We start from the raw sequence: 70918 nt of genomic DNA, 5'->3' as shown, positions 1-70918 counted from the left end.
TGAACACTGTTCAAGGGTGGAGGTTGATTCAACATGTTAACACAAAAAACAAATAACCTAACCCAAACCAAATACCATGACCAATCATTGCAATAACTGGTTTTGCGCAAGCTAAACGTCTGAGTAAATCAGGCTCTAAATACCCACTCATCTGTACACAGTACACCAAACCACAGTACAGGGGGGGCAACCTGTAGCCTCGTGGCTAAGGTACATGACGCAGAAGGTTGGTGCTTCGATTCCCGGTGTAGCCATGATAAGATCTGCACAGCTGTTGGGCCCCTAACCCTACATTTCTTTAGGGGGGATTGTCTTCTTCTGAGTCTAATCAACTGTAAGTCGCTTTAGGTGAAAGCGTTAGCTAAATAACATGTAATCAAGACTGATGAACAGTAGCATGTGCTCCATGGGGGATCGTCTCCTGCCTAGTTTAATCAACTGTAAGTCGCTTTGGATAAAAGGGTCAGCTAAACAACATGTAAACTAATGAAAAGTAGCATTTGTTGTACATGCCCCTCTGTGTTTTCCACATCAATAGCAAAGGCTGTAGCAGTGACAAATATGATGAGACATTCCTGATCCGAGGAATAACAGCTTTGCCTCCCTGTGTATTTCCGACTGTGCAGTCGAGTGTACTTAACCTTCATTAGAGACCTGTATGAACAGTGGGTTGTCCGGCATGTTGAGCTGGGCCTAGACTTGAGACACACGATAAAAACGACAAAACAGAATCTTTTCTGTTGCCGTTTTAATTCAATATTGGAAAAAAATGTATATGCTTATATATTTCTATGGGCAGGTCGCGCAAGGATGTTCATTGTTAACTGGGTCACGGTCTCATAAAGTTTGGGAAGAGCTCATGTAAATGGCAGAAAGAGTCAGACCCAAAAACATAAAAGGAATGGGAAAAAGACACTTTATATATAAAATATTTTTGCTTATCATGGTCAATAATATCTACTTTGTATGCTAGTTAAGTTTAATGTGATTTTGTCTCATAAAGAAATAACACTCACTGTGGCTGGCACAGGACACTTCTGACTCTAAAAAGGACATCACTGTCTGAAAAAAAACATCCGCCCAATATGCCAAAATCTGTCTTTTGTCGGCATGAAAATACAATTAAAACAGCACGACAGCATTGACTGAATATTAAACATGCATTTGTGGAAACTCCAATCTGCTTTTAGGTCAATAGGATTAAATCAGAGGATATCAATATTAGGATATGAAGCAATTTGGATTAAAAATAGAATGTTGCATATCTGTGGGATTATGTCAGAAAAGAGTCCACAGTAGATGCCATGCATACTGTGGGATATCTAAAGTTCTGAAAATTCAGGACGAGTGACCTGTGCCTTGTGAAAAATGAAATGATAAAGTGAAAAATAGATGAATAAATAAGAAGCTTTATAATAAGAAGCTTACAGAGATTAGGATATCAGACTGATTCAAGGAAAGAAACATGAGATTTATCTTTGATAGGGAGAGGACAGGGATACCCACACATGCGTGCACACACACAGTGCCAAGATACTGATATTTAACTTCAAACACCAAACAAGCTGAAATATGACCTTGAGAATAAGCACTTTGTTTTTTTTAGGGTGTGACATGAAGAGATTTATCAGCATGGATTTGTCAGTGTTTAATGGAGTCTCAGTTAATCCCTGCTGTATGGTAGTGGAGTTAAATCCCTTGGGCACTGGCCTGCAGATGCTCTGAGAGACAGTGGGTTAGAATAGCCTGGGAATAAGGACTGCGCTTAACTGTTAGCATTGCTAAGTCCCTACTGGGTCTGGTGGTAATGTGTTAGCACAGCTAAGGATTTACTGGGTCCGGTAATGTGTCAGCAAAGCTAAATACTTACTGTGTCTGATAATGTGTTACCATAGCTAAATACTTACTGGGTCTGGTAATGTGTTAGCATAGCTAAGTCCTTCCTGGTTCTAGTAATGTGTTACATAGCATAGCTTATGTACTTATTGAATCTGGCTATGTACCCTCACTGAAACCCACTTTAAATGGCAATATGGGGCACAGTGATTGGTTACTACACAACAGACCTTTCACTACTGAGAAATGTGATTAGCTGTGGCTTTTTTTCTGAATCACGCATGCAAGCATATCGTGTCTCACACTTGCTGGGCTGAGAGGCCCAAGCCTGACTTGGAAATGAATTTGGCATCCGGCAGACTCTGAGGCTGTCGAGTTGATAGCTCAGCGTGCCTAGAGACTGCTGCACTGCTGGCTGGGCCTCACGCCTGGTTTGACTGGAGATTTTAAACACAAAGGAATTTGTATGGAGTGACAGCACAGGGAAATGTGTGGCAGTGCCTACCCTGGCGGAATGTTTCATTTGCATCATTCCATCACACAAGATGGAACTTCCTGTCCCAAGTTACCTGATCTTGTGGGTGTGGCCAATAGGGAGCTCTCCAAGTCCAGCTGCAGGTCACACCTGCTCCAGACAGAGAGACAGAAGACTGACAGGCAAACAGATCTGGTCTCAGTTTCATATTCTCTCTCTACTACTTGCACAGCTCATCAAGAATTTAAACCCTGGGAGGTAGGCATCTAATGCCTAGAATACAGTCACAATTTTGTAGTCAAGATCTAAATAAAAACCAAAGGAAAACCCCAGTCTTTGCGTGACTCCAATGGCTGTTGGACACGAGATGGCCAGAGACTCAATTGTAGCTCTCCCAATCCAATCTCCAGCTCATTTGCAATGTTTTTTGCAAATATTATCAATTTGATTTGATTTGATTTTATCACAAGTCTTTAAACAAGGCTGGTGTAGTGAACATATCCTGTGACTGTGAGTGTAGTGTGAGCTCTCCTAGGATGGAAATACCATGAGAGGGTCATTAAATGTGAGAAGCACTTCACTGTTAGGATTTTGGTAGTCGTGTAGTGTACACAAGACATTACTCAACAAGGATTATTAATTTCATGTCTCTAAAATGAATCAAAATAAAAACACAAGAAGCAATTGGCATTCAAACTATAACAGTGAAATGACAAATGAAAAGCTACAAGTTAGCTGAGACTCTGCTATGTACAATTGGAGTACAGAAGGGAGGTACTTCACCCAATTTGCTTTGATTAATATTGTCTTTTCAGCGATTTCAGCTGTGGTACACCCCATCCACACCCAGAGCAGAATGATGACTGGCTCCTTTTTTTTAAAGTAAACACTGGATTCCTGAACTTTGGCCCAGAGTATCCGCCTTGCGTTAACACCAGCTGCCGAGATACTGTTTAATAAAGACGCACATCTATCAGCGTACTTGGGTTGAGACTCAATGCACAGGGACACCTGGTCAATAATATGCTCTACGCTGCCTTCGGTTCCACTCCAAACCAAAGACAATGCTGACACACATATGGGGTGCAGAGGTAATTAGTGCCAAAAAGGTAACATTATAATACATGACAGTTATTTACCTGATGCTTTTATCCAAAGCGACTTACAGTTGACTAAGCAGGGGCCAGTCCCCCTGCAGTAATGTGGGGTTAAGGGTCTTACTCAAGGGCCCAACAGCTGCACTGATCTTATTGTGGCTACACTGGGGCTTGAATCACCAACCTTCCAGGTCCCATTCAAGCCACTTTAGTCACTAAGCTATAGGCTACTCCAGAACAGGTTAACTGCCAGATTCTAAATTTGACTTTAAATTTGTACTGAAATGGAATTGACCTGCACTCGTTCCAACTTGACCATTCATTAGTTAATTCAGCTAATTAGTCATTAGTCTCCCAACAGTCACCACAAAAAAAAAAAACATATTGTCACATGTATGACAGTAGTCATTGGCATTGGCTGCCACACGCAGCAGTGTGTTGGAACCAGTCCCATCCCATCATGCCGTCAAAACAATACTTTTTGTTAGTCTCGACAACAGATTACTTCAAAAACCCATGAACATAAATTGTTTGGTTTTATCAAGCAAGTGTTTGTAAGCATGGTAGGTCTTCTGTCAACATGTTTGGGGGAATTACACAAGAGGGAGGAGCTGTTTTTAGAGTTAAATGTGACATACATATAGTCACATAAACACAGCAATGACACCAATCGTAAAGAGGAAAGACTTGCAAACTGCTCCATCTAAAGGAGGACATTTCCACACCCCAGGAGCAAACAGATGGCAATTTGCTCCATAACAACAATATCTAACTGGGCCTGTTCTAGCCATAGGGAAAGCAGTGGAGCGAATTACGCCAACTCCAAGCTGGGAGATTTTTGTTCTGTGCGTTTCTGTGTGTGCAGTCGTGAGGAATTTTGTGTGTGTGTACTATATCCAGGTGGGTGTGGCTGCTATTTGTCACTCCCTGTTTTGGCGTCTGTGGGAGGAATTCTGCGACTGCAATATTTGGACACTCTTGCATCTCTAATCTCCCAAAGGTGGCGCTAATGTTCACCTGTCGCCCCTCCGACCTAGATCCAAGTTTTTGACCAATTGGTGATGTGGCACAGTGCAATCTTTAACTCTTTTGGGTGGTGCACCTGTGCAAGCATGCTGTGCTGGCCATACAGAAATCTAATATATGTACAACAGGTAATCTGACTACATTAACATTACAGCAATCTCGAAAACCCACCGCGAACAACTTCAACAAACAAATTAAGCAGATGGCCATCGCCCAAACGTGTCACAGTAGCTAACAAGCTTCTTCTCTTGCTTTTTCTGCCTCCCCTCTCTGCTTTATGTCCTGACCTGGGACCCATCCCATCTCAGGTGAGCCTCTGAAGGTGGGTCTTCGGGGAAAGCAAGAAAAACGAGTTTCTTCGTGAGAATAATATCATAAGAATATTTGCTGGCTAGATTAAGTTTACACGTTAGTTTACACACGTTAATACACCCAAGTATTCTGTTTTACATATATAACTGCTGAATCGTTGGCCGCACTTAAGTAACGTTAGCTGTACCCTTTAAACCTAACATGTGGGCGGCCTACAAAACGTAACTGTTTACTTTAGTTACATACCTTACACGTGTTGAAAAGCAACGCAACTCTTGCGCGTAACGATACCTTCTTTCACCTCTACGAATACGCACCTCTGACGTGCTTCTTTTCTAGCTAATTAATTTTAAACTGTTTTTGGCTATGCATTGTCAAATCAATCGGGGTTTTTTTTTCTGTCAAGCACTTTGAATTGCATTCAGTTGTATGAGTATGTGCTATACAAATATACTTGACTTGACGAAGAGGCAAATAATAGCCACAGCAACAGCAAAACGAGAACACTCCTAGGTATGTAGCTAGCTAGTAAGTTAAGCACTACTCAACTACACAATAGGACCGTCAAACTTACTTTAAAGTGCGCTTAAGAAAAACTAACATATCTCCCTTCGTGACTGGGCTACTACATATACATGTACGCAGAAATCAAACCAAACGTAGAAATTGCATATGAGGAAAACAACTCCATCATGGCGAGAAAAAAACCCACTAGATTCGATTGACGTAATTGACATGCCACTCGCCATTTTGCTGACATAGCAACAATCTATAACTGTGAAGGCCTGACAAAATCACTTGACAGTAGCATTCGGGGGTATTTGGGATTGCAGAATTAGTTAGATATCTGCACTGAATAAAACCCTGAACTCCCCGAACTCAAGAAAGTGGAAGTAAAAAGAGCTGCTATTGGGTTTATTCAGCGCAGTAATCCTGCTTTTTGAAATACGACCAGTTCAGATCTCTACAGTAGACACTAGCTAAAATTGTATGATGTGCTATACATGCATGTAGCAACAACAGCAGTACACCAAAAATGTCCACCATAACGTTACAGTAGACCAACTGTTGTGTTAGATTAACTAACATGATGGTCCAGAAACGGAGTCGAAGCATGTCTAGCCATCGAGGATTTTAAGCCGTCCTCGTACATTGAAGTGTGTTCAGACCACTTCAGTCACATATATATTTATCTCCCAATATAAAAACAAGACAAATATTAGATTTCCGTATGGGTGATGCTTCAAACCTGTGCAAGCAATCCCGATATTTCTGAAAATGATTGCTTTAATTAATATTCCTTATCAAAAATACAGTGGAGGTAGTCAAAAGTATGGAACGACAAAGCTTTGCATTTGCTAAAGACTGACATGTAGAATAAACCCAGTAAGCAATACATCGGAAAATAACGGCTGAATAGAATGGCCATGTTTTGTCTAGAATTACCAACGGCAACCAACTTGTGTGTAAATGGCGCCACCGTCTGGATATTATGTTACAAAGACAAACTTTAAGATGGCTCAGAAAAGCCTCAAAGAAGTCTATTTTTGATGTTTTAAATTGGAATCACATTTCCCCGTCATTACAAGTTATATATATTACTCAAACGGGTTTATTCGTTCGGTTTATTTGAAATCAATGTTAATACACGTGGCCAAGGAAATGTCAATTTTGACACTATCCAGGCTAAAGTTACTTCATTAAACTTCCTGTCTAAAATTGCAGTCCAATAATAACATATTTTATTAAAATTACGCTAACCTTCCACTTTCACTTATAGTCTGCTCTTTCAACATTTCACTAGTTAATCATAAGCCGTCTTTGCCGTTAAAATATCAAGTAACGAAGCTATTGTTTCTTTAAATTTCTCAAATTCAGCGGGTACAGGGTCCTCTCAATGCCGGCGACACACCGCAAAACTACAAGTATAAATGTTTAAGGATAAAAGTAACACCATATGTGCATATATGCATATTTAAAACTACATGTTTACGTATAATAACATTCAGGCTGGAAATGGGGGAAGTTTAGCCAAAAAAAAAAGAAGAAGATATTTTTGTCAGGCAAATAGGCAACTACCTATGGATGCTGAACCGTTCATTCAAGACAGGACCAGAACCACCAGAACAAGGCAAGATAGCGGAGCTGTGTGCTTTTATACTCGTTTGCGTGATCACAATCATTAACAACCATACAATAATGTGTACAGTTCTGTGAAAGAGAAAATAGCTCATATTTGGTGTTATATTTACAGGTTTTGTGTTTTAAAGGAAATACTCCATTAACGTTTTCTTTGACATGAATGATGTAGTCTGGTACGGCTAGCTAGATGTAAAGTCGCTAGCCTAGATAAAGTTAGCTCATTGGTGTTAAGATTAAAAAAGAAAATGCAAATTGCAGTGGCAGATGTTATAAGCAGTTAAATCGTGTGCTATTATTATGTGTAGCTATCTGGTAGCTACGTATCTTTGGCGTGTTCTCTTTCTGAGCAAATCGGAATCCATCAAGGGATGGTGGATCTGGCTCTATCGACATGGTTGTCATTCTTTGCAAATATAACAAGTAAAAAGTCAGTTAGTTCATTGCTGTCCAATAGTGTGTATCGCTTGCTTTACGCTAAGTCGTGCACTGATATGCTGTAGTTTTTTTAAGGGAATAAATTGATGTCTTCATTTTGCTTGCTGTGTCCACACGTGCCTCTCATAGGTGGGTAGCCTAGCTATGCTGCTGATGATAAATGGCTAGTTTATGACCTAATATGGATGGCTGGCTTTGGTTGAGCCACTGCTACTGAGCAAGAGGGACTGAGACTCACCGTAAAGATAGAAAGTGCCGGTATACATTCGTAACGGTAGCTATCTGTATTGCTAGTTACGCGAGGGAAATACTGCATTCTGGCAACACCCTTTTTGGAAGTGTTTCATCAGACCTGGACAGCGCATCGAGGTCGGACCAGGACACCTGAGCTATACGCAACAAAATCATTCCAGACATTTTCTTTAACTCTCGCTGAGCGCATATATTATTCCATGAAAATCTAGATAATAATATGATATTTAATATTGAGCTAAAAAGGCTAATCTAGTTTGAAAGAAAAAGAAGCCACATACACTTCTGGCATTGAGAGTCCTGTCCCAAGATGCTCTAATCTTTCAGTTACAATTCTAAACCGCTAGATGGCAGCACATTTTAGAAATGAAAAACCCGAGAGATAAAATGCATAAAAACTGATCTCTTTACATTCTAGATTTTACAGAATGGCTACTACTGAAAATACAGAACTGGATCCACCAGACAACAGAAAGGTGCATAGAGGTGACTCAGACGGCAGGTACCCACTGAAAGTGCTCTACTGTGGAGGTACGTGAAGGAATCACCCTTTGTCTAAGGCCGGCCAATAAGACCTGCAATATATTTAACCAACTGAAAGGACCGATGTCTGTAGGTTTAAAGGGGAATTCCATTGCAAAGAAACATTTAGCTCATTTAACAGATCAAGGTGTAACTGATTCATTTTCTTTGTGTGGCTGGCCAAAGCAATCTCTGTACAGATATCGGCAGCAAAAGGTGCAGTTTTGGTCCTGGCCTTGCTGGAAAAAAAACACAGCTCAAGCTAGGTTTTGAAATAGCTGGTTGACCAGTTCTGACCAGCTCCATACTCAAAATGGTTTGACCTGCTCAAGCTATGTTTTGAAACAACTGATAATTTCAATCTGGTCATAGCTGGATTTTACACCAGTTTAATTAATGGAATGTTAAATACATACCTCACTCCTCTTCTGCGTACTAAGTACACAGAACATCGTAGGCATCCATTAGGGCCCGCCTTCTCCTTTGGTACCCTCTTGTACATCTTCTCTGAATTGTGTGAAGTGGTTTGGGGCTACAGTGTATCTCTGTCTTTAGTAAAGCAGGTACCTGGGGCAGCGCAGTGGTTTGGGGCTACAGCGTATCTCTGTGTTTAGTAAAGCAGGTACCTGGGGCAGCGCAGTGGTTTGGGGCTACAGTGTATCTCTGTCTTTAGTAAAGCAGGTACCTGGGGCAGTGCAGTAGTTTGGAGCTACAGCGTATCTCTTGTCTTTAGTAAAGCAGGTACCTGGGGCAGCGCAGTGGTTTGGGGCTACAGTGTATCTCTGTCTTTAGTAAAGCAGGTACCTGGGGCAGCGCAGTGGTTTGGGGCTACAGTGTATCTCTGTCTTTAGTAAAGCAGGTACCTGGGGCAGCGCAGTGGTTTGGGGCTACAGTGTATGTCTGCACTCACTACAGAACTATCAGTAGAGAGCTGGCTGAGTGCTCATTCTAATCAGGAGGACAGCCACTCTTCTGCAAGTAAAAGTTCATTTAAATCGACTGCTTTAGTCATTTCACCATTTAGAAAATGCATTGTGGTTTAATGCAGCTCAGAGTAGTATATGGAGGAGGATCATAGAGTATTACTTCTCACAAAAAGATAATTCCTATTTTCAGAATGCTAAAAAGCAGGTGTGCACGTACACACTTTCAGAGTGTTATATTTTGTATCTCTTCTGTATTCGTGTTGCTTGGAAAACTATTTCCATGTACTAAGCAGTTAAATCTTTTGTGTCCATGATCTATAGGGTCCTTGATAGACGGCGGGGATACGGCTTTTGTTCCAACCAAGCACTTACACACGTGTCCTAGATGGAGACTAATTACTAATCACTATCTAGTGAATGTCCATATAGTGTGTTAGAGTATAGTTTAAATGAGTGAATTCGGACAGCTGGCGTCCTCTTTCCCAATCGATCAGTGTCAACGCCTAGGCGTGTCTGCTTATAGCCACAAAACCTTTCACAAACTTACCATGTAGCTGGTTCTTAAAACATGACTCCAGTGATATTAAACCATATTTTTGTCTTGCAAAGCCCGGTCAAGATGCAGCTCACACCTTGCAATGTTCAATTTTTAAGAAACTTTTTTATTTTATTTTATTGTTTTTACTAAAAATTATATGTTTTAAAACCTGAAACTACATGTGCTTGGCTTATGGGGGACTTGTAAAAGAACACATTTTCACTGAGTAAACATTTACAACACAACCCCGTACACACTTATATATCCAAAAATTGAACAGAACACGGATATAGAAGAATGCTGTTGGTGCTTTTAGTCCATCAACTGGATATCGCCTACTTTAATGTCAACTGTAAAACAATATAGTGTTTTAGCTAGCTAACAAACAGTGCCAAGTTACTGGACAGGGTTTTAGATTATTGAATAATGAATACAGGGTTTTAGGTTATATTAGGGTAGTTATGGACTACTTTATTGTAATGCTCAATGGAAATGTATTTGTCATCAACGTGGCAAAACCCAGAAGAGCTGTTGATTAATTTTAATTGCTCCTGGACCGCGCCATCATCTCTCACAACTTAAAATGAGAATGAAAAAATGTGTATTTGTGTTTTTGTGTATAATAGGTTCGGGAAAATGCTGGTCGCAAATCATTGTGGTTTGTATCCAAGGTTGTTCACTGAATTTTACGGTGCATTGTGGGATATTTATAGTGCCCTCAAAATGTGAATAAAATTAGATTTTTTAAATCTGACACTAGAACAAGATGGCTGACAGCCAATCTAGTTTACTAGGTAGTGAATAGTCAGCCATTACAGACACAGCCTTAGAGTCTTTGCTAAGGACCTTGATTAGTAGAATCAGGTGTGTAACTGCTTGGTTGGAACAAAGGCCTTCACTCACACTGGCCCTTTCTGGGTAATGATTGTGCCCTGAATGAGTCATTTCAACTGTATCTGAAATGAGCAGAAACTTCCTGGACCTGAAATAATAAATCAGCTGTCAGTGTTTCCTAATTACTGTCATTCCTCTCTCTTGCAGTGTGTTCCTTGCCGACAGAGGTACGTGTGAACATGACTCAACTGTTGTTTGGTTTTTTAGTTTCTTGTCTTTTAAATGCCTTTCTTTTTTCCCCAATTTGGAATACCCAGTCGTGTTTGTCCCTGTAAAGTGCTGCTCTCTGAAAGAGATGGCAGTGAAAGGCAGTAAAGCTCTGCTTTAGTCTTCCCTCACAGATCCCTTTCCTTTTAAAAGCTGCCGGCCCACTACAGCTTCAGCAGGAGAGACAGAGCGTCCTGTGTTTGGGTTAGGGTTCAGTTCCTGTGTTCTGGGTGCAGATTATGGAGTATCAGATTAGTCCAAAAACAAAACAAAAATGCATTGATAGCCTCTGAGTAATTTAGCAGTTGATCTGATCAATTGACCCTGTGAACCAAGTGCAATAAATGAACCTATTTTATTGAGTCTGAAATGGTGCTGACCGCAGCAGACCCTGTGATTTTCCAGGACCAGAGTTTGAGGCCCCTTGCACTGGAGTACGTGATTGGATGATCAGTCCTTCTTCACTGGTGGGAACTATTCTGCCATTGGCCATCTGAGCTTGGTGTTTCCCTCTCTCCCCCTCCTGTAGTACTGCGAGTACCTGCCCGAGCCGGCCAAATGCAGGCAGTGGCTGGAGAAGAACTTTCCAGAACAGTTCGCCAAGATGATCCTAGGTAAACCTAGGATCCTAGCCTTGCACCTTTCCAGCAACCTTTGGTAAATCAGGGGGAAATGCGTTGTCTCCATGGTTACGAGTCTGGCATTTTCGTCTCTTGATCTGCAGGGAACGCTCCAAAGCAGGACACGGGAGGGGGAGAGGCGCCCCCTACTGGAGAGGAGGAAGAGAAGAAGAAACAAAAGAGGGGTAAGAGCTCAAATATTTGACCCCACAAATTTAAGTTCTGCTCCAAATTCAGCCCCTAATTATTCACAATCAAAAATAACGCAAGTAAATTAGTGGAAAGAAAAGCAAATATCAGGTTGATATTTTAGTGCAGATTTGATTCAGCACATTTGCTTTGAATGATTGCTTTGATGCTTTTGTTTTTTAATCTGCAAATGTGCTGAATCAAATCTGGACTGAAATATCAACCTGATACTGCACTAAACTGCATTTTAAATATAGTATATAGATATATAGAAACATTTAGAGAAAGGGTATTTTTGCACACGATTCTCAATGTCATTCTAAACATTCACAGTTTTAATAAAAGCATTTAAATCAAACTTCATCATTATTCTAAACATTCATAGTTTCAATAAAAGCGTTTTGATCAAACTTCAACAGTGTGGAGGAAAAAACAGGAACCCACGGCCAATGCCTATTTGAGGAACCTGTTGAGCGAGGGTGAGAGATGCACTGTGTCTGTACTGGGCAGAAAGAGGATGTTAGTGCTTCAGAAAGCTGAAATAATAATAATAATTTTATTTAAAGCGCCTTTCACGTCACCCAAGGACACTGTACAATAGTGGCAAGTGGCAGTCATAAAACAACATATAGGGACAGACACTGTACACTTATTAAAAGACACTATACAAAAATCACATTAAAATAAAATAAAGTATATAAAACAACACACAAAAATAGGATGGGACATGGCGAGAGTGAGATGGAGGGGTCAGTTAGGAGTAGGGAGGAAAAGCAAGAGTGAAAAGGTGAGTTTTGAGCTTGGATTTGAAGGTGGACAGTGAGGTGATTTTCCGTAGTGCAAGTGGGAGGGAGTTCCAGAGTTTGGGACCAGCTACACTAAACGCCCTGTCACCCATAGAACGGAGATGTGCAGTGGGGGTGAGCAGGAGGTGGGTATTGGTGGAGCATAGGGTGCGGGTTGGTTGGTATGGGGTCACGAGGTTTGAAAGATAAGAGGGTGCAAGTTTATGTTGGGCTTTGAAAACAAGTAGAATGATTTTGAATTGAATACGGTATTGCACAGGGAGCCAGTGTAGTTGATGGAGGATGGGAGTGATGTGTTGCCAGGGCCTAGTGCGGGTGAGAACTCTTGCAGCGGAATTTTGAATGTATTGGAGTCTGTTTAATCTCTTTGCTGAGATACCAAAGAGAAGGGCGTTACAGTAATCAAGTCTTATGAATGCATGGATGAGAGTCTCAGCAGCGGTGAGGTTAAGTGAGGGGGGGAGTTTGGAAATGTTTTTGAGGTGGAAGAAAGCTGTTTGGTGATGTTTTTTATGTGAGTGTCAAATGAGAGGGTAGATTCAATAATGACACCAAGGTTTTTAACTTCAGAGGTAGTGGTAGTGAAATAGCCAGGGATGGATAGATGTGATAGTTTGAGTTTTTTCAATACAGCTGGTGTGGCAATGAGTATGGCTTCTGTTTTGTCATGGTTAAGTTTGAGAAAATTTTGTGTCATCCAGGTGCTAATGGCATTGAGGCAGGTGACCAGATTGGAGGGAGGGAGTGTGTGGGAGGGCTTAGTGTGAATATAAATCTGTATGTCGTCAGCATAGCAGTGAAAGTTTAAACCATACTGACGTAAGATGTCACCAAGGGGGAGGATGTAAATGACGAAGAGCAGGGGACCTAGGACAGAACCCTGGGGAACACCATGTGAGAGGGGTGAACTGGGGGACCTGAAATTACCTATGGAGACAAACTGTTCCCTAGCTGTGAGATATGACCTAAACCAGGAGAGTGGAGTGCCAGTGATACCCAAGAGTGTTTCCAACCGGGTGAGCAGTGTGTTGTGACAGACCGTGTCGAAGGCAGCAGTGAGGTCCAGCAACAGGAGAATGCTGACATGGCCTGTGTCAGCAGCAATGAGCAGGTCGTTTACGACCTTGACCAGGGCCGTCTCAGTGCTGTGCTTATATAAATAGCTCTAGGAGTCTGTAAGACAGTGAGCACATCTCTGCATCTCAACCTTCTGCAGGCCAAGTCCACACTTGTGTTTTTAGTTTCCCAGCTTTGAGCACATTGACCAATGTACAAGAGAAATGCAAATGCTGGGGCAGTGATAATTAATAGGTGTTTGGGGCTTTTTCTTCATTATGGTGAGAATTCTTTGGTCATCAACTGTAGAGGTCTTCCTTGGCCGACCAGCCTCTTTGCAATCACTGAGCTCGCCAGTGCTCTCTTTCTTCTTAATGATGTTCCAAACAGTTTATTTTTGAAGGCCTATTATTTAGCACTCTGACAGTTTTCTTTTTGTATTTCTCAGCCTCATTATGACTCCCTTGACTTTCACTGGCAATCAAAAGCCTGGAGTCAAGACTAGATCCTGAAAGCTTTCTTATACCTGCACTAAGGAAGTGATTGAATACACCTGGCTATTCAGGAGCAGCTGAGATACCAACTGTCCAATTACATTTGGTCCCTAAAATGCATCCAGCCTTATCTGTTGTTATTTCTGTTGTTTTTCAGGTGGCAGGGGTCAGATCAAACAGAAGAAGAAGACCGTACCCCAGAGAGTGACGGTAGCCAAAATCCCGCGAGCCAAGAAGAAATATGTGACCCGTGTGTGTGGACTCAACACCTTCGGCAAGTTGTGTACCATGAATACACCAACCTGCACTGCTACTCCCATTATGCCTTGCACCTAATCTGACCCCATTGGGAGGCATTGCTTGCCATCATTTGTAGAGGAAAAATAAAGTGTGTGGCTTGTGGTTCCCATGGATTTTATTTCAACCAAATTACATCCTATCCTACTGACCCCTGCTGAGTCCCTCCCTCTGAGCAGCGAGCCAATTATGCTGCTCCACGCGAGCTGGCCAAACTTGGCTTTGGCAGGACTGGAATCAAACCCCGGTCCTCGATGTGCAACTGTAACAAACTGATGCCTGCATCAAGGTCTGTTACTTTAGCTATGTGCCACTGCAAAATTGCCTGAATATCCTGGAAAACAATAAATGGGATATCTTTACTGTAAAACCACAGGTGCCCCAGTCTGTGCTCACAATCCACCCATCATTCCACCCTTGCAATCTCCAGCTTTCACTCAATGCAGTGCAGGTGTTACTCACATACAATGTCCTGAAAATAGTGTCTTAAAAACAGTGAGAAGCATGTTACAGACCATTTGGCCCTCAGCCTGAAGACTGCAGCACTTTTCTGGTGGTAGCTGAAGAACAACAGGCCTACAGTAGTGTATAGATTTGGCCTATAGGGGACAGGGGTTGAACCAAAAGCTAAAACTGTAAACCCGGTTTCTGCTTCATTCACAAACCCTGCTTTATATGGTGTAAATCAAATACTGAATTTACCTGTATTCATGAGATATGTTATTTCAGTAGAATCTGTATTCCATGTAATATATTTTGGGTGTCATGTCTTCTCCTTAGAGATTGAACTGAAGGAAGCGCAGAGATTCTTTGCGCAGAAGTTCTCTTGTGGAGCGTCCGTAATGGCCGAGGATGAGATCATCATTCAGGGAGATTTCACTGATGACATCATCGATGTGATTCAGGAAAAGTGGCCAGAGGTGAGGTTGAGGTCATCTCACTGCTGTTTCTCCACACTGCATTACACTGACCAACATTACACTGCATTACACAGGCCGACATTACACTATCACACTGACCAATATTACATTGCATAACGCAGGCCTACATTATACTGACTAACATTACACTGACGAACATTCCACTGCATCACACTAACCAACATCACACTGCATTGCACTGACCAACATTCCACTGCATCACACTAACCAACATCACACTGCATTGCACTGACCAACATTCCACTGCATCACACTAACCAACATCACACTGCATTGCACTGACCAACATTACACTGCATCGCACTTGGCATAATTGCACTGCATTACACTGACCAACATTCCACTGCATTGCACTGGTCAAAATTCCACTGCATTACACAGGCCAACATTACACTGACCAACATTCCACTGCATTGCACTGGTCAAAATTTCACTGCATTACACTGCATTACACAGGCTAACATTACACTGACCAACATTACATTGCATTGCACTGGCCAATATTACACTGCATTACACTGACCAACATTACACTGCATTACACTAACCTACATTGCACTGCATTAGACTGACCTATGTTACATTGCATGGCATTGCATTTGTTGGGGAGAAAATAAACTTGGTTTAAAGGTTTGAAAAATGCCCCTAATATTCTGTGTGTATTCTTTTCAGTTAAATATATTTTCCTGAATTGAAATGGGATTGAACCCAAACCCCTTTGCAAAACGATCGTGAACCTCTCAGAGGGAGAGCACGGGGGAATGTGCAGTGAGTGGCCTTCCAGTGCCTCACCAGTCTGTGCTCCTCTCACTCTGTAGGTGGATGACGACAGCATAGAGGATCTGGGAGAAGTGAAGAAGTGAAGAGGGAATCCAAACTGACACCACAGAATGACCTGGCCAAAACACAAATGCATTCAAAGCTGCCATTTTATTTACTGTATAGAAACTGGAAACCATGGACTTTTTTTGTGGCTCTGTGTTCAGGTCAGAGATGGGGACACTTGAGTCGCACATACACGGACTCCAGACTTGACTCCGACTCCAAAAATGACCTGAGACTCGACTCGGACTCGTCAATAAGGACTCGTGAACAATAAAAGTCTGCCAAATAGCATCGTGAAAATGACGAAGTGAATAATGTTACAGCCAATTTAAATTATTTATTTTTGCAACCATAGCAACACCCTACCCTGTATTTCTTGCAGCATAGCTCGCTGAGATTGGCTACAGTTCCACATGTTGTGGCCTTTGAGTTAAAATAATTCAGGCTCATCGAGCCAAACAAAATGATTGCAATTAGCAAAATGTAGAGTATTAAAATTAAAAATGCGGGAGCAACCACGTCAAATTTCAACAGACGTTTGAAAACTCATACAGAAAAGTAAGTCTGTTTACTAGCACCGGATGTGATCCACCGCTGTTCAGTGTTACATTAAGGTAACTTGGCTGAACTTGTCTGACTCAGTATAATGTTTGTGTCACCGTTTAATCAGCATAACAAAAGCGAATATGTTCTTATTTTGTTGACTGCCAAGTTGTAGCGATGTTGGATTACACTTCAAATGGTTAGTCTTGAAAAGCTATGCAAGCTATGAGCCATGAGCGTAAGGTACAGTAACGTCTTCAGGTTGGCTTGAAAAGCCCCGTGCATTTTCATTGTCAATGTAGTTCACACAAGCAGCTGCGTTTTCAGTAAAAACGACATGGGATTTTGATTTGGAGCTTGATCAAGGGTTGCACTATTTAAAAAAAACCTTTCTGTATGGTCTTTAAGATCGATATGCAAGCGGGACAGTGAGTGATATTGAATGTCTTTTTAGGTGACGTTGTGTACTAGTTGCGTGGACATTGTTTGGCATTCCATTGTCATACAAATATGAACTGTATTTTCGAGAGAGCTTGTTTGTAATTGACGTTAACATTAAAAGCTACCATAGAACCCGAGTTTGGCATGTAGGCTACTGTAGTTGCATGCCGTTTTGAAAAGATTTTGCACTATTGCAAAAATAATTTTACTATGCAATAGTACAATGGCATTCCTTAGGATTCGAGGTTTTCTTATAGCATAATGTAGATGTAGTCCCAAAATCATACCTCCCGATTTCTTGCATAAACAATATCTAGCCTCATTAGATTTTTTTCAATGATTAAAGTAAATGCTTAACAGTTACCTTTCATTTAAAAATGAAAAAGTAAGAGTATATTACAGTTTTTTACAATCACTTCGACCCTAATCTCACAAGCTTGTGCTCAATTTACAAAATCTTAGACACAACACTCAAAATGGTAAGCACTTGTAACACAGCCTGTTCGCTTGTTCAAAACATGGAGTGCATAAATATCTTTGAAGAAATCTTGCACTTCCAAACTCATTGGTTCAAATTCCTCATTTTTCATCACACAAAAGATACCTATAGCTTCACTGTTTAGTTGTTTTTACAATACTTTACTGTAGCATGAAAAAATACTTGATACATGTTTCAATATGGTCTTTTTGTGGTTCTAAATGAAGGGAATCGTGGCAAAACTAGGAGAGTGGAATCATTGAAAAAAATTGAAGAAATACAATTATAACATACTGTGGGTTGTTTCTGTTTTTATTTTATTTTTACAAACAAGCCTTTTTTATACTTTTTAGAACTTTTTTTTGTTGTTGTTTTTTTTTAGAACTTTTCACAGTTCACAAGAGCACTGTATGTGGACCAAACGTAATGATTTTTTCATTGCTTTTACAAAAAATCAGGCTGAACCACCAAAAATGATACATTTCTACAGTCCACTTTGAAAATCACTAGCAGAAAATAGTGCATCGACTGTAATGCCACTGGTTGTGTTTTTTAGATCATTGTTCTATGACCAGAAATTCTAGTGCTGGTGCTTTTCCTTTGAAACATGTTTGCAGTGGTTTGGTAGCTTTGATCCATTTTGTGAATTCAATGAACTGACTGTATGTTGGTGCAGAGAGTTGTATGAAGCGTTTTGAAAAAGTGAATTCTTAGCAATTGTAAAGCAAAATTATGGGTACAAAATGGGAAAAAATCCTGAACTGCAGTGAAAGACACTGTCCTCTACTAGTCCTAGACTAAATTTAATTGGTGATTATCCATACAAAGCTGCATTTAGTCCAGGCCCCCATTTTGTTGTTGACCATCATCTTATATTACAGCCCATGGCAATGCTTACATTATGTCACATGAGTCACACAGAGTTCTTAAAAATAGAATGGTTATTTATTTTATCTTATTTATTGATGTACCTATTACCTACCACACCAGACCATCGCCTTTCTCCAGCCACCTTGAGAGAGGCTTTGCCAAAGCATTGGCTCAGGCGTGGTAGTTCATTGATATATGAATAAATAAATGAAATAACCACTACCCTTTTGTCTGCCCCTGATTATACTGCTTCTTCAGTTGTCTCACACATATATCTTCAATTAGCATAGGGATAGTGATGAATTTCTATAGCCATACTGTTGTTTAGGCTGCACCATACTGGAGACTTGAGACTTGACTCGGACTCCAGCTCGGAGACTTGAGACTTCACTTGGACTCTAGCTTAGAGACTTGAGACTTGACTCGGACTTGCATTTGATGACTTGTGAACATCTCTGGTTCAGGTTACGTACCTGAAGCCCCTTTGAGGATGTTTGACAGTCTCATGGATGGATCACTGTGTTAATGTACCACACAAGCAGTGCCGCTGTATAAAATTATAGCAGCTGTATAATGGAATAACACAGGATCATACAACTTCTCAGCAGCAGGTGAAACAAGCTTTCTCCTTAAAGCTGAATTGAACAGCTCCAGTTCGGCTTTCTGTGTCATTACGAAAAAGGACTGTATTTACAGGAAGTTGCGAAACACACATTTGAATATATGTGTAAAAATAAAAACACTAAGCGAAACTATAATCAACAAAAATGCAAACTGGTGCACTGTAGTTGCTTGCTTGTTGTTGAGTTTCTTGTTCAAAGATATTTTACTGATTTAACATTTAAACAGTGTCTCGGTAAGGTCTTGGTCTGGAGCTTTGAAGTTTTTATTCTGAGAGCCACTAAAGTCCCATTGTCTACTTCATTTGTATAAAAGTATCCACAGAGTATATTAAATATGTAGAGCACTATTCACATAGACAGACATTTAAAATGGTAAATTTGAGAAATCACTGGGTGAGAAACGGGGTGAGATTGACAGGAGACAAATAAAATAATTAAATAATTATTTTAAACGATATATGCAAATGTTAAGGCAACTCTTCTTGGATTCAGGATAGGAACCTTTAGTGTTAGAACACAGGAGTGGACCACATCTAAAACTAGAATCTCGGGTTTACATTTGGCTACAATAACACACCCTTCCACTACAATAATCACATCTCGTGGTTGTTTCAGACTACTTATACTCTAGAGGATTGAGAAAAAGAATATTAATTTAAGGTTTTTCATTTAAAAGTGTGAAGTGTTTTAGCTTTATTGAAAAAGTATTTAGGCCAATTCTTCAAAGAGGGTGGAGCTTGAGGTGAGAGCATTTAAATGTGGTTTCAGAAATAAGTTTAGCTCGCACGGTTTTTCTTCAGACATGTCTACGTGCGCATGACAACTTCCTCTAAAGGCAGCTCATGATGGCGTCACAAATTCTCTGATTTTTAAAAGCTCTGGTGCCCTGGTTGGAGTCAGAAGAGAAGATGGTCTGGACAAACGAGTCGTGTTGCGCATTTAAAGGGCAGCTGCTCTCCAACGTGCTGCCGCCTCTGCTCCTGCTGGAATGTGTGCTAGGAATGCTGGGTAACGGAGGGGCCCTCTGGATCTTCTGTTTCCATGTGAAACCCTGGAAGAGCAGCACCGTCTTACTGTTCAACCTGGCTCTGGCCGACTTCCTGCTCATCGTGATCCTGCCGTTTCGTGCCGTCTACTACCTGAGGGAGCTGAACTGGATCTTCGGCGATGCGTTCTGTCGCATCTCACTCTTCATGCTGGCCATGAACCGAGGGGGCAGCATCTTCTTCCTCACCGCCGTGGCCGTAGACCGCTACCTCCGGGTGGTCCATCCTCACCATCCCATCAACTCCATGCCCGTCTCCAGGGGAGTGTGTGTCGCCATCTTCGTGTGGGTCCTCACCATCTCCCTGACTGTCCATCTTCTCACCGCGCCCCACCACTTCCAGGCTTTGGGCACCAACCGCTGTGACAGCTTCATTACTTGCTCTCGGTCTGACTCCAGCCCCACCTGGCACAGGGCGGTCTTCCTCTTCTCCTTCTGCATACCACTAGCCGTCATCCTCTTCTGCTCTCTCCAGGTGGTCATGAAGCTCAAGGGACGCCAGTTGGATAAGCATGGCAGGATCCAGAGGGCCCTCCATCTCATTGTCCTGGTGGCCGCCATATTTGCTGTCTGTTTCCTCCCAAGCAATGTCATCCAGCTGATGATCTGGACCAAGAAGTCTAAAGACTGCAACTATTTCGAAGGCCTGGATACAGCCTTCTACATCACCATCAGCCTGACCTACCTCAACAGCATGCTCGACCCCCTCATCTACTACTTCTCTAGTCCAGCCTTCAAGAAGATCTACAAGAAAGTGGCCCAGCTCAGCTTGAGGAAGAACGAGGAGCCAAGCCCAGGCGATGACAAGACCAGAGAGACTGGGTCTCAGAGCCTCAGCCAGCTATGAACCTTCACAAACCGTGTTTCTTAAATTTCAACCTCAGACCTGGGTCAAATGTTTTATTTGAACTTAACCCCTTTAGAAACCTGCAAAATTCCTGTAGATAACTGAACACATTCTGAATTAACATCAGAATTTTGAATGATTCAACAGCATTTTGATTGTACCTTTTGGTTAGTAACATGTTTGCTGGAGGTTCTACAGGAGTGGTTTCACATTTTACGAGCATCTAAACAGTTAAAGCACCTTAAATGTATGTTTGACCCAGATCTAACAACAAGCAAAAACAAAAAAGATAAAATCAAAATGTGTAACGGCCGAATCTTGTGTGGTTTTGTGTGTTTTTTTCATAATCATGTCTGCTACTCATTTTAATTATCCCTGTCTGCATATGAAATTTCCATCTGTGATATGAAAGATTGACTAGACTGGACTGCTTCTTATCTCGACACCACTGACAGGGGGAACAAAGGACTGAACTGAAGCGACTTGACTCAAACTTGGAATAACCTCCAGCCAGGTAACACAGGAATATATTCCTCGTACTTTCCACAGTATTTTTCACACCAATGATGATAGGCTGCTGGCCAGCTTGCCAGGTCCGATTGTGCACATGATTTGATTGTCAAAGATTTAATTTGTGGCAAGGTTCCTAGGTGCGGTGCTGTTTTCCTAATCTTAAATATCCAGCTTAATAAATGGGATTGTATGTTAAAAATAAAATGAAACTGTGTAAGTCACTCTGGATAGGAGTGTACACGGTATGCAAAATGCCTGAATGTAATAAAAAGCTTTATTCAACAATTCATCCTCATTATTCTTTCTGTGAAGTGCAATGTAATTTTAATAATATGAATATGGAGGGAAATGCATATTCTGTACGCTGATTTGAGGTTTACAGGGTCACATTATTAATTAAATATGATTGTCAAGATGTAATTCTTCATTTAATCAGGCAGGTCAACAGAGTTCTCCTGTGCCAATCTGAGGGATGAAAGTAGGTGGAATGAAAGGGAGGTCAGATGAGTTCATCTTGAGTGAGAAGCAACAAACGCACTGTATATATCTTTTATGGAATTTTCTTTTGCTGTGCCAGTCAGTATCACTTGTCTCTGCTGCTGCAAGGTGGTGCAGCAAATTTAGAGACGGAGCTTCCTGTGTTGTGGGTGGAGAGTCAGATGAAAATGTGGTTATGGCCTCTGAGTGAGTGAGCACGCAAGGATGGGTCAACATAGGTAATTGATTTAGTAAGTTTAGATTTAGTAAGATTTTCCAGGGCCAGGGTTTGTGGCCCCTTGCACTGGAGTACGTGATTGGATGAGGGCGACGGGATCAGTCCTTCTTCACTGGTGGGAACTATTCTGCCATTGGCCATCTGAGCTTGGTGTTTCCCTCTCTCCCACTCCTGTAGTACTGCGAGTACCTGCCCAAGCCAGCTAAATGCCCCTACTGGGTAGGAGGAAGAGAAGAATAAACACAAGAAGGGTAAGGTCCCCAAAGTTCAGTTGTTTGTGAAATGTGACCCCTAATTATTCACAAGCAGTAATATTGCCAGTAAATACAGAGAAATCTACGTAAGGTTGATATTTTACTTGTTGCTCTAAATTTGTGATGTCAAAGCTGCTTAACCTTTAAACACTGTTCGTTGCTACCCCCTCTTAATTTACTGTTCGCGGTCAAATTTGACCGGTCTGTTTTAACTGCTCTTACATTAACACAAAAGCCAATAAACATCACCAGACACTGAAATTATTTGTCTCAAAGAACATTTTTTGTAAAAAATCAAAAATCTTATCAGAACACCAACATCTAATTATCAGAACATGAGGATTGACATGAGAACATGAATATGAATTCTGTGTGTGTGTCTGTCTGTGTGTGTGTGTGTGTGCGTGCGTGCACGTTTGTGTTGATTCACGCACGAGTGGCAACATGCGGTCAGATTGGAGTGTCCCTAGGCTTTGTATTTGTGGCATGTAAGGCTGGTTTTTACATCTCTGGGGACACAGAGCATGCACCTCTTCCTTTTCTGTCCCCGTGCTTGGTGAGTGGGACGTGACAGAGGAGTGGCTGCGCCCTGCACACTCCTCACCAGACTGGCAGAGGCTGGTGTGCGGGGAAGGTGCTGGCGCTGTTGTATCAGAGTGAATAACCAAAGCTTTCCCAAGCTCTGCCAGGAAGAGTCTCCTCTTGAAGGGTTTCCCCCCGATTCCAGGCTGGGTTGATTGCCGTCCACACCGCATATGCATTATATGCAGACACATCCAGGATGTTGTGGAACACAGCCACGGGCCAACGGGCTGACTTGCGCTTGCAAGTGTAGGTACCAGTAAGCTGCACTAAAATAAAATGAGATTGGACAATTAGTTAATCTGTTTTACACAAAAATGCAATGTTTTACAGAAATATAAAGGAAAATAAAAATGTATGAAAGCTGAAACAGTACTTTACTGTACCTCAAGGCAGTCAACACCCCCTTTGTTTCTGTTGTAGTCCAGGATGATGTGTGGCTTCCTGTGCCCATCGGTGCTGACGGTGGAATCTCTGTGTAGTATGCTCATCAAGATGACATTTCTGTCCTTCTTGGGAACAAATGACACAAGAGTGTGTGTGTGGGTTCCGATAATTTACACTCAACTGTTTTGTAGAAGGTATGGTTCATGTGGTGGATGGGCACATCCGAGAAAGAGGTGGGTTCCCATAATTGACATAAAATTGATTTGTCTGGAAGGTGTGGTTCACATGGGGGGAGGGGCACATAAGTGTGAGAAAGAAGTTGGTTCCCATAATTTACTGTAAATTGTTTTGTGGAAGGTGTGGTTCATGTGGCGGATGGGCACACAAGCACATGGAACTTGTATGAGTGTGTGTATGGGGATGTCTTCCATCTGCTGGATGAAAATTATAGTCTTACCCATTCATTTCCTATGGCGGTCACTTTTGACCAGGAACCCCACAGGTGTGACAAAGTTGAATAAAGCACTCAAAATTTTATGAAAGTGGTCACAATTAATTGTATATGTCTAAATGCCTATTGTGAAGGATAACATAAGGTCTTGAGACAATCAGATTAAAAATGCTATATTTATGGTTTAGGGAAATTGCAAATCGGTCAGATTTGACCGGAACAGTGTTTAAGGGTTAATATTCAGACATGCGTTTCTTCTGTTTAACTTTTTTAAGAATTTGACACAGGAAACTGGCTGAGAAAGCATGAATATGCATGAATGACGCCAGTTTTTTGAGAAATAGACAGTGATACAGATCTGAACAACAGGAACTATGTGGTGACCATGAAACAGGAACCCATGGCCAGTTCCGATTTGAGGAACCTGTTCAGCAACCAAAAAGAATAAGGGTACATAAACCTAAAACATATGTACACTCAGTGAGCACATTATTAGGTATCTGTTTTCTGACTTTTTTGACTTATTGGTCTTCTGATGCTGTCGCCTATACACTTAGAGGTTCTGTGTTCAGAGATGTCTCACAAATGATTTTTATATTCCAACATTGACTTGGTTAAATGACACAGAAAGCACTGCCTCCTATTCATATTCCTCAATGTCAGTAAGCAGCAGAGCCACCCGGAAGTAAATTCTTTGCTGTTGTGACGTCACGCTGATCTGTCCTATGTAAGTCGTTAACTTCTGCAATGTGATGTTAAAAGTGATACCGGACGATTATGATCAAATAGGTAGTCTAGCAAGTCATTCTACTTTTCATGCTTATGGATGATAATGTAGTTCAAGTGGGATTTAATGCGATTAAGTATCTCTGAGTTTGCCTGAAGCTTGCCTGAGTGACATCCAGAGCTGGATGGACAACCACCATCTAAAGCTCAACCCAGGTAAGACTGAAATGATATTCATTCCTGTTATTACCTCTCCCCATCTGGATCTCTCCATTTCCCTAGGGGATACCACACTGACGCCATCACCCTATGCAAGGAACCTCGGCATAGTGATGGACGACAGACTGTCCCTCTCTGAGAACACTGCGGCGGTGACCTGGTCATGCAGGTTCTTCCTATACAACATCCGGAGAATCCGCCCCTTTCTCTCCCCCTACTCGACCCACCTCCTGGTCCAAGCGATGGTTTTGTCCCGCCTGGACTACTGTAACTCCCTCTTGGCTGGCCAGTGGAGTAACAGATCATAACTCCCGCACCACCGTGTTTCACAAATGAGGTAGTATGCTTTGGATCTTGGGCAGTTCCTTCTCTCCCCCATACTTTGCTCGAGCCTTCACTCTGATATAAATTCATCTTCGTCTCATCAGATTTTTCTTGATTTCTTTATTTTTCTTTATTATGAATTCTATAATGAGATATTTTTTCCGCCATCAGGGGCAACAGTAGCTCAGGAGGTAAGAGCATTCGCCCGGTAGTCAGAAGCTTGCCGGTTCAATCCCGCCCTGGGTCTCTCAAAGTGTTCCTGAGCCCCCAATTGCTTCTGAGGAGCTGGTTGGTGCCTTGCATGGCAGCCAATCACTGTTTGTGTGTGAGAATGGGTGAATGAGTATCAACTGTACAGCACTTTGGATACAGGCGCTATATAAATGCAGACATTTACCATTTACCATCAGTTGTGGAGGTCTTCCTTGGCCTGTCAGTCCCTTTGCGATTTGAACTCACCAGTGCTCTTTCTTCTTATTAATGTTATTTATGTCCCAAACAGTTGATTTTGGTGAGCCTAAGGCTTGGCCAATGTCTCTAACCATTTTATTCTTGTTTCTCAGTCTCATAATGGCTTCTTTAACTTTCATTGGCATAACTTTGGTCCTCATGTTGACAAACAGCAAAGGTGATTAACTTGACAGGAACCGGCGTATAAACGCCCATAGGTTCCCTTCGCGACAAATTACAAGAGCCATACACCAGCAATCCTTTTATGGGCCGAACGTGACTGCCTTTCCCAGCTTGGAAACAACCACGAATGTACCAAGCCGCTGATCAGTCGGTCTTTGGTCACCATTTCCCCCTGAGTATTCAGTTGTAATTTAGGCTGAAAAGGTACAAGATGAACTAGAGTCATGGAGATCACGCAAGTTACAAACAAAATAGTTTATTCGCAGACAGGTAGGTTATTAGCTTTAGTATATCACAGTCAATTACAAAATACACAAATTAAGAATAGAGAGAGTAAATAATCATACCTAGCCTGCTTTGGCTACACACAAACACAGAGTATAGAATATGCCGTGTGGGAAGTCGAATGCGATCTTCCGCTGCTACACATACATACATACATACATACATACATACATACACAAGACAAGTCGAATGCGATCTTCTGTTGCTACACATGCATAGAACGTGCTGTGTGGGAAGTCAAATGCGATCTTCCCAGATTGGTCTGTCTCCCTTGCTTTTATGCCAAATCATATGTTTGGACCAGGAGGCAGTGCCATAAATCAACCTGGAGGGGTGGTCAAATCTGAAATTTTGACCCCCACCCTTGGGGGTTGTTAAGTAGGGAAAATGAGATGATTACCAAGAGAGGACATGCAGGTTTTCCCTTGAGTTACTGAAACTATGGTTCATTGAACTCCATTTGGTATGAAATGTATCTCATCCGATTCCTTGATTTTACCGGATCACATCCATACCAAACAGATTACCCTTATGTTTTATTATGTTGCAGTTATCATGAAACTTCCCTCCTGTTTATCCATTCTACATGCACTCCCGGTTACCATTACATAAGACTTAATGCAATAATATAAGGATCACATGGACAATGTTTTCAAGGTTTTACTGGGTCTATTTACTATCTTCATAGCAGTTTTGAATATTTAATCTAGGAGAGCAGTCACCGGTGTAATGACAGCAGTGCCCAAATGAGGGCACTGTGGGAGTGTCCGGAGCCTATCCCAAAGGTGATGGGTTACAGGCGCCTTCTCTTCCCATGACCCCTGTGACCTCTTAACTAAAACACAGCCACAGTCCATCTTCCCCTTATCTCCAAACCTCCCCAAAGGTAGTCCAAACAGTCCAGTCCAAAAGGTTACAAGACATTCTATTACATTACATTATTGGCATTTGGCTGATGCGCTTATCCAGAGTGATGAACAGTTGATTAGACTAAGCAGGAGACAATCCTCCCCTGGAGCAATGCAGGGTTAAGGGCCTTTCTCAAGGGCCCAACGGCTGCGGATCTTATTGTGGCTATACCGGGATTAGACATTGCGTGTCCCAGTCATTTACCTTAACCACTATGCTACAGGCCACCCCATCATATCTATGAATGCTGTAGTTGGGAGTTTTCATGATAACTGTATGATGCTATAAATATGTATTTGTGCCTCTCATGGTAATATACCTTTTGGATAAACCTGATTTGGGTGAATGAAAGGACAGGAGACAAAACCCCAGATTGCTTGGTTCTGCTCCTTATCTCCAAAATCTAGGCCTTAGTTCTTGCCCCTAAAAACGGGTCACCCATCTGTAATTTACCGCCAAACTCCCACCAGTGAGACCTTGGGCAGGGAGCTAAAACAAATGGCTTCTACAGAGACAGCTTTTGCCCAGTTTCCCTTCGGCCCCTGGATGGTTATGATATCAAAGGTAGACTGTTACAAAAACCAGTCACAGACCATTACACCAGTCGCACTGAACCAATCAGAATAACACCAAACATTACTATATTCTGACCTGGGATTATCATGAAACATCTTAATGCCATCTCCAGTATTCCTGTGCTCTCACCCTGTCAGGAATGTGAGAGAAGGGGGGGCTCCCCAGGGGGCCAAGAACCCATCTCTAGCCCTCCCCCACAGGCATGGGTGCCAAAAGGTGGGGGCTAACAATGTATGCTCCGGAAGGGGGAAGTCAGCAAGCTGACCAGCTCATTACACCAAATATTAATTATTACTGGCTTACACCTGTGAGGCCATGTGTCCCAAACATTATGGTGCTTTGAAATGGGGGGACTATGTATAAACACCACTGTAATTTCTACACGTGAAAGCAAGGGTATGAAAATACCCCTTTAATAAAATCTGTGAATGTGCACTTGTGTGATTCCAAATCAAAAATTGTGGCAAATCATTGGCAGATCAAGACACAATGGGTCTTTTTCCCAAACATTATGGAGGGCATTGTACATGATTGTGCTAATTATTCATGAATTAAGAGCAGCTGCTGGCTATGTACATTACGCTGGCTTCCCACGTGTCCTGGAAAACCAGGATTTTTTCTTATCATTTTCCAGTCATGGGTGAGTGCCTGAGTGTCCTGGAAAACAATCAGTGGGATATATAAAGCTAGAGGCCCAAACCACAGGTGCCCCAGTTTGCGCTCGCAATCCTCCCCATCATCCCACCCTCCAGAACTAGGTGAGTAAAGGCCCGGACAGACCAAACCGACGGTCGGCCGCAGAGCGCCGACAAAGATCGCCTCGCGTCGATACGCGTCGTTAACGACGGCTCCGAGCCCTCCAAAACATGCGTGTGGGACACACCGGAAAGACTCGGCCGACAGGGCGCCACCGACGTCCAACAGCCGACCGTCGGTTTGGTGTGTCCGGGCCTTAACAGCTTTGAGTGAGATCGAACTGCAGACAGGAGACGCATGTCAAGGAAGAGAATGCTGCATCTCTATCTAAACAAGTTTCTAACAACCTAGGAACTCAGGTTTAGCTTTGGCCACTATAGCAACATATCTCCTGTGGTTCTTTTTGCAGGAGGCTTGGCTAACTTCAGATGATTTCTACTCTAGAGGCCTGAAGAAAGTGTATGAAGTTTTAGTTTTATTGAAGAAATAGTCTTTAAGCCGATTCTCCAAAGGGGGTGGAATTTGAGAATAAACATGTGCAATGTAATTTTAATAATATGAATATGGAGGGTAATGCATATTCTGTACACTGATTTGGGGTTTACAGGGTCACATTATTAATAAAATATGATTGTCAAGATGTAATTCTTTATTTAATCAGGCAGGTTAACAGAGTTCTCCTGTGCCAATCTGAGGGATGAAAGTAGGTGGAATGAAAAGGAGGTCAGATCAGTTCATCTTGAGTGAGAAGCAACAAACACACTATCTTTTAGGGAATAAGTGTAGAGAAGAATATAAGATTGAGAAAAACGCTTTTAAAAAAGAAAGAAAATAGTAAGCCTGTTTACACAATACACTTACTTCTGCCATTCAGAGTCCGTCCCAATATGCAATCTGTCTAAAAGTCTTTCAATTAAAATTGTATTCCGCTAGATGGCAGCATATTCCAGAGATAAAGATGCATAAAAACTGATGATCTCTTTGCATTCTAGATTAGACAGAATGGCTACTACTGAAAATACAGAACTGGATTCACCAGACAACAGAATGGAGCATAGAGGTGTCTCAGACGGCAGGTACCCTCTGAAAGTGCTCTACTGTGGAGGTACATGAAGGAATGGCTGATCACCCTTTGTCTAAGGCTGGCGAATAAGACCTGCAATATATTTAACCAACTGCAAAGGACAGATGTCTATAGGCTTAAAGGGGAATTCCACCACAAAATAAAATTGTATTTAAGAAATCATGGTGTAACTGATTCATTTTCTTTGTGTGGCTGGCCAAAGCAATCTCTGTACAGATATCGGCAGCGAAAGGTGCAAACTTTGGTAGAGGTATACACCATACCCTTCCTCATTTTTGAAGAATGTAATACTGGTTCATTGGTTCTATGATCTTATAACAAGAAACAGCACACAGCCTAATTGACTGTGATTGTGACAGCTATTTGTGTATACTCAATAGATCACAAACAAATGTGACCAAACTCATAATTTACTGGGAAATTCACAAAATTTGCATTATTTTATCACAATACTAAAGTCCATTGAGAGTGACAAAATAAGGTATTACATTAATGGCATTTGGCAGACGCTCTTATCCAGAGCGACGTACAGTTGATTAGAGTAAGCAGGAGACAATCTTCCCCTGGAGCAATGTAGGGTTAAGGGCCCAATGGCTGCGCCGATCTTTTGGAACCACCGACCTTGCGGTGTCATGTACCTTAACCACTATGGTACTGGACGCCACTATCATTTGCCAAAATTGACCAAATACTCAATAGAACATTATGCTTTTGCAAACCACAATTTTGAGAAATCAACCTTTCACATTTGCACACATTCTGGAAAATCCTTTCCATTTTTCTTATGGAGGGGTGTGAGGCTTTATTTGCATTTGAATGGTTGGAGGACTTACTGGAGGGACTAAATGGAGAGGGGGAAGGGATTTACCATGCTTAATTAAAATGGTAGATTTTAAGTCCTGTTTGCCAGGTGGAGCCACCAAGAATCGGACTTGTTGTTCCAGCACATCCCACAGATGCTCGATCAGATTGAGATCTGTCATGGTGGGAGGTAATTCTCACTGGTGCCACTAGATGGCCGAGGATATTGTTTCCACCTGTTCCTCGTTTTCTCCAGGGGAATTACCTCCCGGGAGAGTATTTAAGACCAGCATCGACTAGTTTTCAGTGCTTTTGTGTTCAACCGTTCGCCCTTGGCACAAAGCCGGTAAAGCGCCCGGTAGACTCTAAACCTATACGAGTCAGGTACGGTGCTGGTGGATAATTCTCTCATTGCTAAAAAGGAGAAATATCTAAAAGGTAAGGAAGGCGTACAGCTGGAAGTGTTGTGTGTGCTGGCGCCTTCCTCAAGGGTTTTGTTTTTCTTTTGGACTCGTGTGAGTCGATGGTAGAGGGACGTTGTCCCCGGTGTTGTATTTTGGTTTGCATTTTTGTCCCGAGCTGCGCCTCGAGGTTTTTATTTTCGTGCCTAGCTTTTCTCGCTAGGTTGTATTTTCTTTTGGTTTTCACTCAGTGCCCAGCTATTTGGCACGGTACCAAAGTTATTGGTTCGCCCTAGTTATTTAAGGTTTGTTTTACGTTCTCTAGCCGTTTTTGAGCTACTTCTCTGTTTGCGATTTCTAAGTTTGGTTTGTTTAATTTCCTTTCCTCCCATTGTTCCGGGAGAAGTCCTGTTCCTAGCTGGGTATCCCTATTTCGGTTCTCCCTGGGATTTAGTGACTGACACGTTCGCGTGTTGGTTAAAAAAGGTTCTACCTTTGGTCGCCCCTGGCTCTCCGCTTAGCTTCCCATGCTACAGAACACAAAAGCCACCATGGAGAGACCAGCGACCAGTACTGGAAGGGAGATGGGAGACTCCCCACTAGAAGCGGTGGTAGCCGCTCAGCAGGCTATGCTAGCTAGGCAGGGGCAGGCGTTGCAGGAATTGCACACCCAGCAGACAGCTACCACCGAGCAGCAGACCATTGTTTTTCAGAGGCAGGACGAGATCCTGTCTAGGCTGGGCAGGCAGCAAGATGTGTTGATGGAGCTTGCCGATAGTTTTCGATTACTGGCAAGCGAGTTCCATTCCCCACAAGCACAGGCACCACATCCCTACAACCCCCAGCCACTCACTTCCTCCCCATCTACGGGATCCGCATCCCAGCCCATTTCACCACTAATAAGGGAACCTAAGTTACAGTTGCCGTTGCGGTACGGGGGAGAGGCGGGTAGATGTAGGGGGTTTCTTTCCCAGTGCTTAATTTTTTTTAAAGCCCAACCCTCACGATTCTCAACCGAGGATTCCCAAGTAGCGTTTATTTTATCCCTGTTGACCGGGACCGCTCTGGCCTGGGCAGATCCGCTGATTCGGGCACAATCCGCCCTAATGAGCAGCACCCAGCTCCTAATGCAGGAGACAAGAGTATTCGACCACAATGTCACGGGTAAAGAGGCGGCGGCCCGATTAACGTGGATGAGGCAGGGAACTCAGAGTGTGGCAGAGTTCTCAGTGGCGTTCCAGGCTCTGGCAGGGGAGACGGGGTGGGCGGACGAACCGCTAATGACACTCTTTACGTGCGCACTGTCAGACCCGGTCAGGGACGCGCTGGCCACAGTGGAGCCACCGGGGAATTTAGGCTCGCTAATATCGACAGCGATTCGCATTGACAACCGGGTTCGGGAACGTGAGCGAGAGAGAGCCGGCAGAATGGGCAGTTTCAATTGGCCGGTTCCGCCCTCCCTGAGCCAGTTTACAGAGGCGGAGCGGAGACAGGGGGTACACAAATTGGAGGAACCCATGCAGCTTGACAGCACCACGCTGGCGCGTCCTAGGAGGCGGCCTGGGAGAGAATGGTTGTGCTTCTTCTGTAAACGGCCAGGGCACTTAATAAAAAACTGTCCTGACCGGAAAGCAAAAGAGCAGTCCCACTAGTGGAGCGAGAGTCACTAGTGGGACCAGGTGCAGGTATTAGCTTTCGCACAGTGCTTCCCGTCGAACTGACGTGGAAGGGGGCCGTAGTGAGGACAGAAGCCTTTATCGACTCTGGGGCAGTGGACAACTTTATTGACCGTCAGTGGGCTAGGCAAAATAATCTGCCGGTTCGGTCTATACCGCAGCCCCAATCCATTACGGCGCTGGACGGCCGCCCATTGGGTTCCGGGGTGGTTCGTCACAAAACGGAGCGAGTGGTTATGCGTATCCCGTTTGGGGGGCACCGGGAACGTATATATTTTTATTTGGTGGAATCTCCGGTTTATCCGGTAATTTTAGGACATGTCTGGTTGGTAAAGCATCAGCCACAAATAAACTGGGGTAACGGGAGCAACCCGGTGTCCCGGTGGGGTCCGCAGTGTGATGAGCACTCCAATCATGTGTATAACTCCTCGACCCCTCCTATTGAGACTGACATAGGGTCCGAATTGGACAAGGAGGAGGCTAGGGAGCCCCATAATCCTAGTGTCAGGGTGCCTGAGGGGGAGGAGGAGCAGGAGGGGAGCCTGGAGTGGGACTCCATGTGTGATTGGAATCGTCTTACTGACGACGGGGAGGGCAGTGAGGGCTCTGATTGGGACACTGAGAGTTTTTTTCAGACCACAGGTAGTGGGGGTGAGGAACGTATGGTTGGGGCTATCGAATTTCCGCTACCAACCAACGTTCCGAGGGTATAAGGCGAGTTGGCAGAAGTATTCAGCAAGCAGCGCGCGACCACACTACCTCCGCATCGGTCATACGACTGTGTGATCGAGTTACACCCAGGGACAGTCCCACCCCGGGGCGCACTCTATTCTTTGTCAGTGCCTGAGAGCAAGGCAATGAAAGAATACATTCGCGAAGCCTTAGCGAATGGTTTTATCAGACCATCTTCGTCACTAGCGGGAGCGGGATTTTTTTTTGTTAAAAAAAAGGATGGCAGTCTTAGGCCATGTATTGATTACCGGGGACTAAACGCGATCACAGTTAAAAATAGATATCCCTTACCGCTGATGAACTCTGCGTTTGAGCGCCTGCAGGCGGCATCGGTGTTCACAAAATTAGATCTCCGTAATGCGTACAATTTGGTACGCATACGAGAGGGCGACGAATGGAAGACCGCGTTTAACACACACTCTGGCCATTATGAGTATCGCGTCATGCCATTCGGTCTTACTGTGTTTCAGGCATTAGTAAATGATGTGCTCAGAGAAATGCTGGAGAGGTTTGTATTCGTCTATCTGGATGATATCCTGATCTTCTCCGCCACTATCTCTGAGCATATTCGCCACGTGAGACCTGTGTTGTCGCGTCTTTTGGAGGCTCGCCTTTTTGTGAAGGCTGAAAAGTGCGTGTTTCACGCTAATTCGGTATCTTTCCTGGGGTTCATTGTATCTGCGGGTAAAACAGAGATGGACCAGAATAAAATCTCTGCTGTAAAAAATTGGCCTACCCCGGAATCGGTTAAACAAGTGCAATGGTTCCTAGGCTTCGCCAATTTTTATCGTCGTTTTATCCGTAATTTTAGCACCGTAGTCGCACCCATTGCCGCGCTCACAAAGAAGGCCCCAACGCGTTTTGTATGGACAGCTCGTGCGGAAGCTGCATTCATTGAGTTGAAGAATAGGTTCTGTTCGGAACCTATTTTAATAACTCCGAACCCCTCCCTACCATTCATTGTAGAGGTTGACGCCTCTGAGCTGGGGGTAGGGGCTATTTTGTCTCAACGGTCCCCCCAAGACCAAAAGGTGCACCCTTGTGCGTTTTTCTCGCGGTCGCTGTCCCAACCCGAGAGAAACTACGATGTGGGAGACAGGGAGCTGCTAGCGGTCAAACTAGCTTTGGAGGAGTGGCGGCATTGGCTGGAGGGGGCGGAGCATCCGTTCACAGTGTGGACGGATCATAAGAACTTGGAATATATTCAATCGGCTAAGACTCGCAACTCGCGCCAGGCCCGCTGGGCGCTGTTTTTTTGCGCGATTTTCATTTACTATGACGTACCGCCCCGGATCCAAGAACACCAAGCCAGATGCCCTCTCACGGGTTTTTGACAAGGCAGATAGGGAGCACGAGCCTGAACCCATTCTGTCGGGGGTTCAAATTGTGGCGCCTGTGGTTTGGAAGGTGGAGTCGGCAGTGCGGAGAGCACTGCGCCAAGATCCGGGTCCAGGGGGGGGTCCGCCTAGTAGCCTTTTTGTGCCTGCGGGGGTCCGTTCCCAAGTACTACAATGGGGACATTCCTCACGGCTGGCGGGGCATCCCGGGGTCCACCGCACCAAAGATTTGGTGTCTCGACGGTTCTGGTGGCCCGGGATGGAAAAGGATGTCCGTGAATTCGTAGCCGCGTGTCCAGTTTGCGCACGCAGCAAGGGCTCCCACCGACCACCATCAGGGTGGCTACGTCCGTTACCCATCCCGAAGCGCCCATGGAGTCACATCGCGCTAGACTTTATCACGGGGTTGCCACCATCGGATGGTAAAACGGTCATTCTAGTGGTGGTGGACCGTTTTTCCAAGGCGGCTCATTTTGTGGCACTGCCAAGATTACCATCGGCAGGGGAGACCGTTAGGTTGGTGGTAGATCATGTGTTTAGACTTCACAGTCTCCCACAGGACGTGGTTTCTGATCGCGGACCCCAGTTCGCTTCCCGGTTCTGGCGTGCGTTCTGTTCTCTGTTGGGGGCCTCGGTGAGCCTTTCGTCTGGCTTCCACCCAGAGACCAACGGGCAGACAGAACGCACTAACCAAACTCTCGAGAACACGCTCCGGTGTCTGGCTATGGACAACCCCACGTCATGGAGCCGCCAGCTCACATGGGCGGAGTACGCCCACAATACGTTACTAAATGTGTCCACAGGTCTCTCACCGTTTGAGGTACAATTTGGCTATCCCCCGCCTCTGTTCCCGGAGCTAGAGAGAGGGGGTGAAGTGCCCTCTGCTGAAGCCTTTGTTCGGCGGTGCCGGGCCACATGGAGGAAAGTGCGAGTGGCCCTTTTAAGAGCTACGGCCAACCAGAAAAGGCTGGCCGACAGGCGTCGTCGAGCAGCGCCCTGCTATAGGGTGGGGCAGCGGGTATGGCAATCTGCCATTGAGGCTCGAGTCGCGTAAGCTTGCCCCTCGATACGTGGGACCTTTTAAAATTATTAGGAGGATCAACCCCGTCACGGTGCGCCTCCAGTTGCCTCGCTCCATGAGGATCCACCCTACCTTCCATGTTTCCCGTCTCAAGCCCGTGTCGACGAGCGTACTGGCACCTGCGGAAGTTCCTCCACCACCTCCTCGATTAATTGACGGGGGCCCGGTCTACACCGTCCGTCGCATCCTGGCGGAACGTCGCGTAGGCAGAGGGAGACAATACCTTATAGATTGGGAAGGTTTCGGGCCGGAGGAACGCTGTTGGGTTCCCTCTAGGGATATTTTAGACCCCAAACTGATTCGTGAGTTTCACAGGCGGGGGGCTAAAGGAGCGTCTGGGGTCGCTCCTTAGTAGGGGGGTCCTGTCATGGTGGGAGGTAATTCTCACTGGTGCCACTAGATGGCCGAGGATATTGTTTCCACCTGTTCCTCGTTTTCTCCAGGGGAATTACCTCCAGGGAGAGTATTTAAGACCAGCATCGACTAGTTTTCAGTGCTTTTGTGTTCAACCGTTCGCCCTTGGCACAAAGCCGGTAAAGCGCCCGGTAGACTCTAAACCTATACGAGTCAGGTACGGTGCTGGTGGATAATTCTCTCATTGCTAAAAAGGAGAAATATCTAAAAGGTAAGGAAGGCGTACAGCTGGAAGTGTTGTGTGTGCTGGCGCCTTCCTCAAGGGTTTTGTTTTTCTTTTGGACTCGTGTGAGTCGATGGTAGAGGGACGTTGTCCCCGGTGTTGTATTTTGGTTTGCATTTTTGTCCCGAGCTGCGCCTCGAGGTTTTTATTTTCGTGCCTAGCTTTTCTCGCTAGGTTGTATTTTCTTTTGGTTTTCACTCAGTGCCCAGCTATTTGGCACGGTACCAAAGTTATTGGTTCGCCCTAGTTATTTAAGGTTTGTTTTACGTTCTCTAGCCGTTTTTGAGCTACTTCTCTGTTTGCGATTTCTAAGTTTGGTTTGTTTAATTTCCTTTCCTCCCATTGTTCCGGGAGAAGTCCTGTTCCTAGCTGGGTATCCCTATTTCGGTTCTCCCTGGGATTTAGTGACTGACACGTTCGCGTGTTGGTTAAAAAAGGTTCTACCTTTGGTCGCCCCTGGCTCTCCGCTTAGCTTCCCACGCTACAAGATCTGGGGAATTTGGAGGCCAATAGTTCCTGTACAGATTCTGTGGAAACACCAGATGCTCAGCTTCCTCTTGTGTTGCTTTTGCTGTTCCAGTCAGTATCACTTGTCTCTGGTGCTGCATCGTGGTACAGGGGCTGCAGCAAATTTTGAGACGGAGCTTCCTGTGTTATGGGTGGAGAGTCAGATGAAAATGTGGTTATGGCCTCTGAGTGAGTGAGCACGCAAGGATGGGTCAACATTGCTTGATGTCAGGTCATTGATTTAGTAAGTTGATCCAATCAATTCACTCTGTGAAGCAAGGATCAATTAACCTAGTTTATTGAGTCTGAAATGGGTGCAAATTTAAAGACAAATAAAAAAAGCCCAGCAGACCCTGTGATTTTCCAGGGCCAGAGTTTGAGGCCCCTTGCAGTACGTGATTGGATGAGGGCGACTGGATCAGTCCTTCCTCACTGATGGGAACTATTCTGCTATTGGCCATCTGGGCTTGGTGTTTCCCTCTCTCCCTCTCCTGTAGTACTGCGAGTACCTGCCCGAGCCGGCCAAATGCAGCCACCTCGCATCACCTCGCTACATTTATGAGAGAGCATTTAAATGTTGTCTCCGAAGTAAGTTTAGCTGGCACATTTTTTTCAGACATAACTACATGCCTGTGGCTTATTACCACTTCCTCTAAAGGCAGCTCATGTAGATGTCACAAATACTTATTTTGAGAAGCTCTGGTGCCCTGGTTGGAGTCAGAAGAGAAGATGGTCTGGACAAACGAGTCGTGTTGCGCATTTAAAGGGGAGCTGCTCTCCAACATGCTGCCGCCTCTACTCCTGCTGGAATGTGTGCTAGGAATGCTGGGTAACGGAGGGGCCCTCTGGATCTTCTGTTTCTATGTGAAACCCTGGAAGAGCAGCACCGTCTTCCTGTTCAACCTGGCTCTGGCCGACTTCCTGCTCATCGTGATCCTGCCGTTTCGTGCCGTCTACTACCTGAGGGGGGAGGACTGGATTTTCGGCGATGCGTTCTGTCGCATCTCACTCTTCATGGTGGCCATGAACCGAGGGGGCAGCATCTTCTTCCTCACCGCTGTGGCCGTAGACCGCTACCTCCGGGTGGTCCATCCTCACCACCCCATCAACTCCATGACCGTCTCCAGGGGAGTGTGTGTCGCCATCTTCGTGTGGGTCCTCACCATCTCCCTGACTGTCCATCTTCTCACCATACCCCACCACTTCCAGGCTTTGGACACCAACCACTGTGACAGCTTCATTATTTGCCCTCGGTCTGACTCCAGCCCCACCTGGCACAGGGCGGTCTTCATCTTCTCCTTCTGCATACCACTAGCCGTCATCCTCTTCTGCTCTCTTCAGGTGGTCATGAAGCTCAAGGAACGCCAGTTGGATAAGCATGGCGGGATCCAGAGGGCCCTCCATCTCATTGTCCTGGTGGCCGCCATGTTTGCTGTCTGCTTCCTCCCGAGCAATGTCATCCAGCTGATGATCTGGACCAAGAAGTCCAAAGACTGCAACTCTTTCGAAGGCCTGGATACAGCCTTCTACATCACCCTCTGCCTGACCTACCTCAACAGCACGCTCGACCCCCTCATCTACTACTTCTCTAGTCCAGCCTTCAAGAAGATCTACAAGAAAGTGGCCCGGCTCAGCTTGAGGAAGAACGAGGAGCCAAGCCCAGCCGAAGACAAGACCAGAGAGACTGGGTCTCAGAGCCTCAGCCAGCTGTGAACCTTTACAAACCGTGTTTCTTAAATTTCAACCTCAGACCTGGGTCAAATGTTTTATTTGAACTTAACCCCTTTATTACTGAACACATTCAGAATTAACATCAGAATTTATTTTGAATGATTCAACAGCATTTTGATTGTACCTTTTGGTTAGTAACATGTTTGCTGGAGGTTCTACAGGAGTGGTTTCACATTTTACGAGCATCTAAACAGTTAAAGCACCTTAAATGTATGTTTGACCCAGATCTAACAACAAGCAAAAAGAAAAAGAAAAAACAAAATGTGTAACGGCTGAATCTTGTGTGGTTTTGATTCATAATCACCTCTGGTATTCATTTGAATTATCCCTGTCTGTATATGAAATTTTCATCTGTGATACGAAAGATTGGCTAGACTGGACTGCTTCTTATCTCGACACCACTGACAGGGGGAACAAAGGACTGAACTGAAGCGACTTGACTCAAACTTGGAATAACCTCCAGCCAGGTAACACAGGAAGATATACCTCATATCTTCAACAGTATTTTTCACACCAATGGTGATAGGCTGCTGGCCAGCTTGCCAGGTCCAATTCTGCATATGATTTAATTGTCCAAGATTTGATGTGTGGCAATGTTGCATAATAGGGACCCAGGTTCCTAGGTGTGGTGCTGTTTTCCTAATCTTGAATATCCAGCTTTATAAATGGGATTGTGTGTTAAAAAATAAAATGAAACTGTGTAAGTCACTATGGATAGGAGTGTACATGGTATGCAAAATGCCTGAATGTAATAAAAAGCTTTATTCAACAATTCATCCTCATTATTCTTTCTGTGAAGTGCAATGTAATTTTAATTATATGAATATGGTGGGAAATGCATATTCTGTATGCTGATTTGAGGTTTACAAGGTCACATTATTAATAAAATATGATTCTAAAGATGTAATTGTTTATTTTATTTAATCAGCATTACTTCTGGCATTCAGAGTCCCGTCCCAATATGCAATCTGTCTAAAAGTCTTTCAATTAAAATTGTATTCCGCTAGATGGCAGCATATTCCAGAGATAAGGATGCATAAAAACTGATGATCTCTTTGCATTCTAGATTAGACAGAATGGCTACTACTGAAAATACAGAACTTGATTCACCAGACAACAGAATGGAGCATAGAGGTGTCTCAGACGGCAGGTACCCTCTGAAAGTGCTCTACTGTGGAGGTACATGAAGGAATGGCTGATCACCCTTTGTCTAAGGCTGGCGAATAAGACCTGCAATATATTTAACCAACTGCAAAGGACAGATGTCTATATGCTTAAAGGGGAATTCCACCGCAAAATAAAATTGTATTTAAGAAATCATGGTGCAACTGATTCATTTTCTTTGTGTGGCTGGCCAAAGCAATCTCTGTACAGATATCGGCAGTGAAAGGTGCAAACTTTGGCAGAGGTATACACCATACCCTTCCTCATTTTTGAAGAATGTAATACTGGTTCATTGGTTCCATGATCTTATAACAAGAAACAGCACACAGCCTAATTGACTGTGATTGTGACAGCTATTTGTGTATACTCAATAGATCACAAACAAATGTGACCAAACTCATAATTTACTGGGAAATTCACAAAATTTGCATTATTTTATCACAATACTAAAGTCCATTGAGAGTGACAAAATAAGGTATTACATTAATGGCATTTGGCAGACGCTCTTATCCAGAGCGATGTACAGTTGATTAGAATAAGCAGGAGACAATCTTCCCCTGGAGCAATGTAGGGTTAAGGGCCCAATGGCTGCGCCGATCTTTTGGAACCACCGACCTTGCGGGTCCTAGTCATGTACCTTAACCACTATGGTACTGGCCGCCACTATCATTTGCCAAAATTGACCAAATACTCAATAGAACATTAAACTTTTGCAAACCACAATTTTGAGAAATCAACCTTTCACATTTGCACACATTCTGGAAAATCCTTTCCATTTTTCTTATGGAGGGGTGTGAGGCTTTATTTGCATTTGAATGGTTGGAGGACTTACTGGAGGGACTAAATGGAGAGGGGGAAGGGATTTACCATGCTTAATTAAAATGGTAGATTTTAAGTCCTGTTTGCAAGGTGGAGCCACCAAGAATCGGACTTGTTGTTCCAGCACATCCCACAGATGCTCGATCAGATTGAGATCTGGGGAATTTGGAGGCCAATAGTTCCTGTACAGATTCTGTGGAAACACCAGATGCTCAGCTTCCTCCTGTGTTGCTTTTGCTGTTCCAGTCAGTATCACTTGTCTCTGGTGCTGCATCGTGGTACAGTGGCTGCAGCAAATTTTGAGACGGAGCTTCCTGTGTTATGGGTGGAGAGCAGTGGAGGCTCCTCCATAGAGGTGGAGGAGGCCTGGCCTCCCCAATAATTTGAGAGAAGAGAGAGATTTTAAAAAAACAATAAATATATTTATTTTATTTATTTATTTTAACAAAAAACATATTTTTTATTTTTTATATTCATATTATTTTAGTTTTGTTCATAAATCTAAATTTTCCCATGGCTAAAACCCAATATTGCAATTGTAAAGCAACAGGCCAGATTTCCCTATCAGGCCAGGCCAGGCCTCCCCTAGGAAATGAGATTCTCATAGAAGTCAATGTAATGCATTTTTTTTCATGCCAATATGTGATTGGCCAGATCACTGAAAATGGGTGGGCAACGGAGGCCTGGCCTCACCATGCATTGTGTCCAGGGCTGAAAGATTGACATTTTGTTCGTCCAATCACATGCTACTGGTTCATTTGGAATCAACTATCCTTTCCTTTCCTATTCAACACAGAAGCCATTTTGAGAATTCGCTAGTCACTTCAGTCAAACAAACACTCGCCATAGTGGCTACGAGTGTCCTATCAACTTGTGCTTTTCAGGAAATTTAGAAGTCAATTTTACAAGTCAATTTAATAATCTTCCATATCAAATTACCGAATTGTTGCTCTGTGAGGAAATTCACTCTAAATACGAATAGAGTGCTGCCCTCTAGTGGATAACGTTAACGTTAGATAAAGCCAACTGGAACCATATTTTTACATATTTTATATTAAATATATTGAATAAAACTACATATGATAAAGAAAGTGTTATCTTATCTTTTTTATATGCTAAACTTGATTAAATTGGTGATTACATGTTGAAGCTGTAGAAGAATGAAAAATGTAAGCTAAACAAAATTGTTTTTAACTACATAATTAAAATTCCTGCCTTTTACACATGTTCACTTGGCATTTATATTACATCCAAATGTCATTTCTCAGCTTAATTATCAGGCAGGCTCATAGACTTACAGCAATGTCATTTCTTCAGGAAGGCAAAAGGCTAAGCTCTGCACAATGAATTTCATCAGCCAGAACTTTCTGACTGTAGCTTACACTCCAAATAGTATGCCTTTGGCCAGCACAAAGACAGATAAGAGAACAGGGAACATTCCATCGCGAGTGAAGTGAGCAAGCGGAAAAAAATGGCCTCCTCAATTCTGGAAGTCACCAGCCTCCACTGGTGGAGAGTCAGATGAAAATGTGGTTATGGCCTCTGAGTGAGTGAGCACGCAAGGATGGGTCAACATTGCTTGATGTCAGGTCATTGATTTAGTAAGTTGATCCAATCAATTCACTCTGTGAAGCAAGGATCAATTTACCTAGTTTATTGAGTCTGAAATGGGTGCAAATTTAAAGACAAATAAAAAAGCCCAGCAGACCCTGTGATTTTCCAGGGCCAGAGTTTGAGGCCCCTTGCACTGGAGTACGTGATTGGATGAGGGCGACTGGATCAGTCCTTCTTCACTGGTGGGAACTATTCTGCCATTGGCCATCTGGGCTTGGTGTTCCCCTCTCTCCCACTCCTGTAGTACTGCGAGTACCTGCCCGAGCCGGCCAAATGCTGCCACCTCGCATCACCTGGCTACATTTATGAGAGAGCATCTAAATGGTGTCTCCGAAGTAAGTTTAGTTGGCACATTTTTTTCAGACATAACTACATGCCTGTGGCTTATTACCACTTCCTCTAAAGGCAGCTCATGTTGATGTTACAAATACTTATTTTGAGAAGCTCTGGTGCCCTGGTTGGAGTCAGAAGAGAAGATGGTCTGGACAAACGAGTCGTGTTGCGCATTTAAAGGGGAGCTGCTCTCCAACATGCTGCCGCCTCTACTCCTGCTGGAATGTGTGCTAGGAATGCTGGGTAACGGAGGGGCCCTCTGGATCTTCTGTTTCTATGTGAAACCCTGGAAGAGCAGCACCGTCTTCCTGTTCAACCTGGCTCTGGCCGACTTCCTGCTCATCGTGATCCTGCCGTTTCGTGCCGTCTACTACCTGAGGGGGGAGGACTGGATCTTCGGCGATGCGTTCTGTCGCATCTCACTCTTCATGGTGGCCATGAACCGAGGGGGCAGCATCTTCTTCCTCACCGCTGTGGCCGTAGACCGCTACCTCCGGGTGGTCCATCCTCACCACCCCATCAACTCCATGACCGTCTCCAGGACCGTGTGCACCGCGATTGCTGGGTGGGTCCTAACAATCTCCCTGACTGTCTATCTTCTCACCACACCCCACCACTTCCAGGCTTTGGACACCAACCACTGTGACAGCTTCATTATTTGCCCTCGGTCTGACTCCAGCCCCACCTGGCACAGGGCGGTCTTCCTCTTCTCCTTCTGCATACCACTAGCCATCATCCTCTTCTGCTCTCTTCAGGTGGTCATGAAGCTCAAGGAACGCCAGTTGGATAAGCATGGCGGGATCCAGAGGGCCCTCCATCTCATTGTCCTGGTGGCCGCCATGTTCGCTGTCTGCTTCCTCCCGAGCAATGTCATCCAGCTGATGATCTGGACCAAGAAGTCCAAAGACTGCAACTCTTTCGAAGGCCTGGATACAGCCTTCTACATCACCCTCTGCCTGACCTACCTCAACAGTACCCTTGACCCCCTCATCTACTACTTCTCTAGTCCAGCCTTCAAGAAGATCTACAAGAAAGTGGCCCGGCTCAGCTTGAGGAAGAACGAGGAGCTAAGCCCAGCCGAAGACAAGACCAGAGAGACTGGGTCTCAGAGCCTCAGCCAGCTGTGAACCTTTACAAACCGTGTTTCTTAAATTTCAACCTCAGACCTTGGTCAAATGTTTTATTTGAACTTGACCCCTTTATAACTGAACACATTCAGAATTAACATCAGAATTTATTTTGAATGATTCAACAGCATTTTGATTGTACCTTTTGGTTAGTAACATGTTTGCTGGAGGTTCTACAGGAGTGGTTTCACATTTTACCAGCATCTAAACAGTTAAAGCACCTTAAATGTATGTTTGACCCAGATCTAACAACAAGCAAAAAGAAAAAGAAAAAACAAAATGTGTAACGGCTGAATCTTGTGTGGTTTTGATTCATAATCACCTCTGGTATTCATTTGAATTATCCCTGTCTGTATATGAAATTTTCATCTGTGATACGAAAGATTGGCTAGACTGGACTGCTTCTTATCTCGACACCACTGACAGGGGGAACAAAGGACTGAACTGAAGCGGCTTGACTCAAACTTGGAATAACCTCCAGCCAGGTAACACAGGAAGATGTACCTCATATCTTCAACAGTATTTTTCACACCAATGGTGATAGGCTGCTGGCCAGCTTGCCAGGTCTAATTGTGCACATGATTTAATTGTCCAAGATTTGATGTGTGGCAATGTTGCATAATAGGGACCCAGGTTCCTAGGTGCGGTGCTGTTTTCCTAATCTTGAATATCCAGCTTTATAAATGGGATTGTGTGTTAAAAAATAAAATGAAACTGTGTAAGTCACTATGGATAGGAGTGTACATGGTATGCAAAATGCCTGAATGTAATAAAAAGCTTTATTCAACAATTCATCCTCATTATTCTTTCTGTGAAGTGCAATGTAATTTTAATTATATGAATATGGTGGGAAATGCATATTCTGTATGCTGATTTGGGGTTTACAAGGTCACATTATTAATAAAATATGATTCTAAAGATGTAATTGTTTATTTTATTTAATCAGCATTACTTCTGGCATTCAGAGTCCCGTCCCAATATGCAATCTGTCTAAAAGTCTTTCAATTAAAATTGTATTCCGCTAGATGGCAGCATATTCCAGAGATAGGGATGCATAAAAACTGATGATCTCTTTGCATTCTAGATTAGACAGAATGGCTACTACTGAAAATACAGAACTTGATTCACCAGACAACAGAATGGAGCATAGAGGTGTCTCAGATGGCAGGTACCCTCTGAAAGTGCTCTACTGTGGAGGTACATGAAGGAATGGCTGATCACCCTTTGTCTAAGGCTGGCGAATAAGACCTGCAATATATTTAACCAACTGCAAAGGACAGATGTCTATAGGCTTAAAGGGGAATTCCACCGCAAAATAAAATTGTATTTAAGAAATCATGGTGCAACTGATTCATTTTCTTTGTGTGGCTGGCCAAAGCAATCTCTGTACAGATATCGGCAGTGAAAGGTGCAAACTTTGGCAGAGGTATACACCATACCCTTCCTCATTTTTGAAGAATGTAATACTGGTTCATTGGTTCCATGATCTTATAACAAGAAACAGCACACAGCCTAATTGACTGTGATTGTGACAGCTATTTGTGTATACTCAATAGATCACAAACAAATGTGACCAAACTCATAATTTACTGGGAAATTCACAAAATTTGCATTATTTTATCACAACACTAAAGTCCATTGAGAGTGACAAAATGAGGTATTACATTAATGGCATTTGGCAGACACTCTTATCCAGAGCGACGTACAGTTGATTAGAGTAAGCAGGAGACAATCTTCCCCTGGAGCAATGTAGGGTTAAGGGCCCAATGGCTGTGCAGATCTTATGGAACCACCGACCTTGCGGGTCCTAGTCATGTACCTTAACCACTATGCTACTGGCCGCCACTATCATTTGCCAAAATTGACCAAATACTCAATAGAACATTATGCTTTTGCAAACCACTGTTTTGAGAAATCAACCTTTCACATTTGCACACATTCTGGAAAATCCTTTCCATTTTTCTTATGGAGGGGTGTGAGGCTTTATTTGCATTTGAATGGTTGGAGGACTTACTGGAGGGACTAAATGGAGAGGGGGAAGGGATTTACCATGCTTAATTAAAATGGTAGATTTTAAGTCCTGTTTGCAAGGTGGAGCCACCAAGAATCGGACTTGTTGTTCCAGCACATCCCACAGATGCTCGATCAGATTGAGATCTGGGGAATTTGGAGGCCAATAGTTCCTGTACAGATTCTGTAGAAACACCAGATGCTCAGCTTCCTCCTGTGTTGCTTTTGCTGTTCCAGTCAGTATCACTTGTCTCTGGTGCTGCATCGTGGTACAGGGGCTGCAGCAAATTTAGAGACGGAGCTTCCTGTGTTATGGGTGGAGAGTCAGGTGAAAATGTGGTTATGGCCTCTGAGTGAGTGAGCATGCAAGGATGGGTCAACATTGTTTGATGTCAGGTCATTGATTTAGTAAGTTGATCCAATCAATTCACTCTGTGAAGCAAGGATCAATTAACCTAATTTGGGTGCAAATTTAAAGACAAATAAAAAAGCCCAGCAGACCCTGTGATTTTCCAGGGCCAGAGTTTGAGGCCCCTTGCACTGGAGTACGTGTTTGGATGAGGGCGACAGGATCAGTCCTTCACTGGTGGGAACTATTCTGCCATTGGCCACCTGAGCTTGGTGTTTCCCTCTCTCCCCCTCCTGTAGTACTGTGAGTACCTGCCCGAGCCAGCTAAATGCAGCCACCTTGCACTTGTCCAAAAACCTTTGGCAACTTGTCATTTTCCCCTCTTCATCTGCAGAGCACTCTCCAAAGCAGGATGTTAGAGGAAGAGAGGCTTCCCTTACTGGGGAGGAGGAAGAGAAGAATAAACACAAGAAGGGTAAGGTCCCCAAAGTTCAATTGTTTGTGAAATGTGACCCCTAATTATTCACAAGCAGTAGTATTGCCAGTAAATACAGAGAAATCTACGTACGGTTGATATTTTACGTGTTGCTCTAAATTTGTGATGTCAAAGCTGTTTAATATTCAGACGTGTGTTTCTTCCGTTTTACTTTCTTAAGAATTTGATGGAGGAAACTGGTTGAGAAAGCAAGAATATGCATGAATGACGCCAGCTTTTCTGAGAAGTAGACAATGATAATCTAAACAACAGGAACTATGTGGTGACCATGAAACAGGAACCCATGGCCAGTTTCGATTTGAGGAAGCTGTTCAGCAACCAAAAAGAATATGCGGGGGCGGGGGTACACTCAGTGAGCACATGATTTGGAAGAAGTAGTTCAGGCAGTAAGAGCAGTCGCCTGGCAGTCGGAAGGTTGCCGGTTCGATCCCGCCCTGGGTCTGTTGAAGTGTTCCTGATATCTAACCCCCAAATGCTCCTGACGAGCTGGTTGGTGCCCTCTATGGCAGCCAATCCTTGTTTGTGTGTGTGATTTATTTTGTGTATCGGTATTTTTTTTTGGCTAGGTAAGCAGTGTTTGGATAGTTAAGTTTGGTCACTTTTGCTTTGTTGTTTGTTTGTTTATTTGTTCGTAAAAAAAAGAAGAATTTAAAAATAAGCCCTGGTCCTTATCTTTGTTGTACAGGTAGCAGTGAAATTGTACTTCCCTCTTGGTTCTTTCAGCGCACTTATCCCTGGTTATGGGTATGCACTTTGTTGTACGTCGTTCTGGATAAGAGCGTCTGCCAAATGCCATTAATGTAATGTGATGTAATGTGTGTGTGAGAATGGGTGAATGACTATCAACTGCACAGCACTTTGGATACAGGTGCTGTATAAATGCAGACATTTACCATTCATCATCAGTTGTGGAGGTCTTCATTGGCCTGTCAGTCCCTTTGCGATTTGAACTCACCAGTGCTCTTTCTTCTTATTAATGTTATTCATGTCCCAAACAGTGGATTTTGGTGAGCCTAAGGCTTGGCCAATGTCTCTAACCATTTTATTCTTGTTTCTCAGTCTCATAATGGCTTCTTTGACTTTCATTGGCATAACTTTGGTCCTTATGTTGAGAAACACCAATAATAGTTTCCAAAGGTAATCGAAAGACTAGAGGAAAGCCTAGGCTCTCTTATACCTGTGAGGCCACGTGTTCCAAACATTATAGTGCTTTGAAATGGGGAGAATATATATAAACATTTATGATAGAGCGATAAATGTTGTTTCAGAAGTAGGTTTAGCTCATAAGGTCTATCTACGACATATCTATGTGTGCATGACCACTTCCTTTACAGGCAGCTCAAGTTGGCGTCACAAGTATACATTTGATTTTGAGAAGCTCTGGTGCCCTGATTGGAATCAGAAGAGAAGATGGTCTGGACAAACGAGTCGTGTTGCGCATTCAAAGGGCAGCTGCTCTCCAACATGTTGCCGCCTCTGCTCCTGCTGGAATGTGTGCTAGGAATGCTGGGTAACGGAGGGGCCCTCTGGATCTTCTGTTTCCATGTGAAGCCCTGGAAGAGCAGCACCGTCTTCCTGTTCAACCTGGCTCTGGCCGACTTCCTGCTCATCATGATCCTGCCGTTTCGTGCCGTCTACTACCTGAGGGAGCTGGACTGGATCTTCGGCGATGCGTTCTGTCGCATCTCACTCTTCATGCTGGCCATGAACCGAGGGGGCAGCATCTTCTTCCTCACCGCCGTGGCCATAGACCGCTACCTCCGGGTGGTCCATCCTCACCATCCCATCAACTCCATGACCGTCTCCAGGGGAGTGTGCACTGCGATTGCTGGGTGGACCCTCACCATCTCCCTGAACGTCCATCTTATCACTGCGCCCCACAACTTCCAGGCTTTGGACACCAACCGCTGTAACAGCTTCATCATTTGCCCTCAGTCTGAGTCCAGCCCCACCTGGCACAGGGCGGTCTTCATCTTCTCCTTCTGCATACCACTAGCCGTCATCCTCTTCTGTTCTCTCCAGGTGGTCATGAAGCTCAAGGAACGCCAGTTGGATAAGCATGGCGGGATCCAGAGGGCCCTCCATCTCATTGTCCTGGTGGCCGCCATGTTCGCTGTCTGCTTCCTCCCGAGCAATGTCATCCAGCTGATGATTTGGACCAAGAAGTCCAAAGACTGCAACTCTTTTGAAGGCCTGTACACAGCTTTCTACATCACCCTCTGCCTGACCTACCTCAACAGCATGCTCGACCCCCTCATCTACTACTTCTCTAGTCCAGCCTTCAAGAAGATCTACAAGAAAGTGGCCCGGCTCAGCTTGAGGAAGAATGAGGAGCCAAGCCCAGCCGAAGACAAGACCAGAGAGACTGGGTCTCAGAGCCTCAGCCAGCTGTGAACCTTTACAAACCGTGTTTCTTAAATTTCAACCTCAGACCTGGGTCAAATGTTTTATTTGAACTTAACCCCTTTATAACTGAACACATTCAGAATTAACATCAGAATTTATTTTGAATGATTCAACAGCATTTTGATTGTACCTTTTGGTTAGTAACATGTTTGCTGGAGGTTCTACAGGAGTGGTTTCACATTTTACCAGCATCTAAACAGTTAAAGCACCTTAAATGTATGTTTGACCCAGATCTAACAACAAGCAAAAAGAAAAAGAAAAAACAAAATGTGTAACGGCTGAATCTTGTGTGGTTTTGATTCATAATCACCTCTGGTATTCATTTGAATTATCCCTGTCTGTATATGAAATTTTCATCTGTGATACGAAAGATTGGCTAGACTGGACTGCTTCTTATCTCGACACCACTGACAGGGGGAACAAAGGACTGAACTGAAGCGGCTTGACTCAAACTTGGAATAACCTCCAGCCAGGTAACACAGGAAGATATACCTCATATCTTCAACAGTATTTTTCACACCAATGGTGATAGGCTGCTGGCCAGCTTGCCAGGTCTAATTGTGCACATGATTTAATTGTCCAAGATTTGATGTGTGGCAATGTTGCATAATAGGGACCCAGGTTCCTAGGTGCGGTGCTGTTTTCCTAATCTTGAATATCCAGCTTTATAAATGGGATTGTATGTTAAAAAATAAAATTAAACTGCATCAGTCACTCTGGATAGGAGTGTACATGGTATGCAAAATGCTTGAATGTAACAAAAAGCTTTATTCAACAATTCATCCTCACTATTCTTTCTGTGAAGTGCAATGTAATGTTGATATGAATACAGAGGGAAATGTATATATTCTGTATGCGGATTTGGGGTTTACAGGGTCCCTGGTGTAAACCAGTCATAAGTAACATTTGGTGTCATGCGCTGGTCAGCTTGCTGACTTCCCCCGCCCGGAGCATGCATTGTTAGTCCCCACCTTTTGGCACACATGTCTGTGGGGGAGAGCTAGAGAAGGATTCCTGGAGGAGCCTTCCTGGGCCCCCTGGGGAGCCCCCCTTCTCTCACATTCCTTACAGGGTTTGAGCACAGGAATACTGGAGATGGCATAAAGATGTTTCATGATAATCCCAGGTCAGAATATAGTAATGTTTGGTGTTATTCTGATTGGTTCAGTGCGACTGGTGTAATGGTCTAGTTTTTGTAACAGTCTACCTTTGATATCATAACCATCCAGGAGCCGAGGGGAAACTGGGCAAAAGCTGTCTCTGTAGAAGCCATTTGTTTTAGCTCCCTGACCAAGGTCTCACTGGTGGGAGTTTGGCGGTAAATTACAGATGGGTGACCCGTTTTTAGGGGCAAGAACTAAGGCCTAGATTTTGGAGATAAGGAGAAGAAACCAAGCAATCTGGGGTTTTGTCTCCTGTCCTTTCATTCATCCAAATCAGGTTTATCCAAAAGGTATATTACCATGAGAGGCACAAATACATATTTATAGCATCATACATCCCAACTACAGCATTCATAGATATGATGGGGTGGCCTGTAGCATAGTGGTTAAGGTAAATGACTGGGACACGCAATGTCTAATCCCGGTATAGCCACAATAAGATCCGCACAGCCGTTGGGCCCTTGAGAAAGGCTCTTAACCCTGCATTGCTCCAGGGGAGGATTGTCTCCTGCTTAGTCTAATCAACTGTTCATCACTCTGGATAAGCGCATCAGCCAAATGCCAATAATGTAATGTAATAGAATGTCTTGTAACCTTTTGGACTGGACTGTTTGGACTACCTTTGGGGAGGTTTGGAGATAAGGGGAAGATGGACTGTGGCTGTGTTTTAGTTAAGAGGTCACAGGGGTCATGGGAAGAGAAGGCGCCTGTAACCCATCACCTTTGGGATAGGCTCCGGACACTCCCACAGTGCCCTCATTTGGGCACTGCTGTCATTACACCGGTGACTGCTCTCCTAGATTAAATATTCAAAACTGCTATTAAGATAGTAAATAGACCCAGTAAAACCTTGAAAACATTGTCCATGTGATCCTTATATTATTGTATTAAGTCTTATGTAATGGTAACCGGGAGTGCATGTAGAATGGATAATCAGGAGGGAAGTTTCATGATAACTGCAACATAATAAAACATAAGGGTAATCTGTTTGGTATGGATGTGATCCGGTAAAATCAAGGAATCGGATGAGATACATTTCATACCAAATGGAGTTCAATGAACCATAGTTTCAGTAACTCAAGGGAATACCTGCATGTCCTCTCTTGGTAATCATCTCATTTTCCCTACTTAACAACCCCCAAGGGTGGAGGTCTAAATTTCAGATTTGACCACCCCTCCAGGTTGATTTATGGCACTGCCGCCTGGTCCAAACATATGATTTGGCATAAAAGCAAGGGAGACAGACCAATCTGGGAAGATCGCATTCGACTTCCCACACAGCACGTTCTATGCATGTGCAGCAACAGAAGATCGCATTCGACTTCCCACACAACATGTCTTGTGCATATGTATGTATGTATGTGTAGCAGCGGAAGATCGCATTCGACTTCCCACACGGCATATTCTATACTCTGTGTTTGTGTGTAGCCAAAGCAGGCTAGGTATGATTATTTACTCTATCTCTATTCTTAATTTGTGTATTTTGTAATTGACTGTGATATTCTAAAGCTAATAACCTACCTGTCTGCGAATAAACTATTTTGTTTGTAACTTGCGTGACCTCCATGACTCTAGTTCATCTTGCACCTTTTCAGCCTAAATTACAACTGAATACTCAGGGGGAAATGGTGACCAAAGACCGACTGATCAGCGGCTTGGTACATTCGTGGTTGTTTCCAAGCTGGGAAAGGCAGTCACGTTCGGCCTATAAAAGGATTGCTGGTGTATGGCTCTTGTAATTTGTCGCGAAGGGAACCCATGGGCGTTTATACGCCGGTTCCTGTCAAGTTAATTCTAAGGAGCCCTCTAAATACACTCTGACCTGGGGTCGCAACTGTCATGGCAGTGTTTTGCATGTATTGTGTTGGCTAGACCCTCAGCCTCTGAGTTCTCCACCGAACTGAGATTTCAGCAATAATGCTAATCCCGGGAGCATATATTCAGTAATGGTGGCGCCGGTAAGAGTCGAGTGTAATCACTCCCGAGGTTCGCGTATGTTTCAAACCCAAATTTCTAAATGATATCTCAAATGGAGTCAGATAACGAAGGTAGATGTATTGACCCTACTGTGGAGATTCTTGGTCAGCCCAGACCAGTAAAGAGCGGAAGGCAGAGTGGTACTACTGTCTTTGTAACGTGGTTTATTCATCAGCTGATCTAGACTCTCCGCATAGGGCTCATTACTATTTAATCCTACTAATATTCTTCCAGCAACACCAGAAGGACAAGCATGCAAACCCCTTCGGCCCTCGCTAAATTCCATCATTGGGTTAGCGTGGGGTTTTACACTGGTATACGATAAAACATCAACACCGTAGTATGAAAAACATCCCCATAGCCTGATTTTTGCACCACCATGCTTCACTGTCTTCACAGGCTATTGTGGCTTGATTTCAGTTCCCGGGGGTCGTCTCACGTACTGTCGATAACCACTAGACCCGAAAAGAACAGTTTTACTCTCATCAGTCCACAGAATGTTACGCCATTTCTCTTTGGGCCAATCGATGTGTTCCTTGGAAATTTTTACCGATTCTGCATATGCTGTTTTTTCAACAATGGTGCTTTAATGGGGCTTCTTGCTGATAGCTGAGCATTGATCAAACATCTTCTGACTGTAACAGCACTTACAGGTAATTGTAGATCATCTTTGATCTTTCTGAAGCTGATAAATGGTGGAATCCTTGCCATTCGGACTATTCTTTGATCCGTTTTAACAGTAGTTGCTTTTTTTCTTGCGCTTGTTTCAGGTTTCTGTTGCCATTTTAAAGCATTTTAGCTGAGCATCCTATAATTTGCACTTGTTTATATGTTTTCCCCTCTCCAAAACAACCTTTTAATCAAATTACATTTTTCCTCCGAACAATGTGTGAGGATGGGGTTGAGCGGAGAGCCAGTAGCGACTAAAGGGGAAACCCTTTTTAAGTGAGCACACGAACGTGTTCGCCACTAAACTTCAATATAACAAAGGCGATAACCCCTACTTCCAGAACAGAGGGAGGAACAAAAACTAACCCGAAGGCGAATTAGCACGATAACAGAAATTAAGCCCAAAACGGCTGAAAAAATAAAACAACCCTCCGAAACAGGGCGAAACTCAAAACCAAATTTGTGCTAGAAACACAGCACTGACGGTAGGAGACCAGGACCGCCGAAAAGAAAATACAACCTAGTGTAAAAATGCTAGGCACGAGAAAATAAAACCCTCGAGGTGCAGCTCGGGAAGAAAATCAAACCAAAATACAATTACCGGGGACAACGTCCCTCTACCCCCGACTCACACGAGTCCCAATATAAAAGAAAATACAAGGCCTTACAGGAAGGCGCCAGTGTACAATAGAAGAATACTGAACGCCTTCCTTACCCGTTTTGTTTGATTGAAAACACCAGCACAGTACCTGACTCAAAGACTGACAGAGTCTACCTTGTGCTTTACCGGCTTGGCGCAAGAGCGAACAGTTGACACACAAGCACTGAAGGATTGTCAGTACTGGGCCTAAATATGCTCCCGGGAGGTAATTCCCCTAACGCCAATGAGGAACAGGTGCAAACAATGATCCTCGGCCATCTGCTGGTAACAACGGGTATTACCTCCCACATGACACAATGTTTTAGAATGGCAATTTTACTTAGCAATTCAGAAGGAAATATATTTTATAACAATGTGTGAAACATTTGCTTCCATTCTTCCTTAATAAGGGACAATTAATGACAATTAAACTCCACACTGCTATTATTTTGAACATGCCCCTTTCAATGAATGAGTCAGTTGGGTCTGTTGTTTTTCTATAACACTACTACATCTACAAGTAAATAATTTGTCATGCAGAAATATCACTACCACTAATAACAGTGGTTCATCAGGTTACTGATGTTGTACTGCTATTTTCTTGAACACAATTGTATATCTTTTAGGGAATAAGTATAGAGAAGAATATAATATTGAAAAAAGCTGGTCTAGTTTTAAAAAAGAGAGAAAATGGAAAGCCTGTTTACACCATACACTTACAGGCACCAACCAGCTCGCCAGGAGCATTTGGGGGTTAGGGACACTTTGACACACCCAGGGCAGGATGGAACCAGCAACCCTCCAACTGCCAGACGACTGCTCTTACTGCCTGAGCTAATGTCGCCCCACCCAGAAGAAAATGTGACCCATAATTAATCACAACCAATAATATTGCAAGTAAATACAGATAAATCTACGTAAGGTTGATATTTTAACAATCCAACTTGTTAATCTACATTTGTGATGTCAAAGCTGTTTAAGGGCTCCCTTGTAAAAGAGATAACAATCTCAGTGGGACTCACCTGATTAAATAAAGTAATAAAAATAAAATTAAATAAAACATGATATTCGCTTCTATTTTTCTTTTTTAATAAAGCCATATAAAGGATGAATATGCATTGAGCATGCAGTTTTTATGAGAAATAGACAGTGATACAGTTCTAAACACCAGGAAGTATGTGGTGACCATCAAGCAGGAACCCACCAAAAAAATAAGGGGGGGGGCGGTGGGTTTGATATGAACCAGCTCTATGTACACTCAGTGAGCACATGATTTGTAAGAAGTAGCTCAGGAGGTACTTAACATTAACATAAATAATTAACATTATTTATGTCCCAAACAGTTGATTTTGGTGAGCCTAAGGCTTGGCCAATGTCTCTAACCATTTTATTCTTGTTTCTCAGTCTCATAATGGCTTCTCTGACTTTCATTGGCATAACTTTGGTCCTCATGTTGACAAACAGCAATAATAGTTTCCAAAGGTAATCGAAAGATTAGAGGAAAGCCTAGGTGCTGAGAGCTCTCTCATACTTGTGAGGCCACATGTTCCAAACATTATAGTGCTTTGAAATGGGGGGAATTTATATAAACATTTATGATAGAGCGATACATGTTGCTTCAGAAGTAGGTTTAGCTCACAAGGTCTATCTACGACATATCTATGTGTGTATGACCACTTCCTCTAAAGGCAGCTCATGTTGGCGTCACAAATACTCCTCTGATTTTTAAAAGCTCTGGTGCCGTGGTTGGAGTCAGAAGAGAAGATGGTCTGGACAAACGAGTCGTGTTGCGCATTCAAAGGGCAGCTGCTCTCCAACATGCTGCCGCCTCTGCTCCTGCTGGAATGTGTGCTAGGAATGCTGGGTAACGGAGGGGCCCTCTGGATCTTCTGTTTCTATCTGAAACCCTGGAAGAGCAGCACCGTCTTCCTGTTCAACCTGGCTCTGGCCGACTTCCTGCTCATCGTGATCCTGCCGTTTGGCGCTGTCTACTACCTGAGGGGGGTGGACTGGATCTTTGGCGATGCGTTCTGTCGCATCTCACTCTTCATGGTGGCCATGAACCGAGGGGGCAGCATCTTCTTCCTCACCGCCGTGGCCGTAGACCGCTACCTCCGGGTGGTCCATCCTCACCACCCCATCAACTCCATGACCGTCTCCAGGACCGTTTACACCGCGATTGCTGGGTGGGCCCTCGCCATCTCCCTGAACGTCCATCTTCTCACCGCGCCCCAACACTTCCAAGCTTTAGACACCAACCGCTGTAACAGCTTCATTATTTGCCCTCGGTCTGACTCCAGTCCCACCTGGCACAGGGCGGTCTTCATCTTCTCCTTCTGCATACCACTAGCCGTCATCCTCTTCTGCTCTCTCCAGGTGGTCATGAAGCTCAAGGAACGCCAGTTGGATAAGCATGGCGGGATCCAGAGGGCCCTCCATCTCATTGTCCTGGTGGCCGCCATGTTTGCTGTCTGCTTCCTCCCGAGCAATGTCATCCAGCTGATGATCTGGACCAAGAACTCCAAAGACTGCAACTCTTTTGAAGGCCTGAACACAGCCTTCTCCATCACCATCAGCCTAACCTACCTCAACAGCATGCTCGACCCCCTCATCTACTACTTCTCTAGTCCAGCCTTCAAGAAGATCTACAAGAAAGTGGCCCGGCTCAGCTTTAGGAAGAACGAGGAGCCAAGCCCAGCCGAAGACAAGACCAGAGAGACTGGGTCTCAGAGCCTCAGCCAGCTGTGAACCTTCACAAACTGTGTTTGTCAAATTTCAACCTCAAACCTGGGTCAAATGCTTTATTTGAACTTAACCCCTTTAGAAACCTGTACATTACTGAACACATTCAGAACTAACATCTGAATTTATTTTGAGTGATTCAGCAGTATGTTGATTGTACCTTTTGGTTAGTAACATGTTTGCCGGAGGTTCAACAGGAGTGGTTTAAAATTTTACCAGCATCTAAACAGTTAAAGCACCTTAAATGTATGTTTGACCCAGATCTAACAACAAGCAAAAAAAATAAAAGAGTAACGGCTGAATCTTGTTTGGATTTGATTCATAACCATATCTGCTATTAATTTTAAATGTCTGCATATAAAATTTCCATCTGTGATACGAAAGATTGACTAGACTGGACTACTTCTCATCGGGACAAAGGACTGAACTGAAGCGACTTGACTCAAACTTGGAATAACCTCCAGCCAGGTAACACAGGAAGATATTCCTTATACCTTCAACAATATTTTTCACACCAATGGTGCACATGTCCCAGATTTGATGTGTGGCAATGTTGCATAACAGGGACCCAGGTTCCTAGGTGCGGTGCTGTGCTGCCTAATCTTGAATATCCAGCTTTATAAATGGGATTGTATGTTAAAAAATAAAATTAAACTGTGTCAGTCACTCTGGATAGGAGTGTACATGGTTTGCAAAATGCTTGAATGTAATAAAAAGCTTTATTCAACAATTCATCCTCATTATTCTTTCTGTGAAGTGCAATGTAATTTTGATATGAATACAGAGGGAAATGTATATATTCTGTTTGCTGATTTGGGGTATACAGGGTCCCTGGTATACGATAAAACATCAACACCGTAGTATGAAAAACATCCCCATACCATGATTTTTGCACCACCATGCTTCACTGTCTTCACAGGCTATTGTGGCTTGATTTCAGTTCCCGGGGGTCGTCTCACGTACTGTCGATAACCACTAGACCCGAAAAGAACAGTTTTACTCTCATCAGTCCACAGAATGTTACGCCATTTCTCTTTGGGCCAATCGATGTGTTCCTTGGCAAATTTTTACCGATTCTGCATATGCTGTTTTTTCAACAATGGTGCTTTACAGGGGGCTTCTTGCTGATAGCTGAGCTTTGATCAAACGTCTTCTGACTGTAATAGCACTTACAGGTAATTGTAGATCATCTTTGATCTTTCTGAAGCTGATAAATGGTGGAATCCTTGCCATTCGGACTATTCTTTGATCCGTTTTAACAGTAGTTGCTCTTTTTCTTGCGCTTGTTTCGGGTTTCTGTTGCCATTTTAAAGCATTTTAGCTGAGCATCCTACAATTTGCACTTGTTTATACGTTCTCCCCTCTCCAATCAACTTTTTAATCAAATTACATTTTTCTTCTGAACAATGTTTTAGAATGGCAATTTTACTTAGCAATTCAGAAGGAAATATATTTTATAACAATGTGTGAAACATTTGCTTCCATTCTTCCTTAATAAGGGACAATTAAACTCCACACTGCTATTATTTTGAACATGCCCCTTTCAATGAATGAGTCAGTTAGGTCTGTTGTTTTTCTATAACACTTCTACATCTACGAGTAAATAATTTGTCATGCAGAAATATCACTATCACTAATAACAGTGGTTCATCAGGTTACTGATGTTGTACTGCTATTTTCTTGAACACAGTTGTATATCTTTTAGGGAATAAGTATAGAGAAGAATATAATATTGAAAAAAGCTGGTCTAGTTTTAAAAAAGAGAGAAAATGGAAAGCCTGTTTACACCATACACTTACAGGCACAAACCGGCTCGCCAGGAGCATTTGGGGGTTAGGGACACTTTGACACACCCAGGGCAGGATGGAACCAGCAACCCTCCAACTGCCAGACGACTGCTCTTACTGCCTGAGCTAATGTCGCCCCACCCAGAAGAAAATGTGATCCATAATTAATCACAACCAATAATATTGCAAGTAAATACAGATAAATCTACGTAAGGTTGATATTTTAACAAGCCTGTTTAAGGGCTCCCTTGTAAAAGAGATAACAATCTCAGTGGGACTCACCTGATTAAATAAAGCAATAAAAATAAAATAAAATAAAATATGATGTTCACTTCTATTTTTCCTTTTTAATAAAGCCATATAAAGGATGAATATGCATTGAGCATGCAGTTTTTATGAGAAATATAGACAGTGATACAGTTCTAAACACCAGGAAGTATGTGGTGACCATCAAGCAGGAACCCACCAAAGAAATAAGGGGGGCGGTGGTTTTGATATACACCAGCTCTATGTACACTCAGTGTGCACTTTATTAGGTATCTGTTAGACTTATTTTTTAGACTTATTGGTCTTCTGCTGCTGTAGCCTATCCACTTCAGAGCTGCTCTCCTGAACCTCTTGACCAGATCTACATGCTTTTATGCATTTAGTTGCTGCCACTGGCTGATTAAATAGTTGCTTTAACAAGCCGGTGTACAGGTCTACCTAATAAATAGCTCACTGAGTGTATATACAGAATAAAAATGTTAGGGTGATGCATAAAGCCCAATTATCCGTAGAGTCAGACTTTGAAAGACTGTCTTCCGGAAAGACCCAGTGAGCACATCTCTTCATCTTAACCTTCTGCAGGCCACACTTCTGTTTTTAGTTTCCCAGCTTTGAGCACATTGACCAATGCACAATGCAAATACTGGGGCAATGGTAATTTATATACTGTGTGTACATTATATGATAATGGATACACTGTATGTGATAAAACAGTCTGGAGGATCAGAACACTGGGATAGTAGTGACTGGGGTAGAGATCCTCAGTGGCAGAGCACTGGGCTGGATGAGACCTTTTCAGAGATTCAGAAATGATGCTCTGGATGATGTTGGAGTGTCATTGGCGACACAAATCCTCTATGTCACACGGAGGTTGGGAATGGTGCCTTTCGAGTGGCAGACTGTGGTGGTGGTCCCCATCTTTAAGAATGGGGACCGCAGGGAATCACACTCCTCAGCCTCCCAGGGAAAGTACACAGACTCAGGAGGTGGACCACACCTCCACCACCATGTCCAACCGCCCCTCCACCACCTTTGGTTTTAAGGAACACCTAAGGTACATAATTCAGTGAATTTAGTGACCTCTCCGCATCCTTCCTTCCTTTTACTTCCCACTTTAAATGATTGGAGAGACTACCAATAATTGGTTTAATTGTAATTAAAGCCAATGGAGGGTTATTTTAAGGAAAGCCTTATCAAAGATTAATGTGGAAGTAAACCTCATATTTGTCCATTATTTTTGGAATAAACTGAATAATAATGTTTGTATGTTGGTCTGTTGTTCAATAAATGCACGTAAATTAACAGAATCCTTCTCTGCCTAGTTTTTTTAAACCATAGATATTGTTATGGCGGCATGGATGGTGCAGTGAGTAGCACTGCTGCCTCACAGCCGGGGCCTCTCTGTGCGGAGTTTGCATGTTCTCCCCGTGTCTGCGTGGGGTTTCCTCCGGGTACTCCGGTTTCCTCCCACAGTCCAAAGACATGCAGGTTAGGCTGATTGGAGAGTCTAAATTGGCCATAGGTATGAGTGTGTGAGTGAATGGTGTGTGTGCCCGGTGATGGACTGGCGACCTGTCCAGGGTGTATTCCTGCCTTTCGCCCAATGTATACTGGGATAGGCTCCAGCCCCCCTGCGACCATGTTCAGGATAAGCGGGTTAAGATAATGGATGGATGGATGGATATTGTTATTTTGCATTGTTAGAATTCAGAATTCTTTGTATTTATTAGCACTTTGTATGTTAGATATCCTACTTTTGTGCATGGGCCTACTGATACCGGGTAGCTTTTGTAAGATCACTTTTTGTACTGTTAAAAAAGAGGATAAAAGAGATCTCTATTCTGCTTGCAATCCTAAATAAATACCAGCTGCATTAAACTTGTACTTTATTTGTTTATTTCTGATGAAGAGCACATGAGTGCCTGACATTTTGTTCACTTCCAAACTGTGGGAGCTAAAGTGGAGCACAAGAAGGCAGCAAATTGAATGTGGAATGATAGATAATTCAGGGAGCGGCTTTGTTTTTAGTCACAGTCTTTTTATTTGGTGTGAGAACCTTTTGGATAGCGTGAGAAAAGTTTGAAACACTATTAAAATTAAATGCATATTGCACAGGAATATTCAAATAAACTGATTTAACTTATTTTATAATTTAATTTATGTGTCATCTGTTGTGCCGGCAACTTTTTGTTCTAGTAGATTAACTTTTCATAATCTTTGTAGTATTGCCTGGGATGATTAATGCAAAGATGGTGAAACAGGTTTGTCATAGAACTGTCCTTCACTGCAACTTTGCAGTTGCAAAGTACCCTCTTTTGTATCAGTACCTCTTTGTACCTCTTTGGTATCAGTTTGTTGAAATCAAAACTGGGCAAGTGAATTTGAACCACTAACAATAAACAATGGTCTGAAATAAGTGCTATACAGGTACAACACACTGACGCGATATCTGGGAAAATAAGCCATGGAGAGCTTTTCTCAGGCAGGGTTCATTTGTCCAAGTGAGGATAAACTAGAGCAGAGCTGTTTGTGTTGTGCTGTTGTATGGAACATGGCAACAGTAATTTTACTGTACTTAAAATGTACATCTTCTATTTCCACAGAAGGAGATTAACAACCACAAATATGTGGGGCCCAACATTGAGATAACAGAAAAGCATGGGTATAGTGTAAGGTGAATTACTTAGCAAGCAAATTTCAATCAAAATGTAAAACTCTGAGCCTATTTAAAGCACAATATTCTTGTTGCACTGATATCGTCTTGCAATTGCTGGTACATGGAAATACTTTCGCTGGTACTGTGTTTTTACTTTCACTTCCTGAAACATCATCTTCATTAATATAATGAAATAAGGCCTGATGTGCCTTTCCTAATGATAACGTCTCTTGCAGGCATGTTTGTGAAGAATTACACTCCAGTGGGGTGCAACTCTGGTTTTATTGTCTGTCATTCTGATGTATTTCAGTCAAATAAAATAATATGTTCCTGATATGATGGCCATCATTAAAGTAAACATGCAATGGACATTTTTGGTCCATTTCAATAATCTGTTTTTTGTTTGTTATTCCACGTTGTGACAAAACCAAGAATAAAAGCACTACGTGCTATATAACTGGCAAATACGTATCGATCTGTTTTTTGTTACTTTACCACATTGAAGTTGAGTGAGTCCCCCCCCCCAGGCAGCTGATTTACATATGCAAACTACGGCTGTGTGAAATGAGGCAGAGCTTCAGGCACGACCAAAGACAGTGACAGATTGTTATATACAGGTGCCCATATTTGAAGCAAATATTTGCTAAAAGCATAACAATTGATTGCCTTATAATAATAATCCATCCATCCATTATCTTAACCCGCTTATCCTGAACAGGGTCGCAGGGGGGCTGGAGCCTATCCCAGCATACATTGGGCGAAAGGCAGGAATAAACCCTGGACAGGTCGCCAGTCCATCGCAGGGCACACACACCATTCACTCACACACTCATACCTATGGGCAATTTAGACTCTCCAATCAGCCTAACCTGCATGTCTTTGGACTGTGGGAGGAAACCGGAGTACCCGGAGAAAACCCACGCAGACACGGGGAGAACATGCAAACTCCACACAGAGAGGCCCCGGCCGACGGGGATTCGAACCCAGGACCTCCTTGCTGTGAGGCGGCAGTGCTACCCACTGCGCCATCCGTGCCGCCTATAATAATAATAATAATAATAATAATAATAATAATAATAATAATAATAATAATAATAATAATAATAATAATAATAATAATAATAATAATAATAATAATAATAATAATAATAATAATAATAATAATAATAATAGCCAACCAGTTCTCAACACCCCATATTTGTTATCAAAGTTTACAAAGGAGTTTTTCCTTGCCACAATTTGCTTCATACCAGCATTTGCTGATGAGCAAGCTTCGATTTACCTACCTACATTACTTACCTTTCATTCTTTATATAAGAACCCTAAAGACATTCAAGACATGCATGCCAGTGCCAGAGGCATCTATCTCTCTCTCTCTCTCTCTCTCTCTCTCTCTCATTGGCTACGTTCAACACACGCACATGTTGTTTGGTAATTCCCATGCATCTATAAAACAGCATAATCTTCAACCTGAGCTGTCAATTTCTGAGCTGCATTCGTGAGTACTGCCTTATTTATTTATTTATTTATTTTAATTCTCTCTCTACTCTCTACGAACATCAGTTTTTTTTACAGAGTCTTGAGCTTTATAACTGTATATGTGTTATAATGCTGCACCTTGAATGAATAACAGGTACAAACAATAATTTACTGTGGGCCAGTTATTTCTGCAAATACAGAACCAGGAATACTAAAAATATTTTTTTTGTGTCATGACAAAAAAGCAAAACTTAAAATAATGAGAGGTGTGTGATTTCAGAACATAAATGGAGAGTTTTTATTATGATTTTCCAAAATACCACTGTTTCAGTTGGTATTATGAGTACAGATACAATATATTGCCAATGTCCTGTTGATGCCTGCATATCTTCTGCAGATTCCTGAAGAACAATCACACAAAATCCAACTATTGGCCTGCAATCATGGTGAGTATCTTCAGATCTATAACAATGCACTAAAATATTTTAATGAATTAATGAAAATAAATGTAAGATGTACTTTCATTAGATTTTAACTTTATTTAAAAAACATTATTGTTGCAAACACAGGAAATCATTTTGGTTAATTTGGAAACTAACTGAAATATAACCACTCAGAAGACTATTTTTCCAATAGGCTTTCCAATTCTTTCTCTTGGTTTGTTAACCCTTATGTTCTGTTCAGGTTAAAATGATCACAAATCTCGCTAAAGCACATGAAAAAGAAAACATTTACATTTTTACATATCCTATGCTCCGTCTTACATATTCATAGTACAGACTGCAGAGATTCTGCATGTTCAAGCCATACTGACCCGAGAGGAAGGTAACATGAAAGTGTAAAAATGGAGAAATATAATACTCACACTCACACACTCACACTCACACACTCCCACACTCAAATACTCACACTCACACACTCACACACTCAAATACTCACACTCACACACTCCCACACTCAAATACTCACACTCACACACTCCCACACTCTCACACTCAAATACTCACACTCACACACTCCCACACTCAAATACTCACACTCACACACTCCCACACTCCCACACTCGCATACTCAAATACTCACACTCACGCCCTCACACAGTTGACTCTGAGGACCCTCCTGACACAGGACATGCAGATAGTGGAGGATCGTGAGAGGGAATCTGAGGCGCGCAGGTGCCTGCCAGCCAGCAGGGCGGGGCCATACAGGGTGTATAGCGGGAATGGCCGGGTCGCGTGGTCCTCAACCCCACCGACAGCGGCAGAATGTTCAGCTGCCAATATAATAAGCACGGCCCCAGGGCCTGTACGGTGCTCTGACATGTCAGTGACACCATGTCTGTCCTCGAGCTCCTGATCCCTGGCTCAATTGGGCTAAATACTCTGGAAATTACCAACTTTTAGGGCCAGAGTGTTTTTGGGGTTAGTGGAAAGACATTGACAAGACACCTTTACATGATAATTTGGGGATCCTCATTCTGGCAGGGGTCTACGAATCAAAAGCAGAGTCAACAATGCATCAAGACCAGGCTTCATTTTGATTTCTCACAGTTATCATGACATAATAGATCCCTGGCTTCATAGTGGGCTTTTCAAATGGCACTTTCATAGCTATATGTTCATTGTTCAAAGGTAAACAATAACTGTTAGCCATAAATATTGTTTATATTCTTGATAATTGAGATGAAGTTTGCAATTGTATTGAAAGAAAAAAACAGAATCAGTGCGTTTGGTGGCAATGTGAGATTTTGTGCTCTGCTGGCGATTTTAACTAGAAAAAAAGAAAGATGACCTAGCAGATACCCAAATCTGCACTCCATTTGTGCCGTGGCCTGCAGATGCCACTAATGCCTTCCTGAAAAAATAATGGTTAAATAAAATGAATGACTAAAAAAAGACATTTAACTCACCTGGCATCCCAGCTGAGTTGAGATCGGTCCTGACCAGAAGGAAATCCAGCAGTACTGCTGGCCTGGAGGGGCAGATTTCAGTATCCCTGCTTCACAATAACCGCAGGGCAGTCCTGCAGGGGAAATGAAAATGGGCTGGAGAATATGGAAGAGAATTCATTCACACAAGGCATAAGACAGTGATTCACACAGCCTAACCCTTATTGGGTTATGTGTCTCTGATTTGTTCTTTCCTTCCCCTCCTGCCTGTGCAGAAGTGTCTCGCTCTGGCTTTGCTCCTGTGTGCTCAGCTGTCTCTTCTCCATGGGGCCTGCTTAAAGTTCATGCAGGAATCAGGTAATCATGAGCGCCATAAAGAAACACGTATCACAAGTCATCCTGATGTGGAATAACATAGATTTTACACTGTAAAAAGTGCACTAGAATATATATGCAATGCTGATGACAACACTTGGACAGCACTGGATTTTGACCCGTGACATTTGATACGTGCCAATGCGGTGCCTGTTTAGATGCAACAGAGTGTGTGGACCCTAGGGACGGTACCAGGCATCCCATTGGCTCATGGTGGAGAAACTCAGAGTGCCAGGACTGCGACTGCAATGGGTGCTGTGATGCTGAGTACGTATAGTATCAGACATGCCTCGCAACCTCTTAATATCACCGCAGGTATAGTGGTATCTATAGCAGAATGCAGCTGTGTAACTATTGTGGTTCTGTTACTTGGGAGATGCATAGTGAGCATGCTGGATAGCGACACAAAGTGAGGGCTTGTCCGGGATCTGAACCCGGGGGCTTTCGCACTTTGTCACAACCCAACCCAAGGGAAGGACAAAAGAGGGAGATGACACAAGATAAACCAATTCCCAGATGGTGCTTCGATACATCACGACTTAAAGGCCCTGACTTGCACTAGTGGACATCCTTAATTGAATTGAACGACTCCCCAGAAATACTGCCCACCCTATTATGGGGAGCCGCGAAAGCAGTTATAAAGGAAACATCGTATCATACTCCACTTATATAAAAAAGAACGGATTAGAAAAATAAAATAACTTCGAGAAAAAAGTAAAACAACTCGCTCTCTCATACACTGACTCTCCCTCAGAAGAAACTAATGTCACAATCTTTAATCGCACCTTACTCCCCGGCAAGACCACTCCGGTCTGCCAGCTCTGGTCGCCTTGTGGTTCCCTCATTACGAGCACCTGGCGGTCGAGCTGCACGCTCATGCCTCTTCTCCGTTTTGGTTATGAGAATGCACTTTGCACTTTGTTGTACACCACTCTCGATAGGAGCGTCTGCCAAAAGCCAGCAATGTAATGTAATGTAATGGTCGATTACATCCTAATGGTAAATGAAAGCAATGAATCCACAAACAAATGGTCTACATTTCTCATTTCCTTGTTAAATTTCAATTTTCAAGGTCACAACTTACTATTATGAAAACACCTCAAATAAATTAAATGAATAGATAAACAAACAAGTATATTCTACGTATGATCATATTGGTGTGTGTCTACACTCACCGAGCACTTCATTAGGAACACCAGTACACCTACTTATTCATGCGATGATCTAATCAGCCAATTGTGTGGGAGCAGTGCAATGCATCATGTCATGCAGATATGACTAAGGAGCTTCAGTTAATGTTCACATCAACCATCAGATTGGGGAATGTGGTCTCAGTGATTTTGACCGTGTCATGATTGTTGGTGCCAGACTGGTTGACAGGGCTGGTTTGAGTATTTCTGTAACTTGATTTTCACGTACCACAGTCTCTAGAGTTTACTCATTTCTATTTCTTCTCTTTTGGTCATATCTAAGTGTTAAAGGGGGTGAGGTGGTCAGAGTGGCTTCATAGAGCCTTATGCATCATTTGTCAATAAATAAATAATAGAGTAGTCCTTCGATGAGGGGAGGTGGTGGCGGGCTTCCTCTGAAAGCTGTGTGTGATTGTGTGATTGCAGGTTTATCAAACCCACTTCCTATGAGGAAGGCTGCATAATGGAGTTTGACAAGAAAAATTGTGAATACAAGGTGTTCAAGAAGGAAGACCCCACATACTCATGCAAAATTTATGAGGCAGTTGGAAAATGAAGTAATGAAGTGATCAAATAGCTAAAATAAAGCTTTCTCTTCTGTATTAAGAATGATTTGTGTGTCTCTTTTGTTTGCAAAACATGCCATTATGTCAGAAGATGTTTAAAATCTAATCCTAACTGCATAACTATAGGTTTTAAATCACATTTGTTTTCTGTAAAGATTTGTTCAAATAATATTCAAACATGCAATTGCACCAGATGTACATGTGTTATTTTCACTCTTGTTTTTCTGGTCTGATATTTTAAAAGAATAAGCTATGACTATGGGTCATGCGGTGCTATCGGGTGACTCTTGATAACTGCCGGAACCTGCAGGTTCTTCCTTTACAATATACGCCGCATCCGTCATCTCCATACGGAGAAAGCCACCCAGCTCCTAGTCCAGGCACTCGTGCAACTCCCTCCTAGCCGGTCTCCTAGCTTGTGCCATCAAGCCCCTCCAGCTGCTGCAGCCCGCCTGATCACCAGTCAGCCCAGGTTGGCTCATGTCACCCCACTCCTCCTTGGCCTCCACTGGGTTCCTATTGCCGCACGCATCCGATTCAAGACCCTAGTGTTGGCATTTCAGGCTGCTAAGCAGACTGCCCCACCTTACATACAATCCTTAATCACTCCCTACTCCCCAGCTAGACCACTCCGGTCTGCCAGCTCTGGTCTCCTTATGGTTCCCTCACTACGAGCACCTGGCGGTCGAGCTGCATGTTCACGTCTGTTTTCCGTTGCGGTTCCTCAGTGGTGGTATGACTTGCCTCCCACTACTGTCAGGACAGCAGAATCCCCCTATTTTGATGCAGACTAAAAACACTGTACATTAGTCCTCCCTCATGACCCCCCCCCCCCCCTCCCCTTTCCAATGTCCCTCTTGTCTAGCCCCCCCCCCCCCCCCCCCAAAAAAAAAAGCACTTATGATGACACTTCATGTGTATTTTACTAGTTATGGGTGTGATGCTTTAACTTGTGGAAGAACCTATGCACCTGTAAATCGCTTTGGATTAAAAGCCAAATGATTCAATGTAAATGTAAATGTAAATGAACCATCATCCATCTTGTTGCTGATACAGCATAGATCCAGACTACTGGCATCTATCTCTACAATAAATAGACAACTAAAATCTGCAAAAGTAAAAAAAGTAAAAGAATATTTGAGATTCTGTCCACATTTCAGCAAAACAATGTCTCTGCAGACCATGGTTCTCATGAAAAGTCGGGACTCCTGGTTCCAAGTGAACCACAGTTTGGTTTGATACATGTGAGAACGTATTTGGATTTAATATAGGAAGCAAACCAAAATACAGTGCATTGTGGGTTACTTTTCTCTGCAGCAATCACCAACTGGGAGTTGCGGACGAGTAGCCCATTTTAGGTTGTTCTGCTACAGTGTATCTCTGTCTTTAGTAAAGCAGGTACCTGGGGCAGCGCAGTGGTTTGGAGCTACAGCGTATCTCTGTCTTTAGTAAAGCAGGTACCTGGGGCAGCGCAGTGGTTTGGGGCTACAGTGTATCTCTGTCTTTAGTAAAGCAGGTACCTGGGGCAGCGCAGTGGTTTGGGGCTACAGTGTATCTCTGTCTTTAGTAAAGCAGGTACCTGGGGCAGTGCAGTGGTTTGGAGCTACAGCGTATCTCTTGTCTTTAGTAAAGCAGGTACCTGGGGCAGCGCAGTGGTTTGGGGCTACAGTGTATCTCTGTCTTTAGTAAAGCAGGTACCTGGGGCAGCGCAGTGGTTTGGGGCTACAGTGTATCTCTGTCTTTAGTAAAGCAGGTACCTGGGGCAGCGCAGTGGTTTGGGGCTACAGCGTATCTCTGTCTTTAGTAAAGCAGGTACCTGGGGCAGCGCAGTGGTTTGGGGCTACAGCGTATCTCTGTCTTTAGTAAAGCAGGTACCTGGGGCAGTGCAGTGGTTTGGGGCTACAGTGTATCTCTGTCTTTAGTAAAGCAGGTACCTGGGGCAGCGCAGTGGTTTGGGGCTACAGCGTATCTCTGTCTTTAGTAAAGCAGGTACCTGGGGCAGCGCAGTGGTTTGGGGCTACAGCGTATCTCTGTCTTTAGTAAAGCAGGTACCTGGGGCAGCGCAGTGGTTTGGGGCTACAGCGTATCTCTGTCTTTAGTAAAGCAGGTACCTGGGGCAGCGCAGTGGTTTGGGGCTACAGCGTATCTCTGTCTTTAGTAAAGCAGGTACCTGGGGCAGCGCAGTGGTTTGGAGCTACAGCGTATCTCTGTCTTTAGTAAAGCAGGTACCTGGGGCAGCGCAGTGGTTTGGGGCTACAGCGTATCTCTGTCTTTAGTAAAGCAGGTACCTGGGGCAGCGCAGTGGTTTGGGGCTACAGTGTATCTCTCTTTAGTAAAGCAGGTACCTGGGGCAGCGCAGTGGTTTGGGGCTACAGCGTATCTCTGTCTTTAGTAAAGCAGGTACCTGGGGCAGCGCAGTGGTTTGGAGCTACAGCGTATCTCTGTCTTTAGTAAAGCAGGTACCTGGGGCAGCGCAGTGGTTTGGGGCTACAGTGTATCTCTGTCTTTAGTAAAGCAGGTACCTGGGGCAGCGCAGTGGTTTGGGGCTACAGCGTATCTCTGTCTTTAGTAAAGCAGGTACCTGGGGCAGCGCAGTGGTTTGGAGCTACAGTGTATCTCTGTCTTTAGTAAAGCAGGTACCTGGGGCAGCGCAGTGGTTTGGGGCTACAGCGTATCTCTGTCTTTAGTAAAGCAGGTACCTGGGGCAGCGCAGTGGTTTGGAGCTACAGCGTATCTCTTGTCTTTAGTAAAGCAGGTACCTGGGGCAGCGCAGTGGTTTGGGGCTACAGTGTATCTCTGCACTCATTACAGGACTATCAGTAGAGAGCTGGCTGAGCGCTCATTCTAATCAGGAGGACAGCCACTCTTCTGCAAGTAAATTCCCCTTCAAATCCACTGCTTTCTGTGAACGAGAGGGCAGTAAAACACAGTAAAGCACCGCTCTCTGTGAAGGAGAGGGCAGTAAAACAAAGTAAAGCACTGCTTTCTGTGAAAGAGAGGGCAGTAAAACACAGTGAAGCACTGCTCTCTGTGGTGTGCACGGCTCTGCTTTAGTCTTCCCTCACAGATCCTTTTCCTTTTAAAAGCTGCCGGCCTACTACAGCTTCAGCATCCTGTGTTTGGGTTAGGGTTCAGTTCCTGTGTTCTGGGTGCAGATTATGGAGTATCAGATTAGTCCAAAAACGAAACGAAAATGTGTTGATAGCCTCTGAGTAATCTAACGTTGTGCATTGTCTCCATGGTTACGAGTCTAGCATTTTTGTCTCTTGATCTGCACAGTATGGGGGAGAGGCTCCCCCTACTGGGGAGGAGGAAGAAAAGAAGAAACAAAAGAGGGGTAAGGTCGCAAATATTTGCAAATATTGGTAAATTAGTCATATTAAGTGGAAAAAAAACTAAGCAAATGTCAGGTTAATATTTTAAGTCCAATTTTGATTCAGCACAGTTGCTTTGAATTTGTAATGTCAGAACTGTTTAACACTCACATGTGCTTTTCTTTGGTTTTTCTTTTTTAATAATTTGACACAGGAAATGGGCAGATACAGATCTAAACAACGGGAACTTTGTGGGGAGGAAAAAACTAGAACCCACAGCCAATGCCTATTTCAGGAACCTGCGAGTGGGGGAATCACACAACATTGACATAAATACCCTCAAATTAAAGCTGACAGTCTGCACTTTAACCTCATTCATCATTTCATTTCAAATCCAATGTGCTGGACAAGAGCCAAAAGGACAGAAATTATACCAACTTTTCAAATGCACTGAACTGTAAATAAACTTCCTCATTCTGCATCCAGCCTCCATCTCTGTTGTTATCTGTGTTTTCTGTTGTTTCTCAGGCAGTCAGATCAAGCAGAAGACGACTGTGTGTGGACTCAACATCTTGAATACACCAACCTGCACTGCTACTCCCATGATGCCTTGCACCTAACCTGACCCCATTGGGAGGCATTGGTAGAGGGGCCAAGTGTGTGGTTTGTGGTTCCAATGGTTTTTATTTAAACTAAATTACATTTTATAAATGGCTGCATGTGTACCACCGCAGATCACATATTCACTACTGATGGGCATGTGGTCTGCAGCACCTGACAGCTCATACAAAGGATTGTGCCAATTATTCAGTAATTAACAGCAGGTGCTGGTAAGGTACACTGGCTGGTCTGTTAAAATGAGCCGTTACACAGGGTTCCCAGGCGCCTGTAAAGGTAAACACGGTTTCCGCTTCATCAACAAACCCCACTTTATATGGTGTAAATCAAATACTGAATTTACCTGTATTCATGAGATATTTTGGGTGAGGCGGCACGGATGGTGCAGCGGGTAGCACTGCCGCCTCACAGCAAGGAGGTCCTGGGTTCGGATCCCGGTCGGCCGGGGCCTCTCTGTGCGGAGTTTGTATGTTCTCCCCGTGTCTGTGTGGGTTTCCTCCGGGTACTCCGGTTTCCGCCCACAGACATGCAGGTTAGGCTGATTGGAGAGTCTAAATTGCCCGTGGGTATGAGTGTGTGAGCGAATGGTGTATGTGCCATGTGATGAACTGGCGACCTGTCCTTTCCTTTATCCCTCTTTCTATCCAAGCACTGAATGCACACAACAGAAGAAGATAGCCTTGTCCATTTAGTGACCCCATACCCCAATCCACTACCTCTTTTTATATCTACCTTATATTTATTGAAACTGTATCTTGATTTTAAATGACTCTTTTTAATGCACTGCCAATATTTATCACAACTGAACTATTTATTATGCTTCTTGTGCAGAATCTGTCTGTCTGTCTGTCTGTATTGTGTTATGCCTATTGTTGTGTGGTATGTGTGTGGTCCTGCTGCAAACAAATTGCCCATTTGGGACAAAGAATAAACTGAACTGAACTGAACTGTCCAGGGTTTATTCCTGCCTTTCGCCCAATGTATGCTGGGATAGGCTCCAGTCCCCCGCAACCCTGTTCAGGATAAGCAGGTTAAGATAATGGATGGATGGATGATTTCTCTAGTTAAGTAAACTAAAGGTTATTAGCTCAATCACAAACTAACAAAACTCTAGCCTAGAGTCATGCGGAATATGTGGCTAGTTGTCAGTCATAGCAACGTAAACTCATTGTCGAGAATCGTTAACATAGGCTAGCTAACATTAACTGTTTTCTACGTTTTAGCAGGCAGGCAGAGACAACGCTGCTGAAAGATGTTGAGAAAAAGAAAATATAC

At 43.4% G+C, this 70918-nt stretch overlaps 7 protein-coding genes across 9 annotated transcripts; all 7 read left to right on the top strand.

Annotated features, from left to right (window-relative positions):
- The first annotated feature begins 6834 nt into the window (after positions 1-6834).
- On the top strand, positions 6835-18996 carry LOC133140357 (density-regulated protein-like). Of its 3 annotated transcripts, none has more exons than XM_061260254.1 (8): positions 6835-6877; positions 7994-8106; positions 10603-10622; positions 11192-11276; positions 11387-11467; positions 13985-14101; positions 14905-15044; positions 15884-18996. In XM_061260254.1, exons 2-8 carry the CDS (start codon positions 8004-8006, stop codon positions 15926-15928), a joined length of 591 nt encoding a protein of 196 aa, XP_061116238.1. In that variant the 5' UTR covers positions 6835-6877; positions 7994-8003; the 3' UTR covers positions 15929-18996. The 3 variants fall into 3 exon arrangements, with proteins under 3 accessions (XP_061116238.1, XP_061116239.1, XP_061116240.1); XM_061260255.1 differs by lacking the exon at positions 6835-6877 and adding an exon at positions 6884-7452; XM_061260256.1 differs by lacking the exon at positions 6835-6877 and adding an exon at positions 7470-7692.
- Positions 18997-19666: 670 nt separating this feature from the next.
- Positions 19667-21535, top strand: LOC133140986 (hydroxycarboxylic acid receptor 2-like). The gene has a single exon (XM_061261328.1). It carries the CDS (start codon positions 19754-19756, stop codon positions 20735-20737), a length of 984 nt encoding a protein of 327 aa, XP_061117312.1. The 5' UTR covers positions 19667-19753; the 3' UTR covers positions 20738-21535.
- Positions 21536-36789: 15254 nt separating this feature from the next.
- LOC133141134 (hydroxycarboxylic acid receptor 2-like) lies at positions 36790-38732 on the top strand. The gene has a single exon (XM_061261546.1). The coding sequence runs from the start codon at positions 36993-36995 to the stop codon at positions 37974-37976; it is 984 nt and encodes a 327-aa protein (XP_061117530.1). The 5' UTR covers positions 36790-36992; the 3' UTR covers positions 37977-38732.
- A 3333-nt stretch (positions 38733-42065) lies between these two features.
- Positions 42066-43728, top strand: LOC133141195 (hydroxycarboxylic acid receptor 2-like). Its single transcript, XM_061261639.1, has one exon. It carries the CDS (start codon positions 42068-42070, stop codon positions 43049-43051), a length of 984 nt encoding a protein of 327 aa, XP_061117623.1. The 5' UTR covers positions 42066-42067; the 3' UTR covers positions 43052-43728.
- Positions 43729-45590: 1862 nt separating this feature from the next.
- LOC133141065 (hydroxycarboxylic acid receptor 2-like) lies at positions 45591-50866 on the top strand. The gene is made up of 3 exons (XM_061261442.1): positions 45591-45713; positions 45805-45885; positions 47241-50866. The coding sequence occupies exon 3, from the start codon at positions 47317-47319 to the stop codon at positions 48298-48300; it is 984 nt and encodes a 327-aa protein (XP_061117426.1). The 5' UTR covers positions 45591-45713; positions 45805-45885; positions 47241-47316; the 3' UTR covers positions 48301-50866.
- Positions 50867-54525: 3659 nt separating this feature from the next.
- LOC133139968 (hydroxycarboxylic acid receptor 2-like) lies at positions 54526-55509 on the top strand. The gene has a single exon (XM_061259458.1). The coding sequence runs from the start codon at positions 54526-54528 to the stop codon at positions 55507-55509; it is 984 nt and encodes a 327-aa protein (XP_061115442.1).
- Positions 55510-61596: 6087 nt separating this feature from the next.
- On the top strand, positions 61597-65754 carry LOC133139907 (beta-microseminoprotein A1-like). The gene is made up of 5 exons (XM_061259379.1): positions 61597-61711; positions 62090-62138; positions 63856-63937; positions 64114-64222; positions 65572-65754. Exons 1-5 carry the CDS (start codon positions 61635-61637, stop codon positions 65699-65701), a joined length of 447 nt encoding a protein of 148 aa, XP_061115363.1. The 5' UTR covers positions 61597-61634; the 3' UTR covers positions 65702-65754.
- The last annotated feature ends 5164 nt before the right edge of the window (positions 65755-70918 follow it).

Source organism: Conger conger, chromosome 11 (genome assembly GCF_963514075.1).
Source record: "Conger conger chromosome 11, fConCon1.1, whole genome shotgun sequence".
Taxonomy (NCBI): Eukaryota; Metazoa; Chordata; class Actinopteri; order Anguilliformes; family Congridae; genus Conger; species Conger conger.
Note: the sequence above shows the minus strand (reverse complement) of the source record. Positions and strands in the feature narration are given on the sequence as shown.

Bases quoted from the DNA above. Each gene is read 5' to 3' on its own strand.
- LOC133140986 (XM_061261328.1), top strand. From the start codon at position 19,754: ATGGTCTGGACAAACGAGTCGTGTTGCGCATTTAAAGGGCAGCTGCTC.
- LOC133139907 (XM_061259379.1), top strand. From the start codon at position 61,635: ATGTTGTTTGGTAATTCCCATGCATCTATAAAACAGCATAATCTTCAA. The intron at 61,712-62,089 runs GTGAGTACTGCC...TATCTTCTGCAG, and splicing joins TCAATTTCTGAGCTGCATTC to ATTCCTGAAGAACAATCACA. The intron at 62,139-63,855 runs GTGAGTATCTTC...CTGCCTGTGCAG, and splicing joins ACTATTGGCCTGCAATCATG to AAGTGTCTCGCTCTGGCTTT.
- LOC133140357 (XM_061260254.1), top strand. From the start codon at position 8,004: ATGGCTACTACTGAAAATACAGAACTGGATCCACCAGACAACAGAAAG. The intron at 11,277-11,386 runs GTAAACCTAGGA...CTTGATCTGCAG, and splicing joins GTTCGCCAAGATGATCCTAG to GGAACGCTCCAAAGCAGGAC. The intron at 14,102-14,904 runs GCAAGTTGTGTA...TCTTCTCCTTAG, and splicing joins GTGTGGACTCAACACCTTCG to AGATTGAACTGAAGGAAGCG.
- LOC133141134 (XM_061261546.1), top strand. From the start codon at position 36,993: ATGGTCTGGACAAACGAGTCGTGTTGCGCATTTAAAGGGGAGCTGCTC.
- LOC133141195 (XM_061261639.1), top strand. From the start codon at position 42,068: ATGGTCTGGACAAACGAGTCGTGTTGCGCATTTAAAGGGGAGCTGCTC.
- LOC133139968 (XM_061259458.1), top strand. From the start codon at position 54,526: ATGGTCTGGACAAACGAGTCGTGTTGCGCATTCAAAGGGCAGCTGCTC.
- LOC133141065 (XM_061261442.1), top strand. From the start codon at position 47,317: ATGGTCTGGACAAACGAGTCGTGTTGCGCATTCAAAGGGCAGCTGCTC.